Here is a 72,089-nt window from a genome sequence, read left to right as displayed (position 1 = left end):
CCAGAAGAGGAATTAGCGCGGATTTTAAGGGATAAATCGCGCCAACGCGCCAGAAAGCCTGATTAGCGCGGGATTTTACCGGGGAAATCGCGCCAATTAAGACACTTACACCGATTTTTAATTAGCACGGATTTTTCGCTCGGGGTTGCGCCAAGGGGATCTGTGATAGTGTGAACTTCGTTTGGCGGTTTGCAAACAGTGCAGATCGACGGAGTTACAGATCCGTCCGAGAGAGACAGATCGGGAGAGCGCCAAAGGTGATCTGCGGGAAACCTCGACTTCGCTTGGCGATCTGCAGAAGAGCAGGATCGGCGAAGTGGCAGATCAATCCGGGAGAGGTGGATCGGATCAATTGTGATCAGATCATTGTTTCGGCTGTGTTGAAAACGCCGAATTTGCTCATTGGAGCGGGAGTGCCAGACATTGTAGATTGGTGGCAGAGGTGACAGATCCATCTGACAGGTATTGTTTTTGTTGTTGTTAAGTAGATTCACAATGAGTAATACGATGGAATCTTACCTTAACGAATCTGGTAAACTCAACGGGTCTAACTTCACGAATTGGAAGTTTAAGATCTAGACCTTGCTCGAAAGTGCGAATGCCTGGACTATAGTGACAGGCGATGAGCAGAAGCCGACTGCAACCACACAGAGGAAGACTGGGAAAAACGAGAAAACAAGGCCAAAGTCCTGTTGAAGATGTCTGTGAAAGACAATGTCATTGCACACATCAGAGACTGTAAAACGTCCGCAGAGATTTGGACGAAAATCAAGAATCTGTATGAGACCCAGAATGCAAACAGAGTTTTGGCTCTAAAAAGCAAGCTATTTTCAATGAGGATGGACGAAAGGGAGTCTGCTACTGCATTTGTTGCACGAATTAAGGATGTTAAAGACGGATTAGGGGCCATTGGAGTGGCGGTGGCTGATGAAGATATTGTTGCAATAACAATGAATGGGATGCGTGATGATTTCCAAACCTTCATCACTGGAGTCTTGGAAAGGGAGAAAACACCCACGTTTGATGATCTCATTGCGATCTTGCAGCAAGAGGAAGAGCGACGGCAGAATCTGAATCTGAACCCCCAAAGTGACGATCTTGCGCTGGTGGCAAAACGACGACTATCCAAAGGGAAGCAGTCACAGCAGCAATCAGTCCAGAAAGGAGGAAAAACACATAAAAATCACTGTCATAAAGGTATGCTTGCAAATCATTCTGAAAATAAATGCTTTTATTGTGGAAAGAAGGATCATATACAGAGAGATTGTTATTATAAGAAGTAGGCTGATGAGGCAAGGAGGAGACAGGTAAATCCAAAACACAGAGGATATTTTGTTGAAGAAGAAGACTTCAGTCACGAATTTCGACTGTTCATAGTCGACTGTGCCCTTTCAGCATCGAATGAAGATGACATCTGGTATGTCGATTCCGGAGCATCCTCTCACATGACAGGTAATAAGGAATTTTTTGATAGCCTTGAAGAAATTATAAATGGATCAAAAATATATCTAGGGGATGATAATGGATATCAGATTAAAGGTCATGGGGTGATTTCAGTTAAGTTACCAAATGGAAAGATTAGTCACCTTTCAAATGTTTTATATGTACCTCGAATAAAGAAAAACCTGATATCTGTATCCATGATGGCTGATCAAGATATGCATGTCGAATTCTTCAAGACTCACTGTGTGATAAAGGATTGCAGGAATGAAATTGTTGCAACAGGCATGCGAGTTGGAAGCCTATACAGACTGGATGCAAAAAGTATATCAAAGCAAGCCATGGTTGCAGGAGAGTCGACAGTTGAACAACTCTGGCATCAGAGGTTTGGTCATCTGAATATGCAGGATCTCATGTTGTTACAGAAGAAAGGTATGGTCGAAGGTCTCCCCATCTTTCGTAACATTCAGTTAAACTGTGATGGTTGTGCCTTAGGAAAGATGCACAGAGAACAGTTATCTGTGCATGATAGGAGGAGGCAAACAGGAATCTTAGAGCTAGTGCACACTGATGTATGTGGTCCCATGCAGACAAGGTCTCTAGGGGGAGCATACTATTTTTTTGTTGTTTACTGATGACTGCACTAGGTATTCATGGGTTTATTTTTTAAACAAGAAAAGTCAGATTTTCCAATGTTTTATAGATTTCAAAACCCTGGTGGAAAAACAGTTTGGAAAAAGTATTAAAATTCTCCAATCTGATCAAGGAGGAGAATACAAATCAAAGGAATTCATGAAATACTGCAAATCTCACGGGATTGTTCAGTAGTATACAGTACCGCACACACCACAGCAAAACGGAGTTGCAGAGCGTAAAAACAGAACCTTGGTAAAGTGCGCAAGGAGCATGCTGCAAGGTAAAGGTCTATCTAATATTTTTTGGGCAGAAGCGATAAATACTGCTGTATATTTGAAAAATAGAAGTCCTACTAGGTTCCTTGGCTTCAAAACCCCTTTTGAAGCCATATATGGATTTAAACCAGCAGTAAATCATTTAAGAATCTTTGGGTCAAAGGCATTTGCACATGTACCCAAAGCTGATAGAAAGAAACTAGACCCTAAGGCAGTAAAATGTATCCTTGTTGGTTATGGTACAGAGTTTAAAGCATACAAACTGTTCAATCCTGAGTCTCGTAAGACATTTGCAAGTAGAGATGTAGTATTTCATGAATAGGTACAAGAAAGGAAAGCTGATGTTGGAGATGATTGGCACATTCCATTGCTGTTGGAGGAAAGCAGCGAGGATGAAAGGGAGCAGGAACAAGAGCAGAAAGAAGAGAATGAAGAAGAACAGCAAGAAGGTGAAAAAGCAGGCCCAGTTATGGCAGAGGAAAACAAATTTGAGGTAAGTCCCCTACCAAGGAGGTCAGGTAGGAAGACTCAATTACCATTGAAGTTGAGAAACTATGCGTTGATGTCAAAGTTTTTGAACATTATAGAGCCCTCTAATTATAAAAAAGCTAGTCAATTTAAGGAATGGAGAGCTGCAATGAATGAGGAGATGGAATCAATTCTTAGAAATAATACTTGGGAATTAGTAGAGCTGCCTAAAAACAAAACACCTATAGGAAGTAAATGGCTGTTTAAACCCAAAATTAATGCAGATGGAAGTATAGATAAGTTAAAAGCTAGGTTGGTTGCAAAAGGATACTCACAGCAGGAAGGTATTGATTTTAATGATACTTTTGCACCTGTAGCAAAGCTAAATACAATCAGATTACTTATTGCTTTAGCTACTAAATATAATTGGGAATTACACCAACTAGATGTTAAATCTGCATTTTTAAATGGTGATTTAAAAGAAGAAATTTACTTAGTACAGCCAGAAGGATTTGTAAAACAGGGGCAGGAAGAGCTTGTTTGTAGGTTGAAAAAGGCTTTATATGGTTTAAAGCAAGCTCCCAGGTCTTGGTATGAAAAGGTTGATTCTTTCTTTATAGAGCATGGTTTCCATAGAAGCTTAAATGACCCAAATTTGTATACCAAGTACAATGATCAGGGGCAGATTATTTTGATTTCTCTATATGTGGATGATATGATTCTAACAGGAAATGCAGATGACTTAATCAGAGGAATCAAAAGGCTCATGGCACAAGTCTTTGAGATGAAAAATCTCGGAAGCCTTAACTATTGTCTGGGATTAGAAATATTCAGAGATACTGGGCAAACTTTTTTTACCCAAGGGAAGTATGCTAGAAATCTGTTGGAAAAGTTTGGGATGGATCAGTGTAGATCAGCAGCGACACCTTTGCAGCAAAATCTGAAATTGAGCAGTGACAATGGCACTAAGGAGGTAGATGCCAATATACAGACAACTGGTTGGCAGCTTGATATATCTTACAACAACCAGACCTGACTTGACATAGTCAGTTAGTGTGTTGAGCCAATTCATGTCGAAACCGCGTGAAAGTCACTGGACAGCAGCAAAAAGCGTGTTGAGGTATCTTTGTGGTACTGTTCATTTTGGTATTTTATACACTGATGTATCTGATGTTACTCTAGCAGGTTTTTCAGACTCAGACTGGGCAGGTAACCTGGATGATCGGAGGTCCATCACAGGTTATGCATTCAACATAGGTTCCGGGGTCATAGCATGGAGCAGCAAGAAACAGAGTACTGTAGCTTTGTCGTCATGTGAAGCTGAGTATCAAGCATTGTGTGTGAAGCGATCTGGTTGAGGAGACTTCTCATAGATGCATGGAAAGAACAGAAGCAACCCACTTCTATCAAAAGCGACAACCAGAGCACCATCAAATTAGCATACAATCCAGTGTTTCACAAAAACACCAAACATATAGACACTCAGTTCCATTTTGTTAGAGAGAAAATACAGTCAAAAGAAATTGCTGTTGAATATTGTAAAACTTGTGACAATGTGGCAGATATTTTTAAAAAGCTTCTTGCACGAGTGAAATTTGAATTGTTTAGAAAGATGCTAGGAGTCCAGGAGAACTCTTTCTCCATTAAGGGGGGGAGTTGAGAATAATTAATATTATTTTGATATTAATGGAGAAAATAGTTACGTTGTTGTAACTTTCTCCCTAGTTTAGGGTTAGTTCCTATAGTTATGGGGTTTGGGTGCAATTTCCTATTTCCTAGTATTGTATTTAATGATGTAATCTTTGATTGATTAGAAGAATAGAGTGGACGAGAGTGATCTCTCAAGTTTTGTGAGTGTAGACCTCAGGTGCAGGCCACACCTGAGAGCTACATCTCTTTCTTTTCAATTCTGTTCACATTTTATCTCGTGTCGCCAATTTGTTCTTCACAATCAGTTCCAAAAGTTTTTTTAAAAATAAATTATGGATGGATTGTAGCATTGCCCCTTCATGAATTTAAAAATAAAAAATAAAAGTATTTCGCAATCGCTCACTGGCTCAACCTTCTTCACAGCATTTCTTTAAAAATGAGAGACTTTTTTACGAAAACTGAAATTTGATACTATGTCAATGAATGTAGAGTAGAGAGTTGTTTTTTAATATTAAAAATTAGTTAAATAAAATTACATTAGAAACATCACCAATAAATATGCGTAATGACATTAAATTAAACTAAACTGCTTAAAATAAAATAAAACTGAAACACTTGAATGAATCAATATGACACCTATGTGAAGTGGATAACATGATCGGCAATACCGTTTCTATCCCTCTAGAGAATGGCGCCACATCCCCGTTGTTCTGCATGATTCAATTAGCGGTTGACATTCACAAATAGAAACCGTAACACTAAGATATTGGTCACGCAATCATATCCGGGCGCAGGTTTGCATATTTTTTCTTATTTTCGTGCACAAGGGTGAAGACTGGCTGCACACACGCTGTCCACTTTTATACGCACCTTCACGCAAATCTACTTCACACTCCAACACATTAGGAGTACCATTGATTTTTTATAAAATTATATATTATACAAACTGTCCTTTCTTCTAGTTAGACCCTATTCCCTCCTGGCCACACATTCAAAGATGCTTTATCAGTCATAACATCAAAACTAAAATATCTTATCATTTTTATAGAAGTGAGTCTTTCTTCGTTGTGAGAATATTTTGATGAAGTATTTAGTTTCTAACAGCAAGATAAACAAAATGAAGAAAATAAAATTTTTAAGATTATTTTAAATTTTAGTTAATGTAACTATGGTTCAAGTGGGGTTGGTATAAAGATTTCAATTTTTTTTATTATTGAGGAATAAAAAAATTCACTATACATAATAAAAATAATATTAAATTTAAATCTTAAAATAAATTATGGTAAGATAAAGAATTAAAAGTTAAAGGAAAATTAAGATAAAAGTGATCAACCCTAAACTAGAAAATCAAAACTATCACTCAATTTAAACTAAGGTAATGAAGAAAAACAACATTGCTCAAATAAAAACATCTTTCATAGCTACATATTGAACCATTTTTTTTACCGTATTTAGAATCTGAAATCTAGTTACCCTCAACTCTCCAATACACCTGAAGAATTCCTTCAACCAGGTGTCGAAACCATCAAATTTAATTTCGATGCTCGCTAGACTAGAAGAGAAAGGGCTGCTGTGGATACTGGTTCAACTCAGTCAACTGAGTTGACAGAAAGGGCTGGGTCTCGACCTCGAACTCCTGCCTCTCTTCCTGCTTGCTTGAGTTGTGAAATTCCTACCCTGGGCCCAAGAGACTTGCGTGCAGCCTCAAAGTGTTGTGCGGATCCCTACAGTTATTCACATAACTTGCAAGTCTGGTTAAGAAAGACACACACAACCCTATGACGCGTGCGCATACTCATGTTTCCCACCTGCGTGTACCAACTCATCTCAAAGCATATCCTTGACATCGAAACACATACAAATCCCAAGAAAACAAACGAACGCCAAACACGTTAAGAGGTGCATAAAAGTCACGTAGTTGTAGTTGAATGCTTGGGCGTCCCCATAAGGCGGTTTGACAATGTTTAAAAACGTCGTAGTCTCACTCTATGTCTGGGCGTCACAATCACGGACTTTGACCATGTTTAACTTTTCGAAGTTTTCATTCTTTTCTGCGTATTTTCAATTCGGTAGGCATTTATTAAAATTCTAGGTTTGAGTTGTATAGATTATATAGTTTAACTGTATCACTGATTTTTCTAGTCCCATTTGTTTATGTATTTGAAGGTTAAACTATTTAAAATCACAATTTTGCTAAATATAAAATGTTAAATAATAGTTTTAAAATGTTTTTTGATAAATTGTTTTCATTCTTTTTTAGGGATATATTAAAATTATAAGTTTTAATTTTATGGTTTACACCATTTAAGTGCCTAAAAAGTTTTGAAGTAACTATTCATTTACTTATAAAAAAACATTTTAAACAATTAAAAATCACATTTTTCTGAAAACAGAAAATGTTAAACAACACTTTATAAAACTATTTCTATTTGTAATTTCTAATAGTTTTTGAAGCTTCAATTTTACTTGGTCCCGAAAAATTGCTTGAATTTGATAAAAAAAAAATTTCTCAAAAGAATCTGAAAATAAGAGTGCTTGAATCATGTTTTTACGGTAGAAATGGATTCAACACCCTAAAAAATCCCCGAGCACCCAAAATCTTGAAACTTCACCGCTTTAACCCAAATTTCCAAAAAATTCAGTCAAAATCATACCAGAGTTTCCATTATTTTCCTACCCAAAAAAAACAACTATTTAAACTATGACTTTTTAATATATTATTATTAATTTACCCCAAATTATTATCAATAAACAATAATTAAAACTATGAAATAAGCATCTCATCACCAACAAAAACAGACACTACCAACCAAATTTTTTAAAACAACTGAAACATATCATACAATCTCTCTCATATAATATATATTATAATCAAACAATCTCTCTCATATAATATATATTATAATCAAATTTGCAGCCCCATTCCCCATAACAGACTACTCTTGTCTCATTGATTTGAATTAGCTGTGAAGCGTTCCTTTTTACTATTTTAGTTTCGATTCACACGAAATTTAAAATATATTCGAGATTTGAATTAAATAGGAAGCGGTCGTTTTAGATTGTCTTATCGGATAAGTCAAGAGATGCTCAAAAGGACCTATGACAGGCATTTTGACCTATGGGTAGCAGATTAGCTGTCAAACAACCCAACCTGGAGGTGAATTCAAAAAACTTTTCATTATTCAAATACACATCATCTCATGTGTAACCTCCTCACAACAGATGTTCATGAGAAATATGGTTTACTTTTAGCAATGATTTTAAATATTTCATGGTGGTGTTATGTATACGGATTTTCCCATGCGAGTTCTCGCTCAGAACACAACGCAAAACCAGTGGTGAACAACCATAATTCATTTACGCCTCACGAAGCAGATGTGCCTTCTTGCAAGCATAAAGTCTCGATGATTTCGTTTAGCAAAAATAATACATTCAAGGATATAAAATGATCACAAATTTGGATCATATGATGCTTATTCAGAAAGATGTTATAGAACCTTTTAAATTTCTAAGAAATTTATTTGAATAAAATCAGCGAAAAGGACTTTACCAACGAGGGCTTTAAGAAGAAATGAAACCTATTGTTTTGCTTTTTATATTTGAGTTTGTGTAATAACCCATGAAAACACCAGAGATTTTCTTGCAAATCACTGCAATAGTCGTAACGCAATGGACCTCGCATGGAGCTTTATAATTATCAGCTAAGTCCTATGGCTTCATGCTCACCGAGCAACGTTAGTTAGCAACATAGTTATCAAATTCAGTTGAATTGAGTTGAAGAATTCAGTACTTTGGTTTGATTCGGTTATTAATATTTGAAATTTTATTTGATACCAATAAAATAGTTTAGCAGGTCATATTCCATTTGTACTTCGTTCATTTTGGGTCAACCTGCGTACAGCTTCGCACCAAAGACTCCAGAGGACATGGTCAACCTTAAAATCTTATTCCCATATCCTCTCACTACCCTTAGGGGAAGAAAAAGTAACAAAACTGGAGATACTTATTATGCTGCTTTATATTTTCTTATTGTCCACGGGATTTTTGTGTTTTTATTTATCTTTATAATTCTAGATTTACCAGCTGGATGTTGGATGAAGCTAGCATCTTCATGAACTTAATTGGATTCTATATATTAGAAATATTTATAAATATTATTTAATTTCACTTTTGTATATTAAATTTTAAAATTGTTTTTAAATTTTCAAATTATTTTTAAATTTTAAAAATATTTTAAATTTTATATTAAAAATTAAAATTAAGTGTAACAAAGGTTGCATTTTGGGTGATGAACTTGGTTTGAAGCATGGCGAACAAGAGTGTTGAAGGCCAAGTGAGTTTGCGAGGGCCAAGAGGTAGTTGGATTTCAACAGAGTGCCTAGACTCTCATATTGTGGCCTTTTTGACGGGCTTTTGTGCATTTAGATAGAATCCTCATTCATTAAGAGGTTTCTATCCTCTCAAGTGCACTAAGGTTGTGTTGACGGTGCTGGACCCACTAACATTTAGGGGATCTCCCCGGTATGAAGTCCCAACTAGACCTCACACCGTTTGGTGTTGGAGTCCCATACGGTATGATAGCCCGATTGCCATTATTTTAAAGATATGCCTTAGCTCTTGCTTGTCAACACATGAGAGTGGTATACTTAGTCTTCAAAAAGCGATTTTCTTGTGCCCGGTAAGTGCTTAATGTAACTCGTGTTTAATTTCTTTCACTGCAGAGGGAGAGGGTGAGAGTGAGTCTCAAGTCGAAAGGGAATAGTCCCAACTCGATCAGAGATACACAACACAATAGGATATGTGCAGCTTTGGGCAGAGTAGTCCACACGGATGCGGCATTCACAAACACAAAGTGAACAGATAGCACGTACAATACCCAATGAAGTAGTCAAAACGAGTGTGACGGTCATTATAACAAGTTTACAAAAATGAATCCGTCGAGTGTGACGGTCATTATAACAAGTTTACAAAAATGAATCCGTCGAGTGTCTGACGGAATAGTCCAGATGGGCGAGACAATGTTAACAACTGATACAACACATTTCCAACAATATATGCACTAAAACAACCAAAATAGTTGACCTATCTTAGTATATATTAAAACCACATGCATTAGAAGCGTCTAAAGAATAGTCTTACAAACGAATACAATGCATGTGTGAAAATGTGTTGGCCTATTAACAGGCTTATGAATTAAGAAAAAGTTACAAGACACATACGTATACTATACATCACTAACCCCGATAATGGGGCCTTGGATCCACTGCTCAGTCCTCAAAGAAAAGACTACAGACTCTCAAGGCTATGTGGGAGGAGCCAAGGTGAAAAGTCATTTGCATGTACAAATGAGGGGTATATATAGCCAAGGGTGAACTTGACCCTTATGTCTCTTCTACTTCCCTCAATACTATTTGAATTACATGGCTCTTCAACTAACATGAATCTTCAACTTCATTTGTGGGCCTCTTGGACTTCCACGTTACATCACATTGATTACAATAGTATGGCCCACAATAGTGGTGTGGCCGAGATGACTCGTGACATGACTCGACATGACACTGCTGGTATGTTCATGCTGATGGTGGTGTCCATTTCGGGCTGCATTGTTGTTGAATGATGAGTGTGCTCTTGGTGTATCATAGCTTCACATTCACATGACAAGGTGTGCAGAGTCGTCAGTGGTCTTGGTGTTTTCCTGATGTTGCATGTGCATGTATCCCCTTCGCTGGTACTTGGCATGCTTCATGTGTTCGTCTGTTCACGAACAAGTCTCCTAGAATGCGCTTCTTGTTCATCCCGTTCGTCGTTGTGCCCTGTCTCATCCATGTACCTATCTATGCAATCACTCATGACAAGACAACATCAAATCCAAAAATCTCTGAGTGTACCATGATGCATCATCTTTCGTTCTCAGGTGCAAGTGATCGGGAAAGAGGGCAAGGCTCTGAAACTGCGCAAAGCACATTTCAGGCCAACATGCGAGGCTCCGGGGCACTGTGAAGAAAAACTACACAGAGGTCACTGAGAGGCTGGGTTGAGTAGACCAGACAATAGTGACATCTATAGGCTCTGGCCCAGCTGGGAGGAAAAACTATGCAATTATTTCGAGGAAGGCAGTGCGGGAAGCAAGAGGGACTAGCAGTGAAAATTGAGAAGATTTCCACAGGAGGCCGAGAGCGGGTTGCGGGAGCATGCTAGCCAAAACTGCATAGATCTGCGAGGTAGTCATGCAAGATATGTCTGCGTAGTTTTCGGGGTGTTGCGCAGCAGGTGGACTATCTAAGAAAACTACGCAATTTTATGAAGGAATGGCAAGCAAGCCGGCAGGGGGTTTGACTACAAAACTATGCAATTTCTAGAGATAGTAGAGTGACCAGCAGCGGGTGTCTATCCCTCTTGTCTGCATAATTTCTTTATGTAATGCAAGTAGGCAGGTTGACAACTTCTGAGCAATTTTGAGGATGAGTGTATCCCTGAGTCACTGCCCAAGTCAAATTCTCCGGTTGATTAGTGGGAGGCTTGATGGATAGATTTACGGGAAGTGCAGACTGATACAACTTCTTGGGTAACTTCTGCAATTTTCTGGGTGATATTCATCCTTGTTGATTCTAGGATTGCACAGTACAAACTGCCTGGAGGGAAGCCTCAAGCTCTGTGCAGTTCCGAGCAACACTGCTTGGTCACTAAGGGCTGAGACTGCGTAATGCAGCTCAGTGGAGGTCAAACTAATGGAGGTTGGTCTGGTCGACAAATCTTCGGAAAAATGGTTAAGTGTGTGAGCGAGTGAACTCATGTGTACATGAGTTTGAGAACGCACACTCAACATGACTCAACGGCAAGACACCTCAAACCAACAAGACGACATATGCTCAGTACGACTGACTAAAGGGTGAGAGAAGCAAGTGTGACACTTAATATAGATCATTGAATGATTGTGTTGACACTTGTGCGACATTGCATAAAAATTCATATGTGAGTGCGACAGATGTTTACAAAGCGAACACTCCTTGTACACATGAAGACATACCTTTGACATGGCCAGAAAAAGACTACAAGCATGACATTTCAACCAACATGCTAAAAAACGACTGGTGAACAGTCAAACCAAGAGGGTGTAAAGACTCAACATGAGCTCATGGGATGAGCCTGAGTGTTTGCAAACATCAAGGAAAAACCACAGAAGGCTCTGAAGTTGGATGCAGGCCAAAATTTTGGAGGGTGTTTGTTATAGACATTTTTGGGCACTGCAACCCCAATCATAAATGTCCATAAACCAAGGGCTCTTAAGTCCCTAAAAGTGTTATTCCAACCTCTAAAAGAACAAGGTCAACTGATTGCATCTTCTCCCGGAAGTTCTCCATGAAAAACTGCTCAGAACTGGTCAAAACTAGACCATCTCACCTGCTCCATGCTCAAAGTGCGCTGCATCCCACCTAAGTACACACAGTAGGTGTGATGCATCTTGAAAATCCCTTCTATGGGGTGCGATGGGCGAGAGTGGACAAATGGCAGGGTCAATCTGCAAGGTGGAGGATCATGGAATCTTCTAGAAACTTCTCCTATGACACTTGCCTCTCTGCATTCACCCAGGGATGAGTAAGAGATCATCAATCTCCAAGTGGAATCAATAACTATCATAGAGAGGACACTAATCAACTCTCAAAAGCTGACTCACCCCCCTTGCAAACATCTATATATCGATCCCTCATCCCAGAGATCCAGGGGGCTAGAATTTTGTATCTTGTAAGGAAGTGCTGCTAGTTTCTTGGTGCAATATCATAGTGTTAGGTGATCTAAGCTGTTCATGAGGTGAAGAAGGGCTTTCTTGCTGAGAGGCTAATGCTGGGTCAGAACAATTGGTTGTAATCCTCTTTGCTCTTTCTTGATTATCAATAAAGTTATTCAAGTTTTCCTCCACATTCTTGTATGATTGATGTTATGTGCATTTGTGTGGTCAATATATATCTGGTCCTATATTGTTTATGGTAATATATCTATGTTCTTGGATAGTGTTATGCTGCTTTGATTCTACAGGTGGTCTTTGAAGCTGGGTAGACAAGGAAGCAACTAGCAAAGATCTATCAGAAGGGAGAGGAATCGAGCAAGGAACCATGCGCAAGACAGAAGTTGGTCTCCTTATTCCCCTCTTATCTATTTCTCATAAAGGAAAATGAAAGTAGTTTTAGTTTGTTTGTTTCTAAGGTAGCTACCAGCCTTAGTGGGACTAGCAGCTCTGCATAGACACTAGTCTTCCCGATAACAGTGTTGCAGCGGCTACAACACTTGGCGACACACTAGTTGAATACCAACTTCTTTGTTTCATTTCATTGATAACACAGGGCCTCGGTCTATTAGGAAGTATTGAATCACTGTGCGAGTTACTTCAATTTCCCTACTTACCTCATGGATAGACATGGTTCACCTTTTTCCAACTTAGTCAAACACAACAACAAGTTTCAGCTTGATCACAATGTTTCGAAATCAGGAAGGGTAGTTTGACTCGCAAGTTTGAAATTTTCAGAGTATAAGTTTCATCTCTAGTTGTTTCTCCGCTGCCAGTAGGCCAAGATAGTACCCCGGAGAAGTCACACAGGAACACACGCATCGCTCCACTACCAGCAAGCTTGGTCAGTACCCTGGTGGAGTTTCATGTCTCACCTCTCTGTGCAAGAATCATTTCACTTCTTTCGCCTTTGTATGTTTTGAAAAGAGGACTGTGCATAGGAACTTATTTATTTTTGGGGTAGAAGAGGGATCCTGACTTATTGAGAGAAGAAGAGGTTGTTCTTTCATAGAAGCATGTAAGACATCTAATTTAGGTTTTCTCGTTTAGATTTTCCCCTTCTCCTTTCTTACTAGTTGGATGAGCTTGAACACATAAAACATAAGACTGAGAATATGCATGGGGTTTTCCAGTGTGGACACAAGTTCATGGTTGGGCCAGAGCTTCTCTTGTAGACGACTCATATTTTTATTCAAGACTTCATTGGCTGAAGATTATAACCAATCACAGAGAAGATGGACACAGGGCTGGCCAAGTGATGTTGTGCCACAAGAGTCTTTAGATATCAGCCACATACTCATTCAAAAATCTAGAACTCAGTAGAGGGAAACACTTATTGGAAAAATAAAAAATGGCATGATATTAGGCACATAAAATAAAATGAAGCAAAAATAGCAAAGAAAAGTGAAAAGACAACAAGCAATAAATGAACTATGTACATAGTATGGGGCGCGACCATGACTTATTCAAAATAATGCTTTAAGTCTTGACCATTGACAGGAAGGTTGTCAATCCTCCCGTCAAGTGATTGCGGATGGTATGTGTGTGGGCCAAGATTTTCCTGGACAGTGTCAATCTATCAGGTTCTGCTACAAGAACTTGGTTGTATCCCAAAAAACCATGGAACAAAGAAAACATTCCTGTTCCAAATACTGTCTGTAAAATATGTTCCATTAACGTCACGGGGTAGTTTTTTTTTTTTTTTTTCGAGACGCGGTTCAAGTTTCAGAAATCAACACATAATAAGATCTCCCCAGACTTCTTATGTGCAAGAAATAAGTTAGAAACCCAGGTAGAATAACGAACTTTGTAAGTGATCTGGGCATCCAACAACTTAGTCAGTTCTTTCTGTCTGAGGGGTTCAAGTGGCAGATGTACTTTTATCAACTTCCGCTTAAATGGCTTGACCCCTTCTTTGATTAGAATCACATGTTGGATTATTCATGTGTCATATGTTTTCAAATCGTCGTATGCCAATGTGAACACATATTGGTACTGTGTGAACAATCAGAAAAAGGCTTGCCGCTACTGCGGTGTGCAACACGTACCGAGATTGACGAACTTCAGATCTTATTCTGTTCCCAGGGTGATCTATTCGTACATCATGGTGGAACTGTGGGTTTTTCTATTCCTTGGCCTTTGAAAGCAATTCTGCAAGTCATAGAGCTTTTCAAGAGATACCACACCCTTGGTGATGAGCTCTCCTTTCTTCTCATCAACTGCGGCTTGCAGAGACTACTCGTGCTCATCTTCATCAATCGCTACATCTTTCAAGACATCAACGTTGGCCATGAAGTGCAATATTTGTTGATCATTTTCAAAAACACGTAAATTAGTTATGTTATCAGGGATAGAAGGCTTACACAAAATTTCGACAATAAACCTATCCCTAAGCAGTGTCATCCTAGAACAATGTAAACTTTGAAACGGAAACTATAAACTCAAAATGGGAACTTTGGCCAAAAAAGGCCAAAAAAACATCAAAAACAGTGCTAAAAACGAAAAGTGTGTATACTGGAACGATGGTTTTTTTTTTAGGGACAATTTTGAACATGTTTTAAAAATGGCAGTGAAAACAAAATTTTCGTGCAAAATATAGCTTGAAAACGAAAAAGTGATTATACTGGAACGATGATTTTTTTTTAGGGTCAATCTTCAAAATTTTAAAAAAATGCTATTAAAATGATCTAACAACATAAAAGTGACTCATAACTTCTCATTTAACACCATATGGAAATCAAAAATTTTATTTCAAGATACGATGCAGACATCAGTTAGATAAACTGTCTTAAACAATTATTCAAAATCACTCATATTTTCTTGCACGCCATCATAATTCGCATCTTCAGATGAATCACTGGATGCTGATGAAGATGTTCCATATTCTTCTCTTTCATCAACTAGTGCCCCATCTGAGTCCACATGCATGCCCATCATTTCAGGTTTCAAAATTCTTCTAAATCTACGACTGGTTTCAGCAGACTCCCATCTCAATACTATTCCTTCTAGTAACAACCTTTTCAGAATCTCTATCGTCTTGAAGCGAAGAGTTCCCCTGTTTGTTAAATTGAAGTCATAAAAAAGTATGTCAACATCCTCCAATTTCAATATGTCTGTGTGGCGACGATTCATATTCGCACCCTTTCTTTTTCTCTTTCCGCCATTTTTTTTGTCAACTACCATCTCTAGCTTATACACACCATTGAATGGGTGTGTATTTGTGGCATACCAATGTACTTCAACACTTGTAACATCTTCATTTTCTGTAAAGAACTTTATAACTTTAGCAACCCAAAATGGATAGCCATTGAGATCTCCATCTACTAGCACTACGATCATGCAACCCTCCTTAATATCCTGTACTGAATCCCTGTAAAGGTCTTCCATTGCTTCACGTTGTGCACGAGATCTTCTGGAACCAATATACATCTCTCTTTCCTCTTCCTGTGAAGAATTAATGATACCTTGAGATTGTTGCTGTTCAACAATGTTTATTTCCTCATGTGCATTCGACACATTTTGTGGCCAAATAAATGGATTTTTCAAAGGTATATCTTCATTTGTTCTTGTTGAAATGATATCACTTTGATTATTGAAAAATGACTCCCACCAAACCGAATCAGCAATGTCAAAGTACTCATATATATATCTAATACATTTTTTAATTTCTTCTAGGCAATCAGAATAATTTATATCTATGTTTTGTTTGCGTTCATTATGAACTTCACCAACTGATTGTAATAACAATATTTTCGATGCAAATATTGGATGATCTGGAATGAACTTCAAAAATTGCAAACCTGATGACAGTGCCCATTATGTATTAGTTGAATACTTCCTGCCCCATATTAGTGTTTTCCCATCAATTGTTTCGATACGAAAATGATGTTGGAAGCTAATGTCATTAAGTTGTTCAATGCATTCCCCTCGCCCTATGATCCCATAATAAACCATTGCATGTCAACAATTTCTTCCAACACATCAAAAGTAGGCTCTGGCATGTATTATTTCTTAGTACATTCAAATAATGATGGAAAGCTCCTAGCTTCCTTCCTCCTCAATGTGACTGAAAAACGACTGAACATCTGATCGATATGGTCATGAGTGTGCCCAACAAGAAGGAAACCAACCTTTACCTTTTGAAAAATTCTCAATTCAACAAGCATGTTTAGATATCCAAAAAAAACCCGATTTTTGTTTTCACGGCAAGTGTTGTCCAATTGTAGATACAAAACTTTAGGAATATTACCAGACCAATGAGAAAGCACATCATGAATTATGGTTATGGTCAGATTTGCATCATTATGAATATTTGGAGCTGTGAAGTACACCTTTGGCAACATTTTCCCATTGAGGACCATACAATCGACCAAGTGATACTGAATAAAATTTCCCTCCTGTAAATTTTTGGGTGTGCGAACAAAATGTGGTAAAAGTGTTTTCTTCTAGTCCATACCATCAATTATCAAACCCAAATATTTATTCGGATTATCATAACACTTATTTCGATGCTTGTGCAACTTTTTCCGTTCATTTGTTTGTTGTTCGCGATGCTCCTGAAGTTCTTTGACAATTGAATCTACACAACATAAAAGAAAGCCATTAAGGAATATGTTTTCATACTTGATGAATATGCAATCTTAAAAGTTAAAGTTATGAATGCCTACCTCTTTCTGACCCTTCACATTTGTCCCTTTTTTATTTAAGAGAAGCACATGTACTGCAAATCCCTATCCTTGTCTTCTTAGGAATACGGACATTATTGAATTCTTTCTTCCATATCTTCTCAAAATATTGATATGTAATAAACCAACCATGTCCCTTAGCACCTTCTGCATATTCTTTGTATAATTTGTAGATTTCGCGTCTCGAAAACTTATCTGGAATATGTATTGTCTCTCTATTTGGCATACAATCTCCATTCTTTGAAAAGAAATCTTTCATCCATGACATTGCAATGTTTGATAATGGCCCAAACTGTCTTTTATGACGTATTTCAGAATAAAATGTGGGATCCTTTTCCAAATTTTATTGAATTCTCGAGAGATGAAAATTCCCAATCGAATGAAACATTTTGAAAGCTTTTCTACAGATAAATAAAGTCTTAATATGACAATCATAACCTGACAATGTATATTGCATGCACCCAACTAAATATGAATTTTGCATGCTTTTATTCATTGACAAATATCTCTTCTTGCTCTCAAATGCAAATTTGAAATCCATATGTTTCAAGCAATCTTTTTGGCAACATTCACTTGAAATGAGTGCGCTGATAGAACTTCTTCTCGTCAGATATTCTTCTCTACCCCTTGTATAACTAGAACATCTTACATTGATACGAAAAGGTCTGGTCCTACTCCTCGATACAATATTTCTTGGCAACATCTCCATCATTAGATCATCATTTGTATAAGGATTTTTATCATCATTAAGAGGAATGTTATCCACACTATGATCAACTGTGCTTTTCAAATACTTACTTGGAGGATATTCTTCATCTTCCCCTTCTTCAATGCTACTGTCATAGTCCATACAATTCGGACTCAATGGAAATTTTGACTCGATGTTTATTGGATATTCTTCCTCATGTGCATTTTCAGTGTTGCTCTCACGGTCCATAGAATTAGGACTAAGTGTATCATCTTTTCCTTCATCACTGTTACCTTTATACTCATTAGAATTAGGACTAAGTGCATCATCATGTCCTTCATCACTGCTGCTCTCATAGTCCTTAGAATCAAGACTAAGAGGACATTGTGACACTCCATTCCTTTGAAATTCATCATTGCGCTCTTCATCACTATTACTCTCATAGTCCTTAGAATTAGGACTAAGTGGACACCGTGACACTCCATTATTTTGAATTTCGTCATCCCGCTCTTCATCACTGCTGCTGTCATAGTCCTTAGAATTAGGACTAACTGGACATCGTCGCACTCCATACTTTTGAAATTCATCATCCCACTCTTCATCAAAGCTGCTTTCATAGTCCTTAGAATTAGGACTAATTGGACACCATGGCATTCCATACTTTTGAAATTCATCATCCCGCTCTTCATCAAAGCTGCTCTCATAGTCCTTAGAATTAGGACTAACTAGACACCGTGACACTCCATACTTTTGAAATTCATCATCATGCACTTCATCGCTGCTGCTCTCATAGTCCTTAGAATTAGGACTAAGTGGACACTTTGACACTCCATTCTTTTCAAATTCGTTATCACGCTCTTCATCACTGCTACTCTCATAGTCCTTAGAATTAGGACTGAATGGACACCGTGACACTCCATTCTTTTGAACTTCACCATCTTGCTCTTCATCACTGCTGCTTTCATAGTCCAAAGAATTAGGACTAAGTGGACACCGTGACACTCCATTCTTTTGAACTTCACCATCTTGCTCTTCATCACTGCTGCTTTCATAGTCCATAGAATTAGGACTAAGTGGACACCATAACACTCCATTCTTTTGAACTTCACCATCTTGCTCTTCATCACTGCTGCTTTCATAGTCCATAGAATTAGGACTAAGTGGACACTGTGAGACTCCATTCTTTTGAAATTTGTCATCAAGCTCATCATCACTACTGCTTTCCTAGTCCTTCGAATTCGGACTAAGTGGAATCTGTGACTCTTTATTTATTTGAAATTCTCCATCCCCTCTTTCATCAGTTCTGCTCTCATAGTCCTTAGGATCACGACTAAGTGGAAGAATTGACTTTCTATTCATAGTGGAAGAATTCCTACTATATTCATCCATATGAATAGAGTTGTTACGCGATGAAGATGTTGATGCTGTATAAATCGAAACTTCACTATCAGGACAATCCATCCCTTTCAAATAGAAGATGTTGAATGATACAAATGGAGAGTCTCCTAAAGATATTATATAGCTTAGAGAATGAAAATTTCCCTCCAAAAATTTTCCAACCAAAAAGTTTCGCGAAAATATTTCCCTCCTAAAAGTTTGTGAGATATATTTCACTTCATTATTTTATTATGCAATTTAATGAAAAATGTAAACTTAATTTTTTTTATGAAATAAATCATTAAAGTTAAAATTGTAAACTACAACTTCTACCTAAATTATTTTAATACTCAAAGTATATAATTTTTACTAAACAATTGAATTTTTTTTTAATTTTTATAATACATTTAGAAACAAGGTAATCCCACACTCACCCCGCTATAAAACACTTCCAAATTGTTTGCTTTATCATATTTTCATTCATCGCCATAAAAAAATTAACATGTTAAAACTTATTAAAACTAATTAATCCCGCATTCACCGTACGATAAAACATCTTCGTAGTTTCACATATATATTCCATTATCACTATTACTCACGTTACATCAAGGTTAGCTGAGGTTCGTTAAAAGACTTGGAGCGAATTTGTGGAGCAGCTACATTGGGATCAATAACATATTCAACGAAGAATTTCCGTAATTGAAAGGTCAGTTAAATTTTTTATTTGAAATTTCTCATATTAAAATAGTTTAACGAAGTAGATTTCTTTTCTAAACAAAATTTTTTGTCAACCAAATTAAGAAATATTTTCGTCAAGAACATGGTCGGCTGAGGGCAACCTCATCCTGCAATAGACCGGCCACTAGATTTTTTTTTTATAAACTTAAAATTTTTTGTCAACCAAATTAACAAATATTTTCGACATGAGCATGGTGGGCCCAGGGCAACCCCATCCTGCAATCAGCCGGCCACCCACTCTCTCCGCACACCCTTCTGGGCCCCTCCCCAAACTTAGAAACCCCTTTCCCCCTCACCCATCAACCCCCCTTCCGCCTGACTTCGCTACCCCTACCCAGCCCTCTACCCCTACCTAGCCCCCTACCTCACTCCCCTGGAGCCACCCACCTGGGCCCCTACCCAACTCCCCTTCCCTTCCCCCTCACCTCACCCCTCGTTTCTCCCCACTCTACCACCACAACCCCCTTACCCCCACTCCACAACCCCCAACTCCCCCCCTCACTCCTCATCCCTATTCCACCCCCAACCACAACCCCACTCCCTTCACCTCACCCTTACCCCTCACCCCCGGCCCGCCTCCATAACCCCCCCAGCCCCCTTCCATAACCCCCCCACATCCCCTTGGCCCTCCCCCTCTACCCCTGGGACCCTACCCTCACTCTCACCCTAGTTCCCCTCTGGGCGCCCCCCACTAAACCTACCCGTACCCCCGGTGGGCCCCCCTTAACCCTACCCCATCTACCGCCCCCACTCACCTACCCCTGCCCCTTAACCTCACACCCATTCCCAACCCCCTCGCACCCCCTACCCCATCCCCCCTGCCGCCCCGACCCAGCCACCCCCCTAAAATCCCCACCCCTCTCCCTACGCCTCCATCCCCCTTAAACCGCCCCCCCCTTAACCCCGCATACGCGCCCCCTTCCATCCCCCTTAACTCCCCTTCCATTCCCAACCCCCCCAACCCCCCTTAATCCACCCCCCTCCCTACCCTCCACCCCCTTAACCTGCCCCCCTTAACACCCCCCCCCCCCCCTCCCCAAACCCGCCCCCCGCTCGGCCCCTCCCATCCCCGCCCTGGCCCGCGGGTGGGCCCCCCCCCCCAAACCCGCCCCCCGCTCGGCCCCCTCCCATCCCCGCCCTGGCCCGCGCCGCCCCACCCCACCCCTCTGCCTCTCATCCCCGACCCTCCCCCTCGCCCTCCCTCCTCCGCCTCTGCCTCCTGACCTCCTCCCGCTCAGACGGCCATCGGGCCGCCGAGGTGGCGCGGAGCTGGGCGCTGCTGCCGCCCCACCCCGCACCACCCCGCCCGGGGTGGCTGTCCGATTCTACAAACCTTTCACAAACCTTTTATTTTAAACATATATTACAATGCCTAAAACCAATTGGAACAATGTCCCTTTGGTTAAAAAAATAAATAAATTACATGAACTTTTTACAAATGAATTAAGAATTAGAACAATGTCCCTTTGGTTTAACAAAAAAAATAAAAAAATTTACATGAACCTTTTAAGAATTAAGAATTACACGATATCTTTGAAAACAATACGTTTGAAGCTCTTTTTAAAAAAAAGATGAATATTTTTTAAACCATACTCTCATATCCCTTCTAAGAAATTTCATGCACCCTTAATAAACATTTCAATCACCTTTTTTTAATAAACATCGTTACGAATACCATAAACAAAGAGCTTCAAAGTATGACCTAATTTGACTTTAAAAATACCTTTGTTTTATGAAAAACTTACAAATCCCAACCAGAAGAATCTCGACTTATCTCGGTCACCCAATTTTTTATGGCTCGTGCTTGCTTTAAAAGTCATGGTCCATGCATCAACAACAGTTCCACCCCCAAAAAGTTGTTTTCAAATAAGACATTGACTTTTCCTACTCGCTTTCTTGACTGTATGTGCTCCAATGACATCGCGGTTCGTCCTCCCGATTGTATGCCGTCACCACATTTTTCAATACACAATGTATGTCTTGTGTCGCCAATTTGAACAGTTTCGTAAGTTCTCCACAATCAGTTCCAAAAGTTTTTTTAAAAATAAATTATGGCTGGATTGTAGCATTGCCCCTTCATGAATTTAAAAATAAAAAATAAAAAATAAAAGTATTTCGCAATCGCTCACTGGCCCAACCTTCTTCGCAGCATTTCTTTAAAAATGGGAGACTTTTTTTGCATATGCTCTTTTAAGTTTTGTTGGCGAGAGATTTACGAAAACTGAAATTTGATGAATGTGGAGCAGACAGTTGTTTTTTAATATTAAAAATTAGTTAAATAAAATTACATTAGGAACATCACCAATAAATTACATTAAATTAAACTAAACTGCTTAAAATAAAACTGAAAGACTTGAATGAATCAATATGACACCTATCTGAAGTGGATAACATGATCGACAATACCGTTTCTATCCCTCTGGAGAATGGCGCCACATCCCCGTTGTTCTCCATGATTCAAGTAGCGGTTGACATTCACAAATAGAAACCGTAACACTAAGATATTGGTCACGCAATCATATCCGGGCGCAGGTTTGCATATTTTTTCTTATTTTCGTGCACAACGGTGAAGACTGGCTGCACACACGCTGTCCACTTTCATACGCACCTTCACGCAAATCTACTTAGACTCCAACACGTTAGGAGTACCATTGATTTTTTATAAAATTATATATTATACAAACCGTCCTTTCTTCTGGTTAGACCCTATTCCCTCCTGGCCACACATTCAAAGATGCTTTATCAGTCATAACATCAAAACTAAAATATCTTATCATTTTTATAGAAGTGAGTCTTTCTTCACTGAGAGAATATTTTGATTAAGTATTTAGTTTCTAAGAGCAAGATAAACAAAATGGAAGAAAATAAAATTTTTAAGATTACTTCAAATTTTAGTTAATGTAATTATGGCTCAAGTGGGGTTGGTATATCTATTTTTTTTTAAATTATTCATGAATTAAAGAACTCATTGTACATAATAAAAATAATATTAAATTTAAATCTAAAAATAAATTGTAATAGGATAAAGAATCATAAAAATAATATTAAATTTAAATCTAAAGATAAATTGTAATAGGATAAAGAATCAAAGGTTAAAAGGAAAATTAAAATAGAAGTGATTAACCCTAAACTAGAAGATCAAAACTATCGCTCAATTTACACTGAGGTAATGAAGAAAAACAACATTGCTAAAATAAAAAACAACTTTCATAACTACAATTTACACTGAGGTAATGAAGAAAAACGACATTGCTAAAATAAAACACAACTTTCATAGGTACATATTGAACAAATTCTTTTTACCGTATTTAGAATCTGAAATCTAGTTACTCTTAACTCTCCAATACACCTGAAAAATTCATTCAACCAGGTGTCGAAACCATCAAATTTAATTTCGATGCTCGCTAGACTAGAAGAGAAAGGGCTGCTGTGGATACTGGTTCAACTCAGTCAACTGAATTGACAGAAAAGGCCGGGTCTTGACCTCGAACTCGTGCCTCTCTTCCTGCTTGCTTGGGTTGTGAAATTCCTACCCTGGGCCCAAGAAACTTGCCTGCAGTCTCAAAGTGTTGTGCGGATCCCTACAGTTATTCACATAACTTGCAAGTCTGGTTAAGAACGACACACACAACCCTATGACGCGTGCGCATACTCATGTTTCCCACCTGCTTGTACCAACGCATCTCAAAGCATATCCTCGACATGGAAAATGCTATTTCCAACCCCATAGCCTCATTAATGCGGGGCTACATGTGCAGGAGATAGCCACCTCGCGTTTAGATAATAAAAAAAAAAACGGCGTAGTACCCACCTCGCGTGTTATAAACTCCTATCTCCTGTGCATGTAGCCCCGCATTAATGAGGCTATGGGGTTGGAAATAGGAGTTGCCTCCTTGACATCCAAACACTTATACAAATCCCAAGAAAACAAACGTACGCCAAACACGTTAAAAGGTGCATAAAAGTCACGTAGTTGTAGTTGAAGGCTTGGGCGTCACCATAAGGCGGTTTGACAATGTTTAAAAACGTCGTAGTTTCGCTCTATGCCTGGGCGCAGGGGTTAAATTTGACGGGTGACCCTACTCGTCAAGGAATTTTTTTATGACGTTTTTATTTTTAAACTGCCCATCATATGACTTTTAAAATTTATTTGTACAAGTTTTATCTAATTTCAAATTGTACTCATAATTGTTCAAATTTTTCATTTAAAAACGAGGACCTAGGGTAAGAACATCACATCTAGGCACACTAATCCAAGGTTAAGCAAACCCATCTAAAAAAGATAGGGACCCATCTAATCCATCTAAAAACATAGAGGCCGCTCTAACCATTATAGGTACAGGAACCTATGTAGTCCATGTTTAGCACAGGCTCGTATGAAAAAATGGGGAGATATCTAACCCATCTAAAAAAAAATGGGGACTGACCTGTAAAAAATATAGCAACCTACCAAACCTGGATTTAGGATAGACCCATGTTAACTAAATTGGGACTGTAATTCAGGATTTAGCAGGGCCCCATCTAAAAAATCAGGGGCCTGTACAATCAAGTGTTTAGCACAAACCCATCGAAAACTACAGGCACTATCCAGTGCTTAGCACAGGCCCATTTTAAAAAACGACCTACCTAACCTAGAGTTTAGCCCGGATCCATCTAAACAACCAGGGTCTGTAATGTGTCTTGAGATTTTAAGATGCATACATCAACTGGCCAGCTATCAAATATTAGAATTCAAACATAAAGGAAACCTTAAGGTTGACAACTTCCAACTGGAACTGAATATCAAAGCTATGGGTTTGTGCTAACTTCATAAAGCATTGAAAATTATGAAATAACACGTGAAGCTTACCTTATCAACAGAAGGGTTTTGCCTACACACAATGTTAACACTACCAATATCTCCCCTGGTTGAGAACTTCACTCCTTCCTTGCTCACAAAGATCACAACTGCAAGCAACACAATATGCAAGGGGAACATTATTGAATAAAACACATAACTGCATTGACAACCATTACACTAACAGAGTACTAAGATGAAATCAACCACATTAAGAAATATCTAGGTGCCTATAGTCAGGTTGGGACTGGAATCAGCCAAACTGTGCATGTGTAATAGCACATTGATGCATTTGACATGAGATACCCATATAGGCCCCAGGTTAATATGCATATGGCTTGGGCCTAGATTGGTTCATGTTACTCAAGTATGATATGCACCTGATCCCACTTTACATGGATTTTATCCTTATAGTAGCATGGATATGCCAAGCCCATCCCATTTTCTCAAGACCTGGCATTACCTTGGTTAGGTTATGGCTCAGCAGAACCAGTGGATTCACTCCAACCGACATTAACTGGCCTAGGTTCAAATACCAGGCCAAACAAAACGAGAGCTTTATGTTCAAAAACTCAGTAGCATGATTGTCACTCGCCAGTGTCCCCAATGGAGCTGAGATCCTTGCAGATGCGAGCAAATTCTTGAGATGGCATTCTCACAATGGCATGGTACTCTGACTCTGGAATGCCCAAATGCTCGCTGTCAATGTCCATTAACTTCATTTCGAAGTCGGAAATCTTGTCCTGGTCTGAACCCACAGAAAAACAAAACCCATCAATTATAAAACCTAAAAGGAAAACGAAAGATTGAATGATTGGAAAAAAAAAAATGACACACTAGGTATATTGAGGTCGTTTCAACTTACTGGGGCTTTCGAACATGAAGGTAACGGTGTCGCCTCCATCGTCGGCCTTGATGGTGATGATGTCATCGTTGCCGGCGCACTTGAGCATCTTGGCCATGTTATTGAGGTTCATCCCCATGGACATGTTGCGGTCGCAGCGATAGTGCTCGAAGCCCTCAGATCTGAGCAACAGGGAAACGAGGGCAACGTGGCTCGAGTCCATGGCCTGCAGGGAGAAGCCCGTGGCCGAGCAATCGAAGTTAGCATCGGTGACGAGGTCCTTGATGGACTCCAGCACCTTCTTCAGAAGACTCCCCTGCACAAGCCTTAGTTCCAACATCGTTACAGTGAAAACAAACTCTGAGAGAAGAGGACTCTTTCCCTTGTGACAGAGCTCGAGAGAAACGTAATTCGTTCCGAGAGAAGAAAGATGGGTTGCGAGTGAGTGTGGATGTGTGTTTGTAGACTGAAATGGCGGGAACTCTGCTCTGTTTTCCCGCCAGAATAAAAGCATTACACCATATTTGACCAGGGCATCTACCAAAGACAAATGCCAACCAAGTTATTACCGATCCCGACTTGGATGTTAAATATATATATATATATATATCAAAAAATTATTAAAAAAAACCTTAAAACTTTTCATTTTCAAACATGCCCGTCATATTGACGGTATTAAAAATTAATAGCACGTTACCGCTGACGTGGATATTTGAAATTAGAACGTATTTTACGTGTAAAAAACTTAAAAACGGGCAGACGGGCGTCAAATTTAACCCCTGCCTGGGCGTCACAATCACGGACGTTGACCATGTTTAACTTTTCGAAGTTTTCATTCTTTTCTGCGTACGTTCAATTCGGTAGGCATTTATTAAAATTCTAGGTTTGAGTTGTATAGATTATATAGTTTAACTGTATCACTGATTTTTCAAGTAGTCCCATTTATTTATGTATTTAAAGGTTAAACTATTTAAAATCACAATTTTGCTAAATATAAAATGTTAAATAATAGTTTCAAATAGTTTTTTGATAAATTGTTTTTTTAAGGATATATTAAAATGATAAGTTTTAGTTTTATGGTTTACATAATCTAAGTGTCTAAAAAGTTTTGAAATAACTATTTATTTACTTATGAAAAAAACATTTTAAACAATTAAAAATCACATTTTTCTGAAAACAGAAAATATTAAACAACAGTTTATAAAACTATTTCTATTTGTAATTTCTAATAGAGTCTTTGAACCTTCAATTTTACTTGTTCCTGAAAAATCGCTGGAATTTGATCATTTCTTTTCTCCAAAGAATTTGAAAATAAGAGTGCTTGAATCATGTTTTTGATGGTGGAAATGGATTCAACACCCTAAAAAATCCATGGGCACCCAAAATCTTGAAACTTCACAGCTTTAACCCAAATTTCCAAAAAATTCAGTCAAAATCATACCAGAATTTCCATTATTTTTCTAGCAAAAAAACAACTATTTAAAGTATGACTTTCTAATATATTATTATTAATTCACTCCAAATTATTATCAACAAACAATAACTCAAACTATAAAATAAGCATCTCATCACCACAAAAAAAACAGACACTACCAATAAATTTTTTTAAAACAACTGAAAAATATCATACAATCTCTCTCATATAATATATATATTCCCTTGAAAAACTATGAAATAAGCATCTCATCCCCACAAAAAAAACAGACACTACCAACCAAATTTTTTAAAACAGCTGAAAAATATCATACAATCTCTCTCCTATAATATATATTCCCTTGAAAATATCATATGTAGTAATCGAATTTCCAGCCCCATTCCCCATAACAGACTACTCTTGTCTCATTGATTTGAATTAGATGTGAAGCGTTCCTTTTTACTATTTTAGTTTCGATTCACACGAAATATAAAATATATTCGAGATTTGAATTAAATATGAAGCGCTCATTTTAGAGTGTCTTACCGGACAAGTTAAGAGATGCTCAAAAGGACCTATGACAGGCATTTTGACCTGTGGGTAGCAGATTAGCTGTCAAATAACCCAACCTGGAGGCGAATTCAAAAAGCTTTTTCATTATTCTAAGCTTTTTATTATTCAAATATGTGGAGGGGAATTCGAATTATTTGAATGCATTAGTTATTTTGGGATGATTTGATCGGTTAATTAGATGATCACTGAGTTTGATTGAAGTTCCACTGCACAATTGACTTTCCATTAGTTCCTCCAATAGTTAAACTAGTTTAATTGAATACAACTTGAGATAAATGACTTTGATTGCTACAAATTAGAAATCACACATACTTAACCAAACTCTAACTCATGCAACTTGAATTTATAGAGTAAACTTGGTGACACAAGCCATGTCACACAAGTTAATTGCTTCCAATTTGTTTGTTGATGTGGAAATTCATTTTTTCTTAATTTAATGAAGGAAAAATCAAATTGAGAATTTCTTACGACATTTTTCAACAATCCTTCAGGTGAATCTAATCCATGTTGGAAATTACAGTTAGAAGTTCCATCACAATAATGTGATGATAATAGCAACCAACGGATAGAAGTAGCATTCAAAATAAATGAAACAGTGAAAAAACACATTAAAATAGAATGATGGAGACCCCGAAAAGTACTCCAACTATGTTACTCCCTATTTACCTTCAGTGAAAGTGCCTCCATCGCTCCTCTCACAAAGCACACCTATGTTTTCAACCTCCATCACCCTAAATCCCTTCAATTGTTGTCGACCTCCATGGCTCCACTTCTTGAAGAACCCATGAACAACATAAATACGAACCCATAATCCTTTACCCTTTTTACTAGCACCTAGTATTGAAAAATTTAAGACAAAATTATATTTCAAGACAAAGGATTTCTTTTTTCTTAAAAAATTGCTTTAAAACCCCCCTCCGTGTAGTGGTGTCTAATGTAACAACAAACAACTTGTCTCTAATTGTATCTAGAGATATTGAATGGAAACGAGAGGAATTGATGTCCGAAAAATCTTGCCAGGAAAAGTTGTTGCACTCTTCAAAGTCGGATACCCCAAAAAAACAAAGAGCCCAACAAATCACTATCTTTATATAAGATAACGTGAATAGTAAGTGAAATATTAGTCTCTCAGTGTAGGCGCAAGATAATAGTAGCTTGCAAGCTAGCGGACTTAGGGCGCACTATCAGAGTCAATTTTGTAGTGGTTAGATAATATTTTCTTACATTGATATGTTTTTGTCATAATTGATAGTTGTCTTAAATGTGTTTCATCTTAAGTGATCATTACCTTAAATATAAAGTTTTGTCTAAAATATTTTTGTTTTAAACTGTTTGTCTTAAATATGAAGTTTTGTCTCAAATTATTTTTGTTTCAACTTGTTTTTGTCTTAAATATAAAGTTGTCTTAAAATATTTTTGTCTCAAACTAATTTTGTCTTAAATGTAAAGTTTCTCTTAAAATATTTTTGTCTTAAATATAAAGTTTTGTTTTAACATATTTGTTGAAAGTGTTTTCCTCTTAAATTTAAAGTTGTGTATTAAAATATTTTTGTCTTAAATATAAAATTTTGTCTCAAACTGTTTTTGTTCTAAACTTTATATTTAAGGCAATTCAATTAATATTAAATTTTAAAATAATTAAAATAAAAAGAGACATTTTAAAATAAAATATTTTTTTAATCTTAAAAAAAAATCTTAAAAATACCCTTGTATATTAATGATAATATCAAAATTTTTTAAATAATTATTATTATTTATTTTAATTTAAAAAATAATGTGTTTTACTTTTAATAAAATATATATTTTTAAAAAATTCCAGTAAAATCTCAACAAATTGTTAATATTTTATAAAATTTCAATATGGTATGAAAATTTTGGAAGAGTTGAATTATTATTATTTCTTTTCAATTTTTTAAAATTAATATGTTCTAGTTTTAATCAAATATATATTTTTAAATTTTTTAATAATAATTTTTAATCTATATCATAAATTTAAATTCAAGAATGGATTTTGAATTTCCATGTACTGAAACAAGCCCAAATTTAAATTCATATTCAAATTTTATAATTCTAATTAGGAATTCCACCCTCTCCACGCGTTCACATGCGCGTAGTATATATGCGCTAGCGTGACCAAAAACGCAACTACAACATTCAGAGATAAATTTAGTTCTCGAGAATGCCAACCAGTGAATTTAATTGACCATAGTATAAAACGAATTCCGTAAAGATGTAAAGTGAATCGGACAATTTTTTATTCGATGTGTTCCATGCTCTGAAGATTCTGGTCTAATAAAATTTGATTATAGCTTTAATAAAGATTTGATTATAGTTTTGTACTTTGTAATTAACATATAGAAATTGTTGCTATTATTATGGAGTATTTATACCATGTGAGTATTTATACCATGTTACTTGACACTGCATTTTGCAATCTCCTTTTAAAGTCTAATCAATTGATGCAAGGTTTAGAACACTTATTTTCCATTAGAATTTCTGCTCCATTGCTCTTTATTATTATTGTATTGTCCATTACTATGTTGTGACTTGTTTTCACCAATTTGAAAGCGTTGTCGAAGAATATACACCATGTACAAGGTGTGCGCATCTCAGCTCAGATGAAATTGAATTGATACGCAACAGCAGGGATCTAATTTGATGGTTAAATACTAATGAGAAAGTGATTTTCTCGTGAAATAGAGTCAAAATTTTCTGGTACCAGTTAACATTCATCAAATTTAACAGGTATTTCAGATATGAAATTACTTGGGCACATCAACAGTACGTACAAACATAAGTCTAATGATGTAGATTGACGCAACAGGTTAAAAAGTAAAAATTACTATCTAACCTAAATTTTGAAAATAATAAATAAAATGGTTACACAACAGATACAATAGAAGATTGAAGCCAATCGATCATTGAATCCGAATAATTCAATAAATTGCTTTTGCAGTAGCAGAAGCATTTGCCCTCGGCCAAAAAGAAATCCCAATGGAAAAATCTCAGGAAAATGTATAGAGACTTCTACAGGCAGGAAACAACGTTAATTATTGAATGATATAGTTATTGTACATAAAACAGGAACCGGGCAGGCCAGCTGTAGTTGATTAGCGAACAAGGGATTCGTATTGTAGATTGATACGCCTCGATTTTCTCAGCGAAATTGCTCTCCAAACTGCCTTGGAGAGAGCCTTCTGCAGTAAAAGAAAAATACCCATTATTCTAAACCTGAAACAAAATTATTAGTAATACTTGAGAGTCCTAAACCTTACAAAAAAAAAGTTCTAAACATGAAACAAAATGCTTACAAAGAACCGAGCAGGTCGTCGCAGTTTTCTGATAACCCATTTCCTCCTTGGTTTCTTCTCTACGAGCTTCAATCCGTTCGTGTAATAGTCGGGGTCTGGAATAGGTTTCAGATCCTTTGCCTCCCACAAGCATATCATCGTTTTATTTTTGAAACCCTCATCTTCATCAAGACCCCTCATAGCCATCGTGATTCTTGAATTGGGAGAGCGATTTGTTCGAGTACTCTCATTCACCTTCACCCACAAGGCGTCTCGATCCATCAAGACCTCTTCGCTGCCGTAGGACGAAACAAGGGGAATTGAATTAGGTTTCGGCTTGTGCGGTTTAGTGTTAAACTGCCGCCAAATGCTGATGAAGGCCGAAGCTGCCTTCGTTCGCAGATTGTGAACTGCGTCGTCGCGGGGACCCAAGTCTCTGAATGGCGAAAAAGCCGGTTTAACGTCTCCATTCCATGGCGACGGGAGCTTGTAGTTCACCAGCGATATATCAGATCCGGAACTCTTTTTGGGTCTTTGAGACTGCGGCACGGGCGGTTTTTTGTCCGCCTGGTCAGCCATCAGGAGCCGGGGCGGCGGATGGAGAACAGGGAACGAATTAGTCTGTGGCGGCAATCGGTGGGCGTCATGCAGAATTTTAGGTTTTCCAGGGACTTCTTCCCATTTGAAGGGGACCGCGGCTGGCGTGAAGGGATTCAAAGGAGAAGGCTGGAACTCCCACGGCATGACTTGCATAAGGAACTTGGACGCATGAGATGATTTCAGGTCGATGCCCGGCTTAATCATCCTAACCTCCTCGGCTTCTGCCTGCTGCTCTTCCGCTCGTGTAGTTTTGATGGGCGGAGGCGGAGGCTGTAGCTTATCGTACATGGCCGAGTCGTCGCGGGCTTTCTTGATCTTCTTCCTCTCGGCTGCTCCGCCATTTTCGAAACGATCGAGACGCGCCCCATCCATTGAAACCGATTTTTTCTTCCGTCGACCGTTATTTACTCTGTTATGTTCCATCATGGATTTCTCAGCCTCGATGACGCCTCTGCTTTTCAAAACTTGCACAGGAATCGTAGAAATCCCATCTTCGGCCTCCAGGTGAACGAGAACGAGTCCTGCTGCGTAACCGAAAATGTTTGATGGTCATTCAAACCATTCTGACAGGAATCTGCGTTGTCCTGGAAGAGCTGTATAGTGGACAGATCAAGTTCTGTGAGCTATGAAGTGGATAAAATGATCGACAATATCCTTTCAAGTTTCTACCCCTCCATGATTCAATCAGTGACTGACGTTCACACAAAAAAACCCGAAGAGCTATGTTTCCCAATTTTTTTGTATAACCGTGCACGGCGGCCAAGATGGCTGCGCACGCTGTCTACTTTTATATACACCTTCACGCAAACCTACTCTAGCCCCGACACATTCCGAGTGTAATTGATTTTTTTTTTAAACTATAGGTTAGACGAATCATAGTTTCTTCCTGTTCTCGCTGGATATCGGATTCTATTGTCGCGATGTATTAATTGATTTTTTTCTTTTTTAAACCTAAGTGACATATTCTAGAAACGTAAATCCAACATCACAGAAGAGTTTATAGTCCACAAATAAGGTATCTCCCCTGAACCAACCACCTATCTATTAAAAACACAAGAGTCTAACTTAATCACCTTGATCAATTAATTAGAGTAATGATTCCACGTGTCTGCTCTGCGTGCACCTTGCTTTCAAACTCAACCTGTGTTTGACTGTTTTTCGTGTACCGTCATTCCTCTAAAACGTATCCGCACGTAATATTGTGCTCATTCAAATGCCCAAAGGTATAGCGCAAAATATTTTCACCAACTCTCACAGTGCACGAATGGAAAGATAGCATAGGAGGTCTGTCCGTTCATGGACAAAGTTGCAATAGTAATACCCACCTATCTTGGTTGTGAAGGATTCCATTCCCATCGTTATAAATAATTCCACAAAGTTGCATGAGTGGTACCCACGATCTTGGCGGTGAAGCATTCACGCTGAATAATTGGATTCTATTGCTGAATAATTTCCTTTGAAAAAGGGAGGGATGAAAATAGCCACTTAGATAAAAGGGAGGGATGAAAATAGCCACTTAGATATATTTTTGGAATATAATTTATAATTTATAAAAGTATATATAGTTAATTAAAGGTTATATTCATAAAAAGAAATTTGGGGGAAAGATTGAAAAATTACTAGTTAATGAATCTTTGTTTTATCCTTTTTAGTTTTATTCTTATTTATATAGCCACTTAGATAAAAAGGAGGGATGAAAATAGCCACTTAGATATATTTTTGGAATATAATTTATAATTTATAAAAATATATATAGTTAATTAAAGGTTATATTCATAAAAAGAAATTTGGGGGAAAGATTGAAAAATTACTAGTTATTGAATCTTTGTTTTATCTTTTTAGTTTTATTCTTATTTATTTATTAATTAATTTCTGGTTTATTGATTCAATGTTATCTTTATTATTTTCAATTATATTTATTTTATTAGTATTATTATATTATTTTTTGTTATAATATTTGGCTAGATTCTTAGTTTAATCTCTTAACTTATTTGAATTAGATTATTTATAATTAAAATTATTTTTCCCAACTAGATATAAATATTTATTTATTTAGTCAAATTTATTTATAAATTTAATTTTTGTCTATTTATTTATTTTCAACACTCATATCAAAATATTTAACCAAAATTTATTGATTCTAGAAACATCATTGTTTAATAAAATATTTTTATAGTCAATAACTAGAGATTTTATTATTTAATACTTTATATTTATTTAATTATTTATTATTTAATCATAACCTAAAATTTAAATATTTTTTTACTTGGTCAAAATAAGTTAGATGGATATTTATTTAGACAATCAATTTTAAACATTTATATGTTTGAATATTTATAGGGTACCAATAGGAGTTAATAAATAATTTTAAAATGATCTTTTATTATTTAGTCAAAATTAATTAGAGACTTCATTCATGATAATATTATTTTAGTTTTTGGTCAAAGTTCGTTGTTAAACTTTAACTGTCCAAAAATTTAACTCTATAGTTATCATTATTTAATGTGGGAGTTGTCTTTGCTGTGATTTTTTGGAAGTTTTTCAGGTGGGTTTTTCTGGTTAAATTTCTCTAAAATCCGGCACCAATTTATTGAAATCACAAGCTTGATGGGTAATCCTTGCACAATCAAAGTGTCTTAGGGTTTTTCAGGGTGCTGAATCCAAATATATAGTTAAAAACCTAGTTTAAAACACAAATCAAAATTTCACCTCAAATTTTTTTGCCGCATTCTCATAACCGGAAAGTCCAAAAAGTCGCACTAAAGACAACTCCTTTAATGTGTTGCCATGATTTGACTCTGCATCTTGTCATGATGATGAACCACACTAGATGGGATTAGTATGGAAAAATGTCCCAACAATCATAAATATAGATCACAAAAATCTAAATTCAAAAAAATTATTATTATTTATAACTTAAAAATATTTCAAAATAATTATGTTTATTTTTTATAAATAATGTATTGATTAAATTAATTTTTTAATTTATATGTACTTTTTATAAATAATATATTGATTAAATTATTTTTTTCCGTTTATTATAATTACAAAATTTGAGTAGATAATCTATAATTAAAGATAATGATATATTCTTTTAATCTTATGTAAATTTATAACAGAAATTTCATTAATAAGTTTTTGCATATTAAATCTATGTTTTAAACATGGTGATATTTTTAATTTACTATGTAAATTGCGAATTTCTCCAATATTAACGAGAAACGGAATGACTCAAACAAATATGAAGTGTCCGTAAACCTTTCATAATAAAAATGTAGTAGGTAGACCTGGACAACTAATTTTAGAAAGTATAGGAAAGTTATGTACATCTTTAACCAGCACCTATCACATGGAATAATAACGCAAATATTGCCTAACCTTATTTTGTACGGAAAGCCATATTAAAATTTATTACCATTGAATGAAAATGGGAGGATGGATAGTCCCAGATTTTTGAAATATAACCTATTTTTCTCTGAACCATTCTTTCACCAGAATTAGAATCTCTACTAAGGGCACAATGTTTTTAATTCATTCATATATATACTCTCGAATTTATGAAATATAACTATTTTTTCCCTATAAATCAATCACAAGAATTAGAATCTCTATAAGCCATTCACAAGAATTAGAATCTCTACCAAGTGAAAGAAATAGAATTTCTACCAAAGGCACAATGTATCTAATTCAGGTATATGGATACACTCCTGAATTTATGAAATATAACCAATTCCATTCCATGGGAAAAACCAATTCCATGGGAACTATTTCAATTGAATGGTCTACTACAACACCTTCCAAGATGGTGTATGCGTCATTTTCTCTTTATGCTACTGTAGTTGGTATTCTTTTATGTAACCATGTGGTATATGAATAAACATTGGTGAGTCAAATAAACATTTGTGAGTCTTAATTCAACTCATGGCTAATACTAGATGCGAATATTGGGCTACCATGAAGAGGCTTTTCAAGTATTTATCATTTACTTTTAAATATTTTGTTTTCTATCATACTGATATTGGGTTACTATGAAGGGGTCTTCAAGTATTTAGATATTCTATTTTCTATCATATTCATGTTTTAGGGTGAGGATAGTCAATGGATATATAGGTATTTTTTTGTTCAAATTGGATTGGTAATGTAGATAGAAGGATATTTATGAGCGGTTATATGTCTTCTATGAGTGGTTATATGTCTTCTTCGTTATTTGGTGGAGAAGTATGGTAGATAATCAAGTGAACACTTGTGGTAACTTTTCCCACTACACAGGTAGGGAATATGGTAGCTACTCATCTCTATGAGTAGGCTATTTTTCTTATGAAACTATGTTAGATGTAAGACAAAGTCAAAGATTTATTTCATTCAATGTGATAATAAAAATGTCATTTTTCTTGATATGAAACTAGTATTCCATGTGAATACTAAGCATATATATATATAATACCATTTCATTAGGGACATGGTAAAGAATGGAAAGGTAATAAAATGGAATTTTGACTCTATGAAAAATGTCATGGATGTATTGACAAAATTTGTGAGCATGGGAAAATTCAAGTAGCACTATGAGTCTATGGGCTTTATGGCCTTTAACAATTAGCTAACTCTTTGGAGCATTCTCCCTTATACCTTTGTAAGTTATATGAAAAGTGGGAGAATGTTGGGATAGGTATCTAGCATGCCTTGAAATACTATATTGGAATAAGAAAACAATGCAAATAACTAGCAAGTAATAAATTCTATGTAGTAATAAATGATCAATTAGTTGTTGTTGGTTTCTAGTATGTGAAATTGGAAAATTGTAAATGGTATATGGTTTTTTTGTTATATTTGTTTATTAAGTGCTAGGTTACTTAGAAATAAAGTATGATTTTTAAATTATTGTTATTTTACTTAATTTTTGTTAATATTTATGGCACTGCTAGGACTCTTGTTATAAGCATATAGACTCTATGATGTATTTTTACCATTTAGTTGGTAATACATTGAATGTGTTTTAGAGAAGGACTCTTATTAAGAGCATATATACTCTGTGATGTATTTTTACCATTTAGTTGATAATACACTGAGTCTGCTTTAGAGTGTGAGTTTTTTTATTTTTATTTAATTTAATTTATGGATGAGTTTTTCCTCATCAATTGTATAGTGATTCCACCCCAACACAAAAAATTTTGTTTAGTGATCATATGTATGTGTGTTGTTTATTATTACAATTGTGTTTATATATTTATTTTTCATTTTTGTCTCATTGATTAGTGTGAGAAGTATATTTCACACCTTTTCTTCTTTTAAAAAATGACCGTAAAGATAATTATATCCAAAAATATCACTTATCCTAATTTAATGTATAACAACATAGACTTGGAGGAACTAACTTCACACAAGTATATTAGATTTATTCTTCATCAAAAGTTTAATATGAACTATAGCATTGAGAAAATGCTAAATAGAAAATGAAAATCTAGTTATGGACTTGAAAATATAAACTTTGATTATGGGAGAAGAAGAAAATATTCTTTGAGACTTTCATTGCTCCTACAACTCTCATGGAAGTAAGTCTTTCTCCATTGAGAGAATGACTCAACTAAGTACTTAATGTATAAGAGCAAGATAAACATGGAAGACAAGAGGCTTCCTAATATTCCTTCAAACTCTAGTCAAAGTAAGTATGACTCAAGTGGGTTTAGCATCCATATCATAAATCATGGTTAAATTATTTGGGAATAAAAGAAGAACTAGATGTACATAATAAAAATAATATTAAATCTAAATCTAAAAAGAAATCGTGGTGCAATAAAGAATTAAAGGTTAAAAGAAAATTAAGATAGAGACCATTAAATCTAAACTAGAAGATGCAAATTGTCTTTGAATTTAGACTAAGTTAAAAAAGAAAAACAACATTACTAAAATAAAAACCAACTCTCATAATTCTATATTAAAAAAGAATAATATCATTCTTTAATAATAAAAACTTTACAATCAACTAGAAATAACTCAATTGGCAATGACTAAAACTTTAAAAACTAAAAAAATAACAATCATCTTAAAATATTCTCTACACATCAAATTACAGTTTAAAATTATTTATAACGATATCTTATTGATAGAATAACATTTCTCTAAAAACTTTTTTAACACATAAATAGAATTAAAAAATTCATTACATGCTATTTAATATATAACAAATCAAATTTAATCTCATTTTCAATTATATTTTTAATATTGAATTGAAAAATCAAATACTACTTTAGAGGTTTTAATTTTTGTTTAAAACTTATTGTAACTATGAGTAATGACCACCCATGTCTCAGTGTGCCCAAGCACGAATGAGATATGAGTTCGGTCGGCCCATGTATGAATGAAATTTGAGAGGACTAATTAATTAATTAATTAATTATTTATTTATTTATTTTATATTTATTTTTTAGATTTTGAAATATTTTAAAATTTTAATTTTTGTTCAATTCACCGACGGTGGGGGATGGAAGCAGGGAAAGCTTGAAGGAGGCAGGGAAAGCTAGGCTTGTTTCTGTGACTGACTTTGGAAAGCAAGGTAGGGTAGAGGGTTGATGCTTTCCTTGTCTACGAAGGTGTTCCTGGTTATGGGTAATGATCACTCTACGAAGGTGTTCCTGGTTATGGGTAATGATCACCCATGTCTCAGTGTGCCCAAGCACCAACCAAATATGAGTTCAGTCTGCCCAAGGAATGAAATTTGACAGGACTAAATTATTTATTAAAATATTATTTTGGAATATTTTAAAAATTTAATGAATATGAACAAAGTAAAACTGTTAAGTTTATTCAAATTTTTACATTATTTAGAATCTGACATCCAAAATTCTCAAATACAAACCGAATATATATATATATATATATATATATTTTTTTAATTTCTGCCCTCCAAGATTCTCAGTTACCAACCAAAAACTTCATTGTGAAAATTTGAAATATTTTCAAAATTTAATGAATATGAACAAATTAAAACAGTTAGTTTTATTCAGATTTTTGCATTATTTAGAATCTGCAATCCAACTACCCTCAACTCTCGCATACAAGCAAAAAGAAATTCCTCCAACCCGTCAAGATGCCGAAACAATCAAATATAACTTCCATTCTCGTTAGGCTAGAACAGAAAGGGCTGCTGTGGATATTGGTTCAACTCAGTCAACTGAATCGATAGAAAGGGCTGGGTCTCGACCTTGAACTTCTGAATCTCCTCCTGTCAGGACCTTGAGTTGTGACATTCCTACCCTGGCCCCAAGAGGATTGCGTGCAGCCTCAAAAGTTTTGCGAAGATCCCTAGAGTTCTTCACAGAGTTTGCAAGCATGGTCAAGAACGATACGCACACAACCCTATCACGCGTTTTCCCCATCTGCGTGTGCCAACACATTTAAAAGCATATCCATGACATCCAAAACATTGATACAAATCGCAAGATAACAAGGTAACAACAAACACATTGAAAGGTGCATAAAAGCCACGTAGTTGTAGTTAGAATGCTTCGGTTGTTGGGCATCTGTTTAAACCATAGTTACCAAGTTCGAATTCGGATTCGAATTCAAATTCGATACGATATGATAAAAATTCCACTGGAAAAATTTTAATTCGGAAAAAATTCAAAAGTATATATCTTAAACATTTAAATATATATACTTTTTTTCTTGTAACAACTATGCCTTCAATTTTTCCCAATTCATTTTGAAATTTAAATAATTTTTAATAATTTTAATCAATACAAACAATTTTAAAATTAGAGTTTACTTATCAAAACTATAACCACATTTGTCTTAGCTCCAAGATTTCTCTTCTTTTCAAAATTCAAAACTTCCCTCCCTCTTTCAAATCTTATTTAAAAATATTTTATGATTAATATTTATTTAAAAATTAAATATTCTAAACTTAGAACTACTTTTCTTTAATTTCAAATTTTATCTAAAATCTTTTATAATTAATACATATTTAAAAATTAAACATTCAAAAATATGTTTATAAGATTTCTCTTAATATAAATATATTATATTTAGAAAATCAATTAATTATTATAAAATGGAGTAGTCTACCCAGGCGGAGGAATTGCCCGGTGTTCGTCGCCGCCCGGAAAAACCTCCGGCTCCAGCCACTGGCAATTCTTACGCCCAACTCCACCACCCTTCGCGAGCTCTGCCCAGCTCCGCCACCCTCCGCATTTAATGATGTCTGAAAAGAGTTCCATCACTGTCTTGCTGCCATTCACACCTCAATTCCAATTTGGGAATTAACCGTGGGCTACATTCGACCCGACACTCCCCTGCAGCTCACCAGGTCACCAAAACAAACGAAACTGGAAGGGCAAGAATAGGTTCGAGGCTGCGAGCTGTGGCATCTCATTCATTCATGCAACCATCGTTTGCATTCTCTCTGCTCACGACATGCGCAGTAACCCATGGAAGCTTGATGCACCCAACACAGATTTAGAGAACAAAATCATGGAGTTCAGCACTGCATATTTCGTTGTGGACTTGCTCCACTATTTGCTTGCCAACCCATCTGATCACCTCTTTATATTTCACCATATTGCAACTTCCTTCTACCTAGTAACTTGCAGGTACTATGCAGGCCATGGAGGGCTCTTGGCCATCTCTCTGATAGCTGCAGGGGAATCGACGACTCCATTACAGAATGTGTGGACTATTTCTCGTATGGCTAAAATGGAGTCTGCCTTGGCCAACATGATCTATAGTTCTGTTTCTCCATTTTTCACTGTGTATTTTACCATGGTGAGGTGCATTGTTGGGCCTTGGTTGGCATGGAAGTTGGCCTCCTTCTACTTAGCTGGTAAAGCAGATGTCGTTATTCCTTAGTGGATGGCTAGTTCATGGATGGTTACTATTATTCTGGCTCTTTTCGGGAGCACCATCTGGGTTTACAAGCTCTGGACAGGTTTGATCCATTTCTATGCAAAGAGAGGGACTCCAAAGGGCAATCTTGGAGCCTAGAAAGAAGAGTAAACATAGTGGAGCTTGATCCAATTGTTATAACTGCAATGCTTTTAGTTGAATTAACCAATTTTCCTGTATTTTTCTTTGTGTAGGTGTAGTATTTTAACCGTTCAAATTGATAATAATAGTTTGCTTCTAGGCCCATTTGTAAAGTATTGTACTTCAATCAAGAAACTCTAGAAACAAAAGCCATGGTGCTATTCAGTAGAAATTTTCAGGATTTTGGTGTTGCGTATTTTTTAAACTCTTGCGCAATCCTCAGAATTGGGGCAATTTTTTTCATTATCTTTAAAAGCTTGATAGGAAGATTACTAAAAGGGATGCAAAAACCATCATTACATCAAATTAACATCCCCAGGTTTCCCCACTATCGACGTATGCTAGGGCAAGTGCACCAGATCTAGATTGTACATTAGATTTACACAAAATTTCTTAAGGCAATAAGATGATATGAAAATTGAATGGCTATATAATTGGAAATTGAAAATCCACCAATTATAGGTACCCTTTGTCTGGACAGATCTTCAAACATTTTGGAAACATTTTGGTACAGAGGAGGTGAGAAGTTCTTTAAGCACTCATAGAGTTGCACACAAAGTGGGGGAGTTGGAGTGAGTAGAATATTGGTCCTACAGCCAATCAAGCAATATGTTAGAACTGAGCATGGGGCTCTCCTCCACTGTGGCACAGATCATCTCTTACGCTACTGAAAATTACCCTGATTACCTGCCATACATTCCAAATAGATTTATAGAAGTACCAAGGATCCTTGAAAAGGACAACCTATCAATAAAGTTATAATGTAAAAATACCCATAAAATGGTCTTATATCCAAGTCTGACCTCCTTAGCGAACTTGCACCTCCAAATAGGCATAGCTGCAATTTTGATCTGTTAGTTCAGTTTCATGGAGCTTTCCTTTAGTTAGGAGTGCCATATAGATAATGAACCAGGAAAGGAATCTCATCCTAAATGAAACCTTTCATCACAAATAGCTAGCGCACTTTTGTGTCACAAAAGCATGGTCAAGCTGTAATTCCAGTTCCTATTTTATGACGCAGGTTGCTTTAGTTGGGAGTGACATAGACCGAATGAACCATGAAAGTAACCACATCTTAAAGGGAAACCTTGCATTACAAATAGATAAGGGAAACTTTTGTGTCGGTTGTGTGCCATTCATGTTTTTCATCATTCGAATACCATTTTCTATTTAAGTTTACTTTCAATAAAATGTTTAAGGGTCATCTTTTTATACAAGTTTATTGGCCTGCACATTAAGATAGGTGCCTAATAACTCTATCTCCAAAGACTGTCCTCATTACCTACCACGCATTCCACATAGATTTGTGGTATCACCAAGGATCTTTGAGAAGGACAGCCCGCCAATATAGTTATGATGTCAACATACTCATAGAGTGGCCTTCTATCCATGTCCTATTTCCTCAACAAAAGGAACCTCAAAAAACATGATCAAATATTTTGAATAACCCCAATTTTTGCAATTTCTATCTGTTGATCCTGTTCCATAAAGCCTTCATTTAGTTCAGAGGGAGCGCCCATATACAAAATGAACTAGGCAAGCCGCAAGGAGTCTCATCTCAGAGGAAATTTTGCATCACAAATAGCTGGCATTGTTTTGTGCCGATTATGTTCATGTTCATTGGATTTCCTCCCCTTAATTTTAGTACCAATAAAAGGTTTTGGGATTATATTCTTTTGCAATTCTCCTCGCTTGTGTATTGAGATAGGTGGTGTCTAATAACTCCATCTCCAGCCTCTCCAATTCTTGGAGAAGGACAATGGGATTCATGTTCTGTTTTATCTATTTGTCTTCTCTCTTTACACTTTTTTGTCTATTCTTTGATTTTTTCTCTTTTTTTCTTTCTGTGCTATTTGATCTTATTCATATACAATCTATGCTTATGGATCATAATTTTGGACTTATGCAGAGTTTAGAATTGATTACATACATATACATTTGCAAGAAATTGATGGGTTGCTGGACAGAGCACTTGTGCTTCAGTAACGTCTACAGTCACTAGTTTTGGAGAATATGCGGAAGTGAATTTTCCAGAAGCCTTTTTTCTGCAAATATTACAGTTGACACTCCTTTCCCCCCGATATCCATGACTGTTACATGGTTGGCAACTGTATAGGGTACAGAAGTAGGCAACACAGGGCATGCTATCCTTTAGACATCTATTCTATGAGCATTCACAAAATGTAATCCACATGAGCTTTGCTATAAATCAAACCATTTGAATTGTGCTAGAGGATGATGCCCTGGCAGAAACCATCACTGCAGCACCTAGAATTGCATTGAAAATGCCTTTTCTCTTCTACATTATGCAACTGATTTTTTCAAGCATAGGAAGATCAGCTTCCCCTAACTTCAATAGGTGATGGAAGCTGCCTCTGACAGGTAGACATGAACATAGGAAGATTCAAAAAACACACACTTGTCAAAAGTGAAAACACTTGTGATGTTATATGAAAAATGGCATTTCTGTCACACATAAGGAATATACATGAATCATGCTTTGCTTAGAAATGCTCTATTAGTCTAGGGTTATGTGGTTTTTGGTGTATGGACAGTCGGTAAGGATAAATATTTTTAGAGTTTGCAACCAATTCCAATAAAGTGGTGATTGCTAGATGTGTTTTTTGCAGAATAGTTGCCAGTATTGAAAGTGTTGCAGCATAAATGAACACAAATTATCTGCTTTTTGAATTATATATGATTGAAAAACATGTTGAGTATTAGGAAATAGATAATTGTCTACTTGTTTAACATGAATTTATTGTTATTTTATTTTTCAAGTTTTTTAAATGTAAAAAATGGTGCAAAAGTGGCATTTATGCATTGAAGTGTCATGTTTTCCAAATCCAGGTCGAGAAGTTATTAAATTTGTCCTTTATAATATGGAAACAAATCACTTATTTGATAGAAAGAGAGAAGTGCCTAGAATTACGACAAACAATGAGGCATATTACATTGCCCTTGTTGAAGGGATAAAAGAGGCAAAACGACATGATGTCAATGATATTGAAGTCTTCACCAACTCGGAGTTGATATGTAATCAAATAAAAGGCATCTATTGGGTTCGGAAGGACAATTTAAAACCTCTTTATAAGGAATCAATAAATTTGAGTTGTCAATTTCAACATTTTACCATCAATCGCTCTGTAGATATTGAAAAGATGTCCACTAATATAATGTCCAGAGAATTTTTAAGCACATATGTAGATGCCAAATATGACATAGGATCTCCATCCACTACAACAGAAATCATTGATGACCATCAATATAGATCCCCATTGTGTGAATAGGTTGTTATCATTTTTCTGGGGTCTATCATAGCATGGTTCTTTCACTAAAGAAGAACCTGTTAATGTTTTATTTTTCCCCAACATGCAATGATTATAGTTTTTTGTATGGGAGACAAATTTATTGACAAATGTAATATATTCCATGTACATGGACAAATGTATTTTGAGAAAAGTAATTGGTTCATGGTTTTGTGATTATCATTAATACATTATGGTGTTGTCTGATCCTTCCAAACACCTCAGATCTTTAATTTTGGAGAGATATTGATATGCTATGTGATTTCTTCGTTGGTTGTTGATCAATGATGAAAGGTTTCTTTACTACGTCTATAAGGAATTTAATCTTAATAAAACTATTATTTCTCAATCACCCAGTCACTCTTCCCGTCTCCACCTTGGATTTCATCCCAATAGTTTTCCTAGATCACAACTATATTTTGGCTTGACTTCTCTGTATTTCAGATCTTGTGCTTGTGGATTTATCATGATAGTAAGGACCTAGTCTTTTTAAATCAAAGCAAATCTTGCTCATGCTCAGTGTTTCATAAGTAATGAAATGTCAATATTTCTCCAAGAAATCACATCCATCATGATGGTCTACTATGCTAAATCTCCCATGTGACCACTCCACTTCCTCCAAATATTGCACTAGTTTTTCCTCTACAAAGGGATTCTTAGATAAAAACTAGAAAATATGCAGTTGGTGTTCTGGCTGTTCTTGTAAGAGAGCTAAGAGGATTACTTGCAATTAGCGACAAGAAACAATACAAGAAACAGTACAAGAAACAAACTTCTACATTTTTTGTCGAGAATAGAAATTAGTTTAGATCCTTTGCATTATTTTATAAAATGTGGATAAATATAGGGTAGTTTTGGTATTTTGACATTGCTGTAAATTATGTCTGAGCTTAAAGAACTTAAATTTTCAAAATTTCGATAGGATCTTAGAGGCATATTCATAAGCATCACTATGTTTCTGTGATAAAATAAGCTCTCACATCACAAACACCAAAGAGTGATGCGATTACATTCAATGATACAACTGATCCTTTCCGAAAAATGTCCAAGCCATGTAGTTTTGAAGATCGTAAATGTTTAAACAAGATGGAAATTTTTTTATTAAATAACTTCAAAAATATAATTTTGACTTTGTTATAGTTAAATTAGATTTTCCATTCAAAATAAAAAATTCAGGTATTGTTGAAAGTAATCAAATCCTTTCTGCAATATTTAGAAACCTGAAAATCAATTTGTCTAATGCTGTCCATATTGTTAACAAGTTTAATATGATGTGATAGTTATCAGATCTTATGTTTTACAAGATACCAAAAGTTTCATCACAGGATTAAGAAAGTGCATCATATATGGCTTCTTTTTATATTTCACCCATTCTTCTCATATTAAGGAATGAAACAATTAAGAGAGAGCAAAGCAAGAAGAATAAAGGGAAATACTAATTTTGTTGTTCATTCTCAAACTATTTGTGAGAAAGTGAAACTAATGGTGAACAAAAACCATAAGCATTATGGGTAACACAAATTCTTCCATCATTATCTAAGCAATATAAATATTAACACCACAAGCATGATTAATGATAAAACCGTTTCAGCGATAGTCCAAGCCATAAAAAGTTAATTACTATTTCAGAGAGACATCATCAGGTGCTTCATTCATGCAATGATTGTATAGCAAACACTATCTTACCAACTTATTACACATACAATATTGTATTGCAATCATTTAATTACAAACTAGTAAACCATCTTATTTCAGATGCTTAGAGATCATTCTAACCTCCCTCAAAATTCAGTTTATAGCCAAAAAATTACCTTTAAGAAATACGACAGATATTACAAACATATACATTATGATTGCAGAACATGATGATGATATTCAGCTAGAGCCCATATGGGAAAGATATTATGATAGGCAGCATAAACCATCACAAAGCACCATAAAGGAAGGCTTAGTAGACCTGAAAGACCCATAAAGAGAGGTCTGAAGATATGAAATGGTACAAAATCTAAATAAACTTGTCAATAAAGGGGAGTGCTCAATACAATGCAAACTATCAGTATAAGTTAATGATGTGATACTTTTATACAAATGAGAGAATGCAATAATATTTCCCTAGGTAAACACTAAGGGGTGATGTTAGAATTACTTGTACGTAGATACCTCTCTACTTGCAATTGGTAAATGGAAAATCAGGTAATTGACAACACATAAGATTGAAAATAGGTTTTACTAATAAGGGAATAATTTTCTTTGTTACCAGTTCAACACGAAATGAACTAAAGATAGCAAAATGTTCAAAAACATCTAAAAATAGCATAGGTTCATGGCTCTGCAATTATTAACCTGCTGAATCTTCACTCTTTCTTCACAAGTACTCGATTAAACTTCCAAACTAACTACAACTACAAATCAAGTTTAGTTAGCAGTATATTCATGGCCACAAGTTTTCAATATAAACGAAGGCTATATTCCAAAGCTGTAAATATACAAAACTGAATGTAACAATTTTGAAGTTCCTGGTAACAGGCATTCTAATTGCAAGGCTATTGCCGCTCAATAGCCACATCACAAGCCATGCTAGAATGAATTAAAGTGACATTTATGCTCTTTGCTGGCAAAACGGGCTGTAATTTTCCCAATTCCTTGCTTATCCATTTAGTGACTTCTTCTGGCACATGAAAGTGCTTACATAAGCTACTCCCATGACTTTGAAAAGAAAGAGGATGCTAAAGAAGATGATGACGAAGAAGATGTAGGTGACTCCCCTCCATATGTTTTGACAGACTTTGGGAATTCACTTCTTGATGAGAAACATGTGAACTTGTTTCCTTGTTGTGTAGATTTCACTTGAGACCCTGTTGGCAAGCTTTCTTCCATATCAGGGTAGGTATGCATTGTCAAACGTCCATCCAAATAATTTACAATTGGTGAATCTGCTATGTTCACTTTATATAGATCAAGAGCAATAAGGCCAGATTCACTAGTCCACTCACTAGCACGTCCTCTGCCATTTGCTGTGCTGATATTCTCAGGTTCTGATGCCCATGAAGCACTTTGGCTACGAGGACTCCAAGGAGCATCCAGTTCATATCTTTGGTCCCTTTCAGCTCTTTGCCATAGAAAAATTGACAATTTGTCAGGCTCTCCTCAGCATGCTTTGAATCTCTAGTCTCAACTGGTTCTTATTAGCAAAACAAATCTCACCCTAGAGTGAAAGATGTACCTTTTCCTGACTATACCTTTTCTGCCTTATATGGAAATTCCATGGAGTCCACTGGGCAAGCAAGAGCCTTCAACTGCTTACTAAGAATAAGTATGGTTTCCTGGCACTCTGCAAGCTTCCCTGCAGCCGCAACTATGTCCTTTTCCTGAAATTACAGTCAAGTACAAGTTACTCCACTGCTATAGGACTGTAACAAACATTATTGCAAGTGTCTAGGCAGAACAGACTGACAAGGGAAGGCTGTAAAACGAACACAATTCGTTGAGAGAACTACTCTGGCCATGTGATTGACTGGCTCTATAACTGGGTAAATCTTGCCATTTAACTCTTTTAACTGTCCTGCTCAATAGCATGGTCATGTCATTCTGTTTAAGATAAAAGAAGATCCAAAATACTGTCCAAAATCACAAATGTGGCCTAAATAACTTATTTCCTCTCACACTTCAATCTTTTCTAAAATACTTCATGAATAGCTGATGAATTTATTTGTAGCCCACATATTGGAGTCACATTGTCCAAAAGATAGAAACCACCATACAATATAATGAATTACCTGAACAGGTTATTACAAACTTCCACGGAAAAATACAATGAAGAATCCATTCAATACTCACAAGGGTGTATTATGGACTCCACATAGCCACTACCATATCTTCAAGTAGTATTGGTTGTCAGTGGTAATATGGTGACTACCACAATGCAACTACAAAAGCTCTTGCTAGTTTTGAGCGGACAGAATAAATATTGAGATGAAGAACAAAAGCTATTTAAGGACTCCAAATCTTAACACAACATGACTAACATGGTCCTATAGAGTAGAAATAACTATATTAAACACCTATGTGATTAAGACCTTCATTCCTGCTCTTTGGGTACTCAGAAGCCTAATCTTTGAATGAACTGATGCATTACAATTGTACTACATGGTTCCATAATGACAGTCTCCTTCAGCTCCTCATTCTCTGATAAATTTTGGGGTATCATGCTCAAGAGGCAACCTTACTATTTCTTTTTGTTATTGCATTCAAGCATAAATGACTGACAATGAAATTCAGTAATTGAAATATGGATAGATCAGAATTCCATTCACTAGAAAAAAGCACTAGTCCTTGACCACTGAATGAACTTCTAAGTATTTAGAATTATTCATTGCTGTGAAAGCTATTAGTGTAAAAATATTGCATTCCAATTTGTGCCAAATATTACTTTGGAATGAGTACTCGTCAACAAATTGACTACTACACTTAACATATATAAGCTTGTAACTTACATGTCTTACATTTTTCACAGTCTGCTTGAAAACACACCTGATTTCTTACATCTGATTAGATTTTCAAATGCAAAATGTGAGTTCATCTAAAGCAGATTTAGCAAGCATTCCACTTTTGTTAGGTTCATGACCAAAGAGCTCTCTATACTCTGTTCATACAAAATTCTTCTTTGAACCAAAAGACTTTGAGCGTTTCGTCTGCATCTTGGGCATCCAATTATTCCATTTCATTCAAGTTGGCCAGAACAATGCTATTAGAATTTTATCTGCTTTCTAAGCTTGCTTGAATTCTAGGTGTGTGTTTTTTGAATCTTCCCATGTTCATGTCTACCTGTCAGAGGCAGCTTCCATCACCTATTAAAGTTAGGGGAAGTTGATCTTCCTATGCTTGAAAAAATCAGTAGCATAATGCAGAAGAGAAAGGGCATTTGCAATGCAATTATAGGTGCTGCAATGATGGTTTCTGCCAGGGCATCATCCTCTAGCACAATTCAAACGATTTAATTTATAGCAAAGCTCATGTGGATTACATTTTGAGAATGCTCATAGAATAGCTGTCTAAAGGATAGCATGCCCTGTGTTGCCTGCTTCTGTACCCTATACAGTCGCTAGCCATGTAACTGTCATGGATATTGGGGGGAAAAGGAGTATCAACTGTAATATTTGCAGAAAAAGGCTTCTGGAAAATTCACTTCCGCATATTCTCCAAAACTAGTGATTGTAGATGTTATTGAAGCACAAGTGCTTTGTCCAGCAACCCATCAATTTCTTTCTAATGTATATATATGTAATCAATTCTAGACTCTACATGAGTCCAAAATCATGATCCATAAGCATAGATTATATATGAATCAGATCAAATAGCACGGAAAGAAAAAAAGAGCAAAATTCAAAGAATCGACAAAAAAGTGTAAAGAGAGAAGACAAATAGATAAAACAGAACATGAATCCCATTGTCCTACTCCTTCTCCAAGAATTGGAGAGGCTAGAGATGGAGTTATTAGACACTACCTATCTCAATACACAAGCCAGGAGACTTGCAAAAGAATATAATCCCAAAACCTTTTATTGATACTAAGATTAAGGGGAGGAAATCCAATGACCATGAACATAATTGGCACAAAAGAATGCCAGCTATTTGTGATGCAAAAATTTCCTCTAAGATGAGACTCCTTGCGGCTTGCCTAGTTCATTTAGTATATGGGCGCTCCCTCTGAACTAAAGGAAGGCTTTATGGAACAGGATCAACAGATAGAAATTGCAGATATTGGGGTTATCCAGAATATGTTGATCATGTTTTTGGAGGTGCCTTTTGTTGAGGAAATAGGACATGGATAGAAGGCCATTCTATGGGTATGTTGACATCATAACTATATTGGTGGGCTGTCCTTCTCAAAGATCCTTGTTGATACCACAAATCTATATGGAATGCGTTGTAGGTAATCAGGACAGTCTTTGGAGATAGAGTTATTAGGCACCCATCTTAATGTGCAGGGCAGTAACCTTGTACAAAAATATGACCCCTAAACCTTTTATTGAAAGTAAACTTAAATAGAAAATGGTATTCGAATGATGACAAACATGAATGGCACACAACCGGCACAAAAGTTTCCTCTATCCGGTTATAATGCAAGGTTTCCTTTTAAGATGTGGTTACTTTCATGGTTCATTCGATCTATGTCACTCCCAACTAAAGAAACCTGCGTCATAAAACAGGAACTTGAATTGCAGCTTGACCATGCTTTTGTGACACAAAAGTGCGCTAGCTATTTGTGATGAAAGGTTTCGTTTAGGATGAGATTCCTTGCCTGGTTCATTATCTATATGGCACTCCTAACTAAAGGAAAGCTCCATGAAACCAGACTAATAGATCAAAATTGTAGCTATGCCTATTTGGAGGTGCAAGTTTGCTAAGGAGGTCAGACTTGGATATAAGACCATTTTATGGGTATTTTTACATTATAACTTTATTGATAGGTTGTCCTTTTCAAGGATCCTTGGTACTGCTATAAATCTATCTGGAATGTATGGCAGGTAATCAGGGTAATTTTCAGTAGCGTAAGAGATGATTTGTGCCACAGTGGAGGAGAGCCCCATGCTCAGTTCTAACATATTGCTTGATTGGCTGTAGGACCAATATTCTACTCACTCCAACTCCCCCACTTTGTGTGCAACTCTATGAGTGCTTAAATAACTTCTCACCTCCTCTGTACCAAAATGTTTGAAGATCTGTCCAGACAAAGGGTACCTATAATTGGTGGATTTTCAATTTCCTATTATATAGCCATTCAATTTTCATATCATTTGATTGCTTTAAGAAATTTTGTGTAAAGCTAATGTACAATCTAGATCTGGTGCACTTGCCCTGGCATACGTCGATAGTGGGGAAACCTAGGGATGTTATTTCGATGTAATGATGGTTTTCGCATCCCTTTTAATAATCTTCCTCTCAGGATTTTGAAGATAATGAAAAAAATTGCCCCAATTCTGAGGATTGCGCAAGAATTTAAAAAATACACAGCACCAAAATCCTGAAAATTGCTACTGAATAGCACCATGGATTTTGTTTCTAGAGTTTGTTGATTGAAGTACAATACTTTACAAATGGGCCTGGAAGCAAACTATTATTATCAATTTGAACGGTTAAAATACCACACCTACACAAAGAAAAGTACAAAAAAATTGGTTAATTCAACTAAAAGCATTGCAGTTATAACAATTGGATCAAGCTCCACTATGCTTACTCTTCTTTCTGGGCTCCAAGCTTGCCCTTCGGAGTCCCTCTCTTTGCATAGAAACGGATCAAACATGTCCAGAGCTTGTAAACCCAGATGGTGCTCTCGAAAAGAGCCAGAATAATAGTAACCATCCATGAACTAGCCATCCAATAAGGAATAATGGCATTTGCCTTACCAGCTAAGTGGAAGGAGGCCAACTTCCATGCCAACCAAGGCCCAACAATGCACCTCATCATGGTAAAATACACAGTGAAAAATGCAGAAACAGAACTATAGATCATGTTGGCCAAGACAGACTCCGTTTTAGCCATACGAGAAATAGTCCACACATTCTGTAATGGAGTCGTCGATTCCCTTGCAGCTATCAGAGAGATGGCCGAGAGCCCTCCATGGCCTGCATAGTACCTGCAAGTTACTAGGTAGAAGGAAGTTGCAATATGGTGAAATATAAAGAGGTGATCAGATGGGTTGGCAAGCAAATAGTGGAGCAAGTCCACAACGAAATATGCAGGTGCTGAACTCCATGATTTTGTTCTCTAAATCTGTGTTGGGTGCATCAAGCTTCCATGGGTTACTGTGCATGTCGTGAGCAGAGAGAATGCAAACGATGGTTGCATGAATGAATGAGATGCCACAGCTCGCAGCCTCGAACCTATTTTTTCCCTTCCGGTTTCGCTTGTTCTGGTGACGTGGTGAGCTGTAGGGGAGTGCAGGGTCAAATGCAGCCCGCGGTTAATTCCCAAATTCGAATTGAGATGTGAATGGCGGCAAGACAGTGATGGAACTCCTGTTGGACATCATTAAATGCGGAGAGTGGCGGAGCTCGTGGAGGGTGGCGGAGATGGGGGAGGAATTGCCGGCGGCTGGAGCCGCAGATTTTTCCTGGCGGTGACGGAAATTGAGCAATTCCTCCGCCTGAGTAGACTACTCCTTATAAAATTTACTCTTCAAAATTTTGCTTCTTTCCTTATTATCTAAACCCTTTGAAGCAATACTCAAATTAAAAATAGGAAATTTTTCCACTCAAAATTTGTTTCCATTTCCTACCTACAATCCGGTGGCCTTTCCATTTCCTACCTGCAATAAGACACCTATCTATTTTATGTTTAAGGATTACTACTTTACTATTCTCAAAAACGCAAATTAACAAAGATCACTGAACTTACTATTATCTGAGAGACAAATTAACAAATCCATGCAATAAACTATAATAAACTATAAATAGTGAATTTTCTGTTATCCAAACGAAGTTACCATGAACCGAATCGAATTTTCATCGAATTATTCGATGTTCGAATCGAATTGCCGAATTTCCGTATTTATTTCTCCGATACGGGCGTATTTGGTAGCTATGGTTTAAACACGTCGTATTCTGACATCACAATCACCGACTTTGACCATGTTTAACTTTTCTTTTCGTGTTTAAGTGAGATAACTTTTCAAAATTCTTTTTTATAAACTGTTTCATTTCCCTCTAAATTATTAGTTATATTTTTTTGATTTTTTTTAATTTGTGAGGATTTATTAAAATTATAATTTTTAGTTGTATATTTTATTTATACATTAAAAATAAATTATAAACCATTAAAAATCACAATTTTGTGAAAACAGAAAATGTTCAACTATACTTTTAAAAACTGCTTACAATAAATTGTTATTAATTTAACCTATATACCTTTAGAAATACGATGCCCTAAAAAAAATAAAAAATTCACCAAGAGTAGTCAAATTGGAAATAAAAAATTCAGTCAGAGTAATCAAATTTCGAATTTCCAGCCCGATTCCCATAACAGTCTACTCATGTCTCACTGATTTGGATTAGATATGAACTATTCACTTCTCTATACTTATGTCTCATTGGATTAGATATGAACCATTCACTTCTCTATACTTATGTCTCATTGATTTGAATTAGATGTGAAGCGTTACTTTTACTATTTTAGTTTGGCTTCCACACGAAGTTTCAATTAGATATGAAGCGTTCATTTTAGGTTGTCTTACGGGAGAAGTTAAGAGATGCTCAAAGAACCTATGACATGCATATCGATCTATGGGTAGCATATTCAAAAAGGTTTTCATTCAAATACGGGCCATATCATCTGTAACCTCCTCACAACAGCTATTCAGGAGAAATATGGTTTACTTTTAGCAGAACAGACTGACAAGGGAAGGCTGTAAACCGAACACAATTCGTTGAGAGAACTACTCTAGCCATGTGATTGACTGGCTCTATAACTGGGTAAATCTTGCCATTAACTCTTTTAACTGTCCTACTGAATAGCATGGTCATGTCATTCTGTTTAAGATAAAAGAAGATCCAAAATACTGTCCAGACTCACAAATGTGGCCTAAATAACTTATTTCCTCTCACACTTCAAGCTTTTCTAAAATACTTCATGAGTAGCTGATGAATTTATTTGTAGCCCACATATTGGAGTCACATTGTCCAAAAGATAGAAACCACCATACAATATAATGAATTACCTGAACAAGTTATTACAAACTTCCACGGAAAAATACAATGAAGAATCCATTCAATACTCACAAGGGTGTATTATGGACTCCACATAGCCACTACCATATATTCAAGTAGTATTGGTTGTCAGTGGTAATATGGTGACTACCACAATGCAACTACAAAAGCTCTTGCTAGTTTTGAGCGGACAGAATAAATATTGAGATGAAGAACAAAAGCTATTTAAGGACTCCAAATCTTAACACAACATGACTAACATGGTCCTATAGAGTAGAAATAACTATATTAAACACCTATGTGATTAAGACCTTGATTCCTGCTCTTTGGGTACTCATAAGCCTAATCTTTGAATGAACTGATGCATTACAATTGTACTACATGGTTCCATAGTGACAGTCTCCTTCAGCTCCTCATTCTCTAATAAATTTTGGGGTATCATGCTCAAGAGGCAACCTTACTATTTCTTTTTGTTATTGCATTCAAGCATAAATGACTGATTTTGAAATTCAGTAATTGAAATATGGATAGATCAGAATTCCATTCACTAGAAAAAAGCACTAGTCCTTGACCACTGAATGAACTTCTAAGTATTTAGAATTATTCATTGTTGTGAAAGCTATTAGTGTAAAAATATTGCATTCCAATTTGTGGCAATCTATTACTTTGGAATGAGTACTCGTCAACAAATTGACTACTACACTTAACATATATAAGCTTGTAACTTACATGTCTTACATTTTTCACAGTCTGCTTGAAAACACACCTGATTTCTTACATCTGATTAGATTTTCAAATGCAAAATGTGAGTTCATCTAAAGAAGATCTGACAAGCATGCCACTCTTGTCAGGTTCATGACCAAAGAGCTCTCTATACTCTGTTCATACAGAATTCTTCTTTGAATCCACAAGACTTTGAGTGTTTCATCTGCATCTTGGGCATCCAATTATTCCATTTCATTCAAGTTGGCCAGAACAATGCTACTAGAACTTTATCTGCTTTCTAAGCTTGCTTGAATTCTGGGTGTGTGTTTTCTGAATCTTCCTATGTTCATGTCTACCTGTCAGAGGCAGCTTCCATCACCTATTGAAGTTAGGGAAAGTTGATCTTCCTATGCTTGAAAAAATCAGTTGCATAATGCAGAAGAGAAAAGGCATTTGCAATGCAATTCTAGGTGCTGCAGTGATGGTTTCTGCCAGGGCATCATCCTCTAGCACAATTCAAACGATTTAATTTATAGCAAAGCTCATGTGGATTACATTTTGTGAATGCTCATAGAATAGCTGTCTAAAGGATAGCATGCCCTGTGTTGCCTGCTTCTGTACCCTATACAGTTGCTAGCCATGTAACTGTCATGGATATGGGGGGAAAAGGAGTATCAACTGTAATATTTGCAGAAAAAAGGCTTTTGGAAAATTCACTTCCGCATATTCTCCAAAACTAGTGACTGTAGATGTTATTGAAGCACAAGTGCTTTGTCCAGCAACCCATCAATTTCTTGCTAATGTATATGTATGTAATCAATTCTAGACTCTACATGAGTCCAAAATCATGATCCATAAGCATAGATTATATATGAATCAGATCAAATAGCACGGAAAGAAAAAAAGAGCAAAAATCAAAGAATCAACAAAAAAGTGTAAAGAGAGAAGACAAATAGATAAAACAGAACATGAATCCCATTGTCCTACTCCTTCTCCAAGAATTGGAGAGGCTAGAGATGGAGTTATTAGACACTACCTATCTCAATACACAAGCCAGGAGACTTGCAAAAGAATATAATCGCAAAACCTTTTATTGATACTAAGATTAAGGGGAGGAAATCCAATGACCATGAACATAATTGGCACAAAAGAATGCCAGCTATTTGTGATGCAAAAATTTCCTCTAAGATGAGACTCCTTGCGGCTTGCCTAGTTCATTTAGTATATGGGCGCTCCCTCTGAACTAAAGGAAGGCTTTATGGAACAGGATCAACAGATAGAAATTGTAGATATTGGGGTTATCCAGAATATGTTGATCATGTTTTTGGAGGTTCCTTTTGTTGAGGAAATAGGACATGGATAGAAGGCCATTCTATGGGTATGTTGACATCATAACTATATTGGTGGGCTGTCCTTCTCAAAGATCCTTGCTAATACCACAAATCTATATGGAATGCGTGGCAGGTAATCAGGACAGTCTTTGGAGATAGAGTTATTAGGCACCCATCTTAATGTGCAGGCCAGTAAACTTGTATAAAAAGATGACCCCTAAACCTTTTATTGAAAGTAAACTTAAATAGAAAATGGTATTTGAATGATGACAAACATGAATGGCACACAACTGGCACAAAAGTTTCCTCTATCCGGTTATAATGCAAGGTTTCCTTTTAAGATGTGGTTACTTTCATGGTTCATTCGATCTATGTCACTCCCAACTAAAGCAACCTGCGTCATAAAACAGGAACTTGAATTGCAGCTTGACCATGCTTTTGTGACACAAAAGTGTGCTAGCTATTTGTGATGAAAGGTTTCATTTAGGATGAGATTCCTTGCCTGGTTCATTATCTATATGGCTCTCCTAACTAAAGGAAAGCTCCATGAAACCTGACTAATAGATCAAAATTGCAGCTATGCCTATTTGAAGGTGCAAGTTTTCTAGGGAGGTCAGACTTGGATATAAAACCATTTTATGGGTATGTTTACATTATAACTTTATTGATAGGCTGTCCTTTTCAAGGATCCTTGGTACCGCTATAAATCTATCTGGAATGTATGGCAGGTAATCAGGGTAATTTTCAGTAGCGTAAGAGATGATTTGTGCCACAGTGGAGGAAAGCCCCATTCTCAGTTCTAACATATTGCTTGATTGGCTGTAGGACTAATATTCTACTCACTCCAACTCCCCCACTTTGTGTGCAACTCTATGAGTGCTTAAATAACTTCTCACCTCCTCTGTACCAAAATGTTTGAAGATCTGTCCAGACAAAGGGTACCTATAATTGGTGGATTTTCAATTTCCAATTATATAGCCATTCAATTTTCATATCATTTGATTGCTTTAAGAAATTTTGTGTAAAGCTAATGTACAATCTAGATTTGGTGCACTTGCCCTGGCATACGTCGATAGTGGGGAAACTTAGGGATGTTATTTCGATGTAATGATGGTTTTCGCATCCCTTTTAGTAATCTTGCTCTCAGGCTTTTAAAGATAATGAAAAAAATTGCCCCAATTCTGAGGATTGCACAAGAATTTAAAAAATACACAACACCAAAATCCTGAAAATTGCTACTGAATAGCACCATGGCTTTTGTTTCTAGAGTTTGTTGACTGAAGTACAATACTTTACAAATGGGCCTGGAAGCAAACTATTATTATCAATTTGAACAGTTAAAATACCACACCTACACAAAGAAAAATACAAAAAAATTGGTTAATTCAACTAAAAGCATTGCAGTTATAACAATTGGATCCAGCTCCACTATGCTTACTCTTCTTTCTGGGCTCCAAGCTTGCCCTTCGGAGTCCCTCTCTTTGCATAGAAACGGATCAAACATGTCTAGAGCTTGTAAACCCAGATGGTGCTCCCGAAAAGAGCCAGAATAATAGTAACCATCCATGAACTAGCCATCCAATAAGGAATAATGACATTTATCTTACCAGCTAAGTGGAAGGAGGCCAACTTCCATGCCAACCAAGGCCCAACAATGCACCTCATCACGGTAAAATACACAGTGAAAAATGGAGATACAAAACTATAGATCATGTTGGCCAAGACAGACTCCGTTTTAGCCATACGAGAAATAGTCCACACATTCTGTAATGGAGTCGTCGATTCCCTTGCAGTTATCAGAGAGATGGCTGAGAGCCCTCCATGGCCTGCATAGTACCTGCAAGTTACTAGGTAGAAGGAAGTTGCAATATGGTGAAATATAAAGAGGTGATCAGATGGGTTGGCAAGCAAATAGTGGAGCAAGTCCACAACGAAATATGCAGTGCTGAACTCCATGATTTTGTTCTCTAAATCTGTGTTGGGTGCATCAAGCTTCCATGGGTTACTGCGCATGTCGTGAGCAGAGAGAATGCAAACGATGGTTGCATGAATGAATGAGATGCCACAACTCGCAGCCTTGAACCTATTTTTTCCCTTCCGGTTTCGCTTGTTCTGGTGACGTGGTGAGCTGCAGGGGAGTGTCGGGTCAAATGCAGCGCACGGTTAATTCTGAAATTCGAATTAAGATGTGAATGGCGGCAAGACAGTGATGGAACTCCTGTTGGACATCATTAAATGCGGAGAGTGGCGGAGCTCGTGGAGGGTGGCGAAGATGGGGGAGGAATTGCCGGCGGCTGGAGCCGCAGGTTTTTCCGGGCGGTGACGAAAACTGAGCAATTCCTCTGCGTGGGTAGACTACTTCTTATAAAATTTACTCTTCAAAATTTTGCTTCTTTCCTTATTATCTAAACCCTTTGAAGCAACACTCAAATTAAAAATAAGAAATTTTTTCCACTCAAGATTTGTTTCCATTTCCTACCTACAATCCGGTGGCCTTTCCATTTCCTACCTGCAATAAGACACCTATCTATTTTAGGTTTAAGGATTACTACTTTACTATTCTCAAAAATGCAAATTAACAAAGATCACTGAACTTACTATTATCTGAGAGACAAATTAACAAATCCGTGCAATAAACTATAATAAACTATAAATAGTGAATTTTCTGTTATCCAAACGAAGTTACCATGAACCAAATCGAATTTTCATCGAATTATTTGATGTTCGAATCCAATTGCCGAATTTCCGTATTTATTTCTCCGATACGGCGTATTTGGTAGCTATGGTTTAAACACGTCGTATTCTGACATCACAATCACCGACTTTGACCATGTTTAACTTTTCTTTTCGTGTTTAAGTGAGATAACTTTTCAATTTTTTTTTTTATAAACTGTTTCATTTCCCTCTAAATTATTAGTTTTATTTTTTTGATTTTTTTAATGTGTGAGGATTTATTAATAATTTTTAGTTGTATATTTTATTTATACATTAAAAATAAATTATAAACCATTAAAAATCACAATTTTGTGAAAACAGAAAATGTTCAACTATACTTTTAAAAACTGCTTACAATAAATTGTTATTAATTTAACCTATATACCTTTAGAAATACGATGCCCTAAAAAAAAAATTCACCAAGAGTAGTCAAATTGGAAATAAAAAACTCAGCCAGAGTAATCAAATTTCGAATTTCCAGCCCCATTCCCATAACAGTCTACTCATGTCTCACTGATTTGGAATAGATATGAACCATTCACTTCTCTATACTTATGTCTCGTTGATTTGAATTAGATGTGAAGCGTTACTTTTACTATTTTAGTTTGGCTTCCACACGAAGTTTCAGTCAGATATGAAGCGTTCATTTTAGGTTGTCTTACGGGAGAAGTTAAGAGATGCTCAAAGAACCTACGACATGCATATCGATCTAAGGGTAGCATATTAAATATTAGAAAACCCCTCCTAGAGGTCAATTCAAAAAGGTTTTCATTCAAATACGGGCCATATCATCTGTAACCTCCTCACAACTCCTATTCAGGAGAAATATGGAGAAATATGGTTTACTTTTAGCAATCGATTGAAAATTTGATAGTGTTATGTATACGGATTTTTTCCATGTTAGTTCTCGCTCAGAACACAACGCAAAACCAGTGGTCAACCACCCTAATTCATTGTTCATCACGTAGCACATGTGCCTTCTTGCACGCATAAAATCTGGATGATCTAGTTTAGTAAAAAGAATCCATTTAATTCTATAAAATGATCTCCAATTTGGATTATATGATGCTTGCAGAAAGATTATTTACTTATTTATTCAGTAAGATAGTTATAAAACTTTTTTTATATCTATGAAATTTGTTTAGATAAAATATGGGAAAAACACTTTAACAACCAATGAAATATATTGCTTTTCTCTTTGAGTTTCTGTAATAACACATGAAAACACCAGACGTTTGCTCGCAAATCACTGCATTTCTTGTAAAGCAATGGACCCTCGCATGGAGCCTTATAGTTATGAGTTGAGTCCCAAGGCTTCATGCACACTGAACAAGGTTAGTTAGCAACATAGTTATCAAATTTGGTTGAACTGAGTTGAAGAGTTCAGTAGTTTGGTTTGATTCGGTTATTAATATGTGAAATCTTATTGTAAAACCGATGAAATAGTTTAGCATGTCATCTTTGCTCAGTTGGTGTCAACTTACGTATGGCTTCACACGAACCATGCAGAGGGCATGGTCTACCTTAAAATCTTAGTCCCATATGTATTATATATTTTGAAAATATTTCTAAATGTCAAGAACAGTGCTGAGTTAATTTTAAAACTATTTTCAAATCCATAATATTTAAAATTATTTTCAAATTCATAATAAAAAATTTAAAATATATATATTTAAAAATTCAAAATTAAAATAACACACCAATCTTATTCATCTTAAAAACAAAAGCACAAAAATTTCAACAAGTTATTGTTGATGCAGTGCACTTATAATGATAGAATTGATATGAAACCAAGAATGAAAATGAGTTGGTTCTTTAACCAATAGAAGTAGAACTCAATTATGTTCCATGGGCATATTATAATAAATATCAAATCAATTATTTAGGTGTATATAAAGGAGGGTTGATATCTAGTTTTTTTCCAAAAGAAAAAATCAAACTTTTTATTACCAGGATAAAAAGTTACAAGTATATGCCGCAGCATTCAATTTGCTCTATAATTTGCGAATCATAGAGCTCGCTGGATGGGGAAACTCAGCCCTGTCCAGCTAAACATGAAGGGAAAACCGCTGAACAGATACACGACCTCCTCATATGAGGAATGCGCGGGCCAGTGCCTGTCCATCTTGAAAAAATAAAAACAAGAAGAATGAGAAAAGACCGCAGCGAGAACAAAAAGGAGAATTGAGAGAAATCATGACTTTCTCCCCTTTTTCTTCTCAACTTTTTGCCATTCTCCTTGGGATGGAATTATGGGAACCAGTTGAAGAGGATTTTCTTCGCCGGGTCGAGGATTTTCCTTGTCTGAATCAGAGGCGTCTGGAGAGTGCTGCCTTTTGATTCCACTGATTTCCATTGAATTTGAGTTCTTTCCCGATTGTGATTCCATAGGTTCTTGTGGGGATGTCTTCTGAGTTTCTGTTTGGTTGCTTTCATTTTGGACTGGTTCTTCCTCCTCATCTGATTCTGTATAGGAGAATTTCCATCCCTTTTGATGGTTACCTGTTTTCTTCTTTCTGCGGCTATTCTTTTTGTATTCTGGACATGCATTTTGCAGATGTCTAGTTTGCCGACATATTCTGCACCTGAAAGCTGTATTTTCATAGTCTAATGACTGCAACCAGCTGCGGTCTTTGTGTTTTAGTTTAATGTTTCCCGGTAATCCTTTACTAAGGTCTACTTCCACACATATGCGTGCGAAAGTAAAAATTCTTTCTTCAATTCTTTGTGTGTCCATTTTGATAAATCTGCCTATGGAGTTGCCTATACATGCAAGTATCTTTTGGTCCCAGAAATGGATAGGGAGGTTATGAAGACGTACCCATACAGGCATCCGAGATACAACAAAAGTGTTTGCGTCAAACTCCGGGAACCATGGAGTAATAAAGAGACCCGAAGAGCCCCAAAACCACGGTCCTTGCTGAATCACGAGCTCTCTGATTTCTGGCGACTGAAATTTAACTATGAAAAATCCTTTTGAACAGAGGTGGATCTCACAGTCCAAAGACCAATTTGTGAGTATCCAATGAAACAGATCCAAGGGTTTGGGCCAAAACCCATTAAAACGACAGATGATGGCTTGCTTTTCATAGCTGTCACATACCTTCTCTGCTTCTGTTGTATCGATTGTTAGTTCTGGTGTATGCTGCAGTTGTTCCACTATGTATGGACTTGGTTCTGTTCCAGCCTGCTTTGGGACTGTCGGAGGAGCTTTCCCACTTTGTAAAATATGCTTGTAGGATGCTCCTTCGCTTCTGTATTGCTGGTGCTGAGTTGGGTTGTGATTCGATTTGGACCCACTGCCTCCTTCTGTTGTTTTGCTGGTTGCTGCACCTCCTCATAGTCTCATATTGAGAAAGATTGTAGATCCTGGCTTGATGTTGTACTCCTTCAAGGTTCTGTGATCCTGTAGTGATCTGCCCCCTGTTACTAGGTTTTGCTCACCTGCCGGATAGCCAATCTGGTTAGCTATGTTATTTTTCAGATCTATTGCCCTATCTGTGGCATGAGTCCAAATCAAAATTGTATTTCCCATGGGCGTTCTGACGAGGATTTGAAAGCGATTGGGTTCTGTCCCGGCAGAGTTTGGACTGGCGATTTGGGGCCGGGATTCAGTCTGGAGGACTTCCTTCCCTGCTAAAGTGGCTTCGACTGCTTCTGCCCCAATGGCCTTGTTCCTGGATACGCAGTCAGCCATCTTTGAGGGTTCAACCAGCCAGAGATGCTCCCGATCTGTCAATGCCCTGGCTGGTTTCTCCGGTTCTGCATTGTTATTTCCTTCGATTCTGAAGATTTCCTTCTCCATGAGATCTGTGTCTTTCCCATGTTCCAGATCCAGGCAGAAACAAACTGAATCAGATCTATGATGTAAGACCTGACCTCGGCTCCAGGCTTCCTTCCACCAAAGTGCTGGAATTAATGAAATGTCTAGGGTTGTGGCCGCCCCTTTGACCTTCATTGTAAGGCCTTCGGGAGAAGAATGCGACGGGCACTGGCGAGTCCTGCACGAGAGCGGGCGCGCGGGCGGGCGCACGGGCGCGCGGAGGATATGTGTGACGGGTGCGACATTATGTGCGAAGGAATGCGATGATATATGCGACGTTAGGGAAAACACTTATGCGACTAAGTGTTGGAACGACCACATATATATGCGACGGTTTAAAGAAGTGCAAGCCGACTTGTAGATGGAGCTTGTGGGCATGCGTTAGTGGTTTTGGGGGTCGGCCATGGGGCTGCACACCCCTTGTAAACCCACGCAGACTTGGGTATATATTAGTGGAGCTTGAGGCTCATTTGAACAACAAGACTTCACATCTCTTCTACGCATAGATCAAGAAGACAAGTGAAAAGTGCGCAGAAATAAGAGGAGTCTGCGCATATCTCATGCGCTCCTCTTGAGGGTGCACTTGAAGGTGATCTTGAGTCGGTCGAAGAGTGGGCAAGGCGTGCCCGAGGTGTAGTGGATGTGCAGATTTGTGCAGGACTTGGTGAGGAGGATTAAGTGACTCGGGTGAGTTCTACTCTTCGTGCAAGGGTGCACATGTATTGTAAAGGCGGGTTGCCTATGTTGTAAATTATTCTAAGTATTGGCTTGGAGCTTGCCAAGCACTACTTGTATTGTATTATTGAAGAAAGACTGAATATAATATATTGTCGGGCATACTTGTTTGGGAGTTGCCCCTCCCCTTTATACTTGTTGCAATTGTTGATGTTCTTGTTATAATTGCTATGGATAATGAATGAGTATGGGCTTCATTAAGTATAAAGGATAATTGCATTTTACTTGGTTGCGAAACACAAACTAAGTAAGGACAAGTGAATTAGGCGTAGTTCACGAAGGTGAGTATTGGTGAAAAGAAAGCGTTCGGTGGTGCTGCACCTCGCTATAAGCGGTTGGAAGACTACCGCAAGTGTAGGGGCATGACAGTTGGTATCAGAGCAACTGATCCGGATATTGAAGCTACTACACAACTTCACCGAAGTGAAGTTGGTATCAGAGCTCGGTCTAGAGCTGTTGAGCAGGGTTGCTCGTGACAGGTACTTGCAGGTGAAGGAAACCGTTTCACACAAGTGGAACAAGGGTTGGTTCTAATTGCAGGTGACTTGGTGAAGCTGTTGGATGGTCGAAACTAGATTGCAAAGGAGAAAGAAGCTGCTAGAAATGGCAGTCGAATCTCAGGCTGGGTCTAGTCATGTTATGAAGGATACTACTATTGGGTTCATTGAAAAGGTGTTGGAAAAGATGGAGGATATGGAGACTTCTTGGGATAAGAAGATGGACTTGTTTGCTAAAGAACAAGAGGCCAACTTGAAGACAAAGGAAGAGCTCGATGAACTCCGAACACAACATGATGAACTCCGGACACAGTATGAGTACACTGATCTTATGTGTACACAACTTGAAGTAAGGGTCAAGGAGGTTGAAGAAGCAAGGGATCAGGGTCTTGCAGAGATTGTGAACTTGAAGAAAACTCTTGACGAAGCCAAGGATGAGATCGCGGTGTTGAAGAAGGCCGTGAGGCATAACTCAGGTGGAGGAGTGCCTCATGTGAAGGTCAAGGAACTGGAATCTTATGATGGCACAAGGAATGAAAAAACTCTTGGCAACTTTCTATGGGACATGGAGCAATACTTGGAACGGTTGGGTCTATCTCATGATGAAACAAAGGTCAAGGTAGCTGCTCAGTTCTTAACAAAGGATGCTAAGATGTGGTGGCGAAGGAGGTTGGATCAGATTGCCAATGGTAGTGCTGATGACATCACTTCATGGGATGACATGAAGAAGGATTTGCAGACTCATTTTAGTCCTCAGGATGAAACATGGGAAGCAAGGACGAAGATTAAGTACATAAAGAATACCGGGAGCCTACAAGCATATCAGCGGGAGTTTGCAAGTGCAGCTCTGGAACTTCCTGACATGGCGGAGAGGGACAAGATGTCCAACTTCATTATTGGGTTGAAGCCTTGGGCACGCAATGAAGTGAAGAGGCAGAAGATTATGACACTTGAAGAAGCTTTTGTTGCTGTTGACAGGTTGGTGGAGCATTATGATGAGACTTCTGATGATAGGAAGAAGAAGTCTGATAAACCGAAAGATAAGAAGAAAGAAGATGCTTCGAAATCGGATGATAGTTTGAAGACGAAGAAAGCCTTGAAATGTTGGATATGTGCTGGACCACATACGGTGAAGAATTGTCCTTCTAAACCAAAGGTGGCTGCTATTGCACAATCTGATGTGAGGAATGAAGGTGCTTCTGTAGAGATGATGCAGATACTTGGTGCTTCTGCTACTACGGAAGTGGCCTCTAGAAGGGATCCTGAAAGGAACAAGTTGGAGTATGTTCAAATGAAGGTTGGAGGTGCTGATGTACTCACTATGGTGGATAGTGGGGCCTCTCACAACTTCATGGGTGAAGATACTGCGAGAAGGATTGGGCTGAAGTTTGTACCGACAAAGGCACAAATGAAGACAGTGAATTCTCCTCCTATTGAGATTCTTGGTATAGCTAAGAGGGTGGACACTACACTTGGTGAATGGACCGGGAAGGTGGACTTCACTATAGTGCGGATTGATGACTATGAGGCTGTATTGGGGATGGAATTCATGAAAAAATTCGATGCTATGATTGTTCCACATTTGAAGAAGCTCTACATTTATGATGGAAGGGAAGATGTACCCATTGGTGTTCCAACCATTGGTGTGACAAGGCCTGATTGTAAACTAGGAGTGATGCAAATGGAGGATGAGAAGAGAATGGGAGACATGAGTAAGCGATTGTCTACTGTTGAGGCAAAGCTTACCGAGCAGTCGTTGGTCATTAGATCACTTTCAGATAGCATCTTGGATTTGACAAGAAGGCTAGAGTTGGTAGAAGATGATGATGATGATGATGAGGAGGTATATGTGAGGCCGGATGTCCAGAAGGAAGACCGGGTTGCTTATCTACAAAGGATGGAGATTGAGGATCCTGATAGATGGATCGAGTTGATTAGTGAGGGAGAGCCTTCAGGCTCTACTCCCTCTACTTATTCTTAGATGGATGAAGAAGATGGGGCTCATTGTTAGCTGCTCATGGCAGTGAGTCCTTAAACATGTTTGAGCAGGTATGATTGATGGTGCAGGGATGGCTTGGCATCAAGCATCATGACATGTTGCAGATGAGATGGATGGAGCTTCCATGGACCTGAGCATGGATTATGGAGATAGATTCTTGAAGAGTCGAGGGTGTGGCAGAATGTTTTGAGGAACAACTGATGATGGCATGAGGATGTTCACTCTCATGGATTGAACATGATGGTTGGATTAGCTACCCAACTAGTTCAGACATGGGGTCGCGAAGTGTGCAGAGATGTGTTGGCATTTTGTTGGAGTATCATGGCAGAGATTCACATGGAGACACATGATGAGGTCGACACGAGATGTTGCAGTGGAGATTGTGGCAGAAGGGTCGATGATCATGGATCGAGATGATATCTGATGGAGAGCATACCGTTGAGGTGCATACCTTGGTATGGTGAGCTTGGTGGCAGTTGGTCACTAAGTCGAGACATGATGGAGACGAAGTTCTACATATGTTGCAAGGATGTTTGCTTTGTGTGGAGGAGTCAACATCATGGATGATGATGATCTTGGTGGATGGCTACCGGGATGGTATGTTGTCGAGGACGACAACGATTTCAGGTGGAGGAGGATGTAAGGCCTTCGGGAGAAGAGTGCGACGGGCACCGGCGAGTCGTGCACGAGAGCGGGCGCGCGGGCGGGCGCACGGGCGCGCGGAGGAAATGTGCAACGGGTGCGACATTATGTGCGAAGGAATGCGACGATATATGCGACGTTAGGGAAAACACTTATGTGACTAAGTGTTGGAACGACCACATATATATGCGAAGGTTTAAAGAAGTGCAAGCCGACTTGTAGATGGAGCTTGTGGGCATGCGTTAGTGTTTTGGGGGTCGGCCATGGGGCTGCACACCCCTTGTAAACCCACGCAGACTTGGGTATATATTAGTGGAGCTTGAGGCTCATTTGAACAACATGACTTCACATCTCTTCTACGCATAGATCAAGAAGACAAGTGAAAAGTGCGCAGAAATAGAGGAGTCTGCGCATATCTCATGCGCTCATCTTGAGGGTGCACTTGAAAGTGTTTTGAGGTGATCTTGAGTCGGTCGAAGAGTGGGCAAGGCCTGCCCGAGGTGTAGTGGATGTGCAGATTTGTGCAGGACTTGGTGAGGAGGATTAAGTGACTTGGGTGAGTTCTACTCTTCGTGCAAGGGTGCACATGTATTGTAAAGGCAGGTTGCCTATGTTGTAAATTATTCTAAGTATTGGCTTGGAGATTGCCAAGCACTACTTGTATTGTATTATTGAAGAAAGATTGAATATAATATATTGTCAGGCATACTTGTTTGGGAGTTGCCCCTCCCCTTTATACTTGTTGCAATTGTTGATGTTCTTGTTATAATTGCTATGGATAATGAATGAGTATGGGATTCATTAAGTATAAAGGATAATTGCATTTTACTTGGTTGCAAAACACAAACTAATTAAGGACAAGTGAATTAGGCGTAGTCCACGAAGGTGAGTATTGGTGAAAAGAAAGCGTTCGGTGGTGCCGCACCTCGCTATAAGCGGTTGGAAGACTACTGCAAGTGTAGGGGCGTGACATTCATGGTTCTTGTGATCACCCAGATCTGCCCTCTGAGCAACTGTTCCATTAAATTGTTTACAGATCTGCGGTATTTTGCACCATCCTCCGGTTCTGAGTCGGTGTTGCTGCCATTACCATTGCTGTGTTTGACAAGGTTCCCACAACCATGAACCTGTTTTGCCACTGATTTACTGGTTTCAGGTACCCACCCTGTTGATTTCTTGGGTGTTACATTGATTTTACCAGTTCTGTACTCTCTGAGGGCCAGATCTGTCAGATTGATGGCGAGATTTTGGAAAAAGTAATCAATCTGCAGGGCAGCGGCAACGATCCCATATACTGAGGTATTCAGAGCCTGTTTGGTGGCTCTGTCTGCTGTTCCAAGGTCCCGATCTCCCCCAAAAAGAGCTTCCAGATCTGACCAGAATAGGGGTCGATCTGTAATACAGATGTCTGGAATGATGAGCCTAAGACTGGATCTGTGCACCAAGCCTCGGATCAAGGGAGGTGGTGCCCGATCAGGGCTCAATGGCGATCGCTTGAACCACTGGAAATCATGATCTGCGTCATAGTAATACAAATCTGAAATCTGACATGCGAAAAACTTGAAAGTTTCTCCATACCTTTGGCAATGTCGGCGGTTGCCCAATCCACAAACTCCGTTATTGCTCGAGCCAGCACCATCGCAGAGCTCGATCGCAGAGGCCCTCGCAGAAACCCTCGCCATTCTGATTCTGGGTTGATATCTAGTTTAAATTTAATTAGTATTTTATTTTATTAATTAAATTTTTTAATCAATAAAATTCGATAAACACTAACTTTTTAAATTCTAACCTTATCATATTTTATGTAAACATAAAATAAATCTATAACATATTTCACTTTGAGATATAGTTTTTTTGTTATTATTATTAACTTTATAAATAAATAAAAACAATTAGAATGTGGATAAGTGGATTTATAAAGTTGCGATGGTAAGATAGAGAAGAGGAAAACACAAATAAACACACAAAAACAGGAGTTGTTGCTCTTTTATTGATCAGATAAAACTTTGATTAATTATAATGAACCAAGTGAGGGATATTTAACCTTTTTGACTAGTGACTCAGTCAAAATAGCTGAACATTCAAGGACACTCTAAATTTAGACCACACTTAACTCAACATCACTAGACTTGGATCTTGCTAGATCTTCATGCAAGAGTAATTACTATTTCCAACGTCCCCCCTTAATTACGATTGTATGACTCAAGATAACTCAAATATGACTTAACTATGTATGTTACACTTATAATAGAAATTTACTTCATCATCACTCAAACATGTAAGTTGGTCTAAGTCTCAGCTAGGCTTACAATGACTCAAAATATTTACAATTTTGTATCTTTTTATTCATTTCTTCGAGATTCTATATCCTCTAAATTGCTTCATTCGTTGTTGCATGTTCATGATGTAGGCTCCATATATGTTTATTTGTTGTTGTTGCAATGCTTTTTTGACTTGTCTTGAATTTGTGCTGAAAAGCAATCTGATCTTGTCTTTTACAATGTTCTCTTCTTTACTCTACTCCTTGTGCTTCATATTCATGATTTTCTTTCTACCATATTTATTGATAGAAAAATTTTATCTCTTCTTCACTCCATTGCTGAAAAATAGTTTTAATGCATTCTTCCTCATTTTCGAAAACTTACATGTCTTTTTCTTTAGTTTCATCATCAGGTTTTTTTCCTGTAGTCTGCACACTCAATATCATCATTAGGATTACATGTAAAATCATAATAATGTTCATTTTTCCCAACCTCCATCGGTGGATATTATCATAAAAAATTCTTCAATCACTTTAACCTCTCAATGATCATCAACTACTGCTAGATCACATACTACTTCATGAGTAGTTCTAACTACTTTATATCTTGCTGCTACAGTGGAAAGTTCAACCTTTAATTCTTCATCAAACATGGCCCTTACCATATTGCCACAATCAATCCAGGTTTCATAAATTTCATTATAGTAATGTTCATCCACCCTATGGTGCGATATCCGAGCATGCATGTGCTCATTAATAAATTCATCTTCAACAAATCCATCAGTTGTGGCTAGTTTCACAAATGCACATCTCACTTTGTAGTCATCATCCACATGTGTTTCGTCACAGTGGCATTGACCATCATCTGCCCCATCCATGTTACAGTGGAGTCCTTGAGCATTTATTTGCTCTTTCTCTGTTTCACACATAGAGGTTTCAAGTTCTCTCTATGCAATATTTGTTGTATCTTCTTCATCCAATATGCATGTCTGCATAATGAGTTTAACTTTTATATTCTTCGTGATCATCATCTACTTTTGAGTGGGCTTCTCCAAGCTTTTTTGTATTCCTAGAGTTTTTCTCATATAAACTCAGATCTACGGTTGACTCAATAGACTCTAACTCATCTTGTTGTTGCACGTCACTCCCCCTTGCACCAAATTCTTCTTCCATGATCCTCCATGCTTCCTTGGAAGTTGTAGTATTTGCTACCTTGCAAAAAAATGTTTCATCCAATGCCTGTTTTATAATATTCGATGCTAAAGCATCACATACTTCATCATATGGTTATTAGACTGGTACTCAATTAACTCTCTAGCTCAAAGAAAAGTTATCATTTTTATAACCCAAAAAACAAAATATTTAACTGTAAACATAGGAGGTGGTATTAGATGAAAGCTACACCAATCAATCTCGATTTCTTTTTTGCCTTCTGCTAGACTTCTCGGTTGTGAACTAAACATGAACCTCTCTAAATATGAGAAGGATCTTTGTCTCTTCTTCTCGATTCCTTTTCTTAATTTGCTTCAATTTTGCTTTGTGATCCATGATTGCTTGTCTCTTAGTTGCTTTCTTGATTGCATGAGGCTATCTTCCTTATTTCCCTCGAAAAAGACATGATGTTTAATATACAACCCATAAGGGACAATCTTCACCCAAAACATTGTCATGCTTAACAAAACAAGATCCGGGCATCCCGGCTCTAGTTGGGTAGAGAACAAGGGATTTGTATGGTATATTGATGCTTCCACGGTTATTGCGCCTCGATTTTCTCAGTGAAATTTCTCTCCAAACTTCTTGGAAGAGAGCCTTCTGCAGTAAAGGAAAAATACACATAACGTTATCCTATTAAATATAGTAAGTTAATAGAGTGAAAAAGATGAAACAAAATTCTTACAAATAACCATGTAGGTCATTACAGTTTAATCAGAACCCATTTACGTTGGGTGTGGAGCCTAATTATCTTCCTGATTGTTCATAGCTTTTTTGTTTGTCTCAGTCGTGTTGGATTCCTGTTCCTAATAGTGTGGAAACTCCACCTATTTAATCACCGTCAGGGGGAGGCGACAACGAATTTTATGAGCCCCCCTTGGGGGAGGGTTAGGGGAAGCACCCCTGAAGTGACAAATAGATGAAAAATTGCCTTGTAATATATTGTAATGTCATAGTCAAACTGGGTCATTTATTAGGCGAATGATCCGATGGTAGAAGTTGTGTTAATTTAGGGTTATTTTAACCTAGAAGACACCTCGTCGGTGTATATGAGGGAATTATATTGTGGTTGTTGATTATTATTCTAAGCGACACAGAGCGAGAGGAGACTATGTGAGAGTGAAGAGGAAATTATATTGGATATTTTGTAGGTTGTATCTCTTCATTTTGTTGGATAATATATAAGGAAGGACTTCCTATTTCTCCGTGGATGTAGCCCAAATTGGGTGAACCGTGTATATATGTGTATATACGTTGTGTATTTATGTATTTTTGTTTTCGCAATATTTTATATGTTTTATTGCTCTGTTAATTAATTTATAACAACTGGTATCATAGTCAAAGGTCTATTTGCCTAGTAAACTCCCAGCAGAGAAAGGTTCCTCATTTGAGTGGGAGCAATGACCGAAGATGGTAGGATTAGGGTCGAGAAATATAACAATAAAAAATACCAATTGTGGAAGATACAGATGGAAGATTATTTGTATCAGAAATATCTGTACATTCCATTGAGTGGAAAAGGAAAGAAGCCAACGAATATGACCGACGCAGAATGGGATATTCTCGACAAAAAGGCACTAGGAACAATATAGTCGTGTCCTGCATTGTGAGTGGCATTCAACATTTCAAAGGAAATGACAAGAGGAGGTTTAGTGACGACATTGGCCAAACTATATGGAAATCTGTCAGCCTCAAATAAGGTATTTCTTATGAAACGTCTATTTAATATGAACATGTTAGAAGGTGGACCTATTGTTGATCACTTAAATGAATTTAACACAGCTATCAGTAAGTGAAGTTCTGTAGGGGTAAATTTTGATGATGTAGTTAGGGTTCTATTATTTCTATGCTCATTGCTAGAAAGTTGGAATGGCTTAGTTATGGTTATTAATAGCTTTGTCTATGGATGTAGTACTTTAAGTTTTGATGATTTTGCTGGTGCCATCCTTAGTGAGGAAATGTGATGGAAAAGATCTGGTGAGACATAAGGTAATGCTTTGACTACAAAGACTAGGGGAAGAAAAATGTAAAGAGGAGGGAGCCTAGGAAATCGAAGTAAGTAAAGAAAAGGTAGACCCAAATCCGGATCGGGGATAGTGTGCTGGAGATGTGGGAAGAGATGACACCTAAATAAAGACTGCAAATCTTAGAAAGGAAAAGAAGGAGATGGACAATAAGAGAACAATCATGAAGCGAATGTGACAGGTGATGTGTTGCAAGATGCTTTGATTATTTAATTAAATAATATTATTGATGCCTGGGTGGTAGACTCAGGGGCTTCGTTCCATGCCACACCTGATAGGAAACATTTTCATGACTATGTTCAAGGAGGTTTTGGACAGGTTCATTTGGGTGACAATAAACCCTGTAAAATCGTTGGAATGGGTAACGTTTTTATAAAAAAAAATAGAATGTAAACTAATGGCTATTGAAGAAGGTAAGGGATGTTCTAGATCTGAAGAAAAATATAATTTCAACAAGGAAGTTGGGTGGTGAAGTTTGTGTAACTACTTTTATAGAAAAAGCCTGGAAGGTCACTAAAGGAGCCCTCGCAACAGAAAAATGAGAAAAGGTTGGTACATTGTATTTATGCAATAGTATTTCTAATTATGTTAATACTTTAACCTCCATAGGAGTAGGTACAACACTCTGGAATCATAGGCTTGGGAACATGAGTGAGAACTAGATGCATATCCTTCACTCAAGAAATTTGTTACCAGATTTAAAGCAGGTTTATTTGGATTTTTGTGAAAATTGTGTTTATGAAAAACAAAAGAGAGTAATATTTATCAGAGTTGGGAAGGAAAAGAAGAGCAAAAAATTAGATCTTTTTCATTCAAAT

General features: G+C 37.1%; 2 protein-coding genes and 2 pseudogenes across 2 annotated transcripts; 1 reads left to right on the top strand and 3 right to left on the bottom strand.

Annotated features, from left to right (window-relative positions):
- Window positions 1-25,149: 25,149 nt before the first annotated feature.
- On the bottom strand, window positions 25,150-25,869 carry LOC149194932 (DNA sliding clamp PCNA-like). The gene is made up of 2 exons (XM_089408011.1): window positions 25,443-25,869; window positions 25,150-25,325 (listed from the first exon to the last, which is right to left on the bottom strand). The coding sequence occupies exons 1-2, from the start codon at window positions 25,759-25,761 to the stop codon at window positions 25,165-25,167; spliced, it is 480 nt and encodes a 159-aa protein (XP_089264137.1). The 5' UTR covers window positions 25,762-25,869; the 3' UTR covers window positions 25,150-25,164.
- Window positions 25,870-30,255: 4,386 nt separating this feature from the next.
- On the bottom strand, window positions 30,256-32,070 carry LOC149194931 (uncharacterized). The gene is made up of 2 exons (XM_089408010.1): window positions 30,720-32,070; window positions 30,256-30,605 (listed from the first exon to the last, which is right to left on the bottom strand). Exons 1-2 carry the CDS (start codon window positions 31,722-31,724, stop codon window positions 30,519-30,521), a joined length of 1,092 nt encoding a protein of 363 aa, XP_089264136.1. The 5' UTR covers window positions 31,725-32,070; the 3' UTR covers window positions 30,256-30,518.
- On the top strand, window positions 31,741-40,274 carry LOC149194930 (TLC domain-containing protein At5g14285-like; annotated as a pseudogene).
- Window positions 40,275-40,928: 654 nt separating this feature from the next.
- On the bottom strand, window positions 40,929-56,155 carry LOC149194929 (TLC domain-containing protein At5g14285-like; annotated as a pseudogene).
- Window positions 56,156-72,089: the final 15,934 nt, after the last annotated feature.

The sequence above is a fragment of the Pinus tabuliformis genome, chromosome 2_2 (assembly GCF_031772625.1).
Source record: "Pinus tabuliformis cultivar Carrire ecotype Pingquan chromosome 2_2, CPIR1, whole genome shotgun sequence".
In the NCBI taxonomy this organism is placed as follows: Eukaryota; Viridiplantae; Streptophyta; class Pinopsida; order Pinales; family Pinaceae; genus Pinus; species Pinus tabuliformis.
This window is presented reverse-complemented; position numbering and strand designations above follow the sequence as displayed.

Excerpts from the sequence above, each read along its gene's own strand:
- LOC149194931 (XM_089408010.1), bottom strand. The coding sequence starts at position 31,724 with ATGATGGAACATAACAGAGTAAATAACGGTCGACGGAAGAAAAAATCG. Across the intron at positions 30,606-30,719 it reads GACGACCTGCTCGGTTCTTT|AAGGCTCTCTCCAAGGCAGT; the intron begins GTAAGCATTTTG and ends CTTTTACTGCAG.
- LOC149194932 (XM_089408011.1), bottom strand. The coding sequence starts at position 25,761 with ATGTTGGAACTAAGGCTTGTGCAGGGGAGTCTTCTGAAGAAGGTGCTG. Across the intron at positions 25,326-25,442 it reads CTTCATGTTCGAAAGCCCCA|ACCAGGACAAGATTTCCGAC; the intron begins GTAAGTTGAAAC and ends CTGTGGGTTCAG.